This window comes from Nuphar pumila, chromosome 7 (genome assembly GCF_984573655.1).
Source record: "Nuphar pumila chromosome 7, dmNupPumi1.hap1.1, whole genome shotgun sequence".
In the NCBI taxonomy this organism is placed as follows: Eukaryota; Viridiplantae; Streptophyta; class Magnoliopsida; order Nymphaeales; family Nymphaeaceae; genus Nuphar; species Nuphar pumila.
Genome location: NC_143255.1, coordinates 120,208,686 through 120,266,708, shown reverse-complemented (window position 1 = coordinate 120,266,708; position 58,023 = coordinate 120,208,686). Strand labels below are relative to the sequence as shown.

Sequence of the window (58,023 nt, the reverse complement as noted above, 5' to 3'; positions counted from 1 at the left end):
GAAGATATTTGTAAGACGCTGGGATCTGTTGACAAGAATGCTTGGTTACAGATGTGAGTAAGGGCCTCTACCCTATTCGGTATCGTTTATTCACTCAGTATATGCAGTGTAACTCAAATCACGGTTGTAGTAACACATATCGATTTGTGAGATATTGTTTTGTTTGTTAATATCAATTTGTAATATATTATGCTGAATTGTCGTATATTGATTTGTAAGATATTATGTGTTTTTTAGTGTCGATTTGTGAGATTGTTTTGTTTGTTGATATCGATTTGTAATATATTATGCTGAATTGCAGTATATCGATTTGTAAGATATTATATGTTTTCTATTATCAATTTATGAGATATTGTTTTGTTTGTTAATATCGATTTGTAAGATATTATGTATTTTCTAGTGTCGATTTGTAAGATATTGTTTTGTTTGTTAATATCGATTTATAATATATTATGTTGAATTGCCGTATATCGATTTGTAAGATATTATGTGTTTTTTATTGTTAATTTATGAGATATTGTTTTGTTTGTTAATATCGATTTCTAATATATTATGTTGAATTGCCGTATATCGATTTGTAAGATATTATATGTTTTCTATTGTCGATTTGTAAGATATAGTTTTGTTTGTTACTATTGATTTGTAATATATTTTGCTGAATTGTCGTATATCGATTTGTAAGATATTATGCTGAATTACCGTATACCGATTTGTAATATATGATGTTGAATTATCGTATATCGATTTGTAAGATATTATGTATTTTCTATTGTCGATTTGTGAGATATGATTTTGTTTGTTAATATGGATTTGTAAACTATTATATTGAATCTTTGACATTGTGATTCATTCAATCGTTTTTTTTACTTGCTTAACTAATCGATAGCTATTGTTATATGCATCTTGAATAAATCGTAGTAAACGTACGCGTTGGCTAACGAAAATTGATATTTTGCTCATGACAGTGTTGAGCATATCAACTAGTTGCAGTGAAGATAATATATCTCAATCATTGAGAAGTCATAGAGCAACGAACATCCATACTATCGACGCACCTGAAGAATTGAATATGTGCACTAATGATGCACATGATAAGAAGGGTGAAGGCATTGGATTCACTCTTGACTTGAATATTTCAGCAGACGAAATGCAATTCGATAATGAGGTAGACGATCATGATAATGCACTTGACAAAGGTGTAGACACCTCAAGTCTACAAGATAGTACACTTGACTCTGTTCTCGTAGAGAGAATGCAGTTTAATAATGAGGAAGTTGCATATAAATTTTACAATGATTATGCTTTAAAACTCGACTTCAGTGTTATAAGGTATTCTTGGGCAAAAAATGCACAGGGTGTCGTGTTGAGAAATGCATATATTTGTTCTAAAAAAGGTTGGAAGAAGTCAAGTGAAAATCCAACAAGGAGCAAACTAGATTTAAGATGCAGTTGTCTAACGAGAATGGTGTTAAGAAGACTTTTGAATGAGAAATATGTAATTCATACTTTAATCAATGATTATAACCATGAATTAGTCGCTTCATTTATGACTCCTATGTTAAGGTCACATCATAAAATAACTGAAGCGCATGCTGCAATTGCTGAAATAGCTGATAGCGTCGGCATTGCACCAAGGAAGATATACAATTTATGCACGCACGTAGATGGTAGTCGCGAGAATGTATCATTCACACCTATGGATCTAAGAAACCACGTGAGAATGAAGAAGTCAAAAAACATGAAGAATGGAGGAATATGTTATTTGGTTGATTATCTACAGAAGCATTCAAGCAATGACCCTGATTTCTTTAGTGCAATGCAACTGAATGAAGATGGGTATGCTGTGAATATGTTTTGGGCAGATTCAAAGTCAAGAGTAGATTATGAATGCTTCAATGATGTGCTTATTTTTTATACGACAATGAAGATTAATATGAAACAATGGTCATTTGCGTTATTTGTCAGAGTAAACAATCACTCACGGAGTTGCATATTAGGCGACATTTTTTTGTATGACCAGACCAAGGAAACCTTTGAGTGGTTGTTCAGAGTATTTACACAGGCAATGAATGAGAAGCACCCTGGAGCTGTACTTACAGATGATAATCATGCAATTACGACCGCAGTGTCTCATGTATGACCATATGCACATCATCACCTATGTTTGTGGCATATTTTTCAAAATGTAACAAAGAATATAGAACATATTTTTAATCAGAAGATAGGGTTTGATAAAAAGTTTAGACAGTATGTACTTGAGAGCATAGAAGAGGCCACCTTTATGTCTGATTGGGAGGAAATGATTTAGATGTATGACCTTGAAGACTGTGTGGTTACAACATTTATATGTAGACAAAGAGAATTAGGCATTGGCATATGGAAGACAATACTTTTGTGCAGGTATGATAAGCACATAAAGAGCTGAATCTATGCATACCACACTGAAAAAAAACCTTGTATTCATGTTTAACAATGTTTTGAATAATATGAATTATTTGTAGATGGTCTTAGACAAAATGAGCTTGAATAAGATGTAAAATGCTTCAACACCCGCCCTGTAACTTTGGGCATGAAAATATTGACGCGACCTGCAGATCTGTATACACTAATTGTATTTGAGTGAACTAAGAAGGAGGTTATACATGCCATGAATTGCAACATAGAATGACATATGCAATATGAGAATATGCACAAATACCATGTTATATAGGAGAGCGAAGAGCATAAAAAAAGCAAGAAACACATATTACATACAATGTTGACAACATAACAGTTGAATGCACGTGCAAAATGTTTGAATTTAGAGGTATTTTATGTCGTCATGCATTAAAGACACTTAATCAAGAGAAGATACAAGAAATACCAAAGTCATATATAATGCGAACATGGACGAGACAAACAAAGATTGAACTGTTGGATACAAATAATGTCAGTCCATCTAGTGTTGATGAGAAGTGTCACATAGCCTCCCGTTACCAACAACTATGTAGGTCACTTATGCATGTTGCAGATTTGACATCGAAAAGCGAAGAAGCCTATATATGTATGAGAAAAGTGTCAAGGGAATTACTTGAAAAAGTATAGTTAATTCACCATGAGTCCGTTGCAGCTCGTGAAGACCAATCTAAGATAATGATATTGAACAACGTAGGTAAAAATCACAGTTCTCCTGACCCTTATAAGAAGTTGCCCCAAAACGTAAACATCATTTTCGACAAGTCAGGAGTAAACGTTGTAGATTATGATGAAAATATTCACCTAGTGAAGGGTATAAAAAATAAACTTGCCTCTGATTGCAGTCGTCTGAGGACAATGGTGCACTGAAATTGGTTGGCAAGAAAATGTCTAAGAAACAACCAACCCCTAAGCAACCAAGCCCTTCGCATGAACAAGTATGTAATATAGTATATTGCTTTTCATGTAAATTGTATTACGTGCAACGTATCAATGTTCTGGATCTCGATGATGAGATGCAATGACATGTAATGCAATGAAATGACATGTCAAATGCACGCAATGATATGCAGCGACATATGAAATGTAAGTACTGGATGAGGGTGAAAATTTGGGGTGTTTACAAGGAGGAGGAGGAGAGAGAATGACAATTGAAAAAGAAGGAGGAAGAGAAGGGAAGACAAATGATGAAGATGGAAGAGGAAAGGCAAATGAAGAAGTATCAGGATGAGAAAGAGAAGGAAAGGCGAATAAAGAAGCAGGAGGAGGAGGTGGACGAGGAAGAGAAGGAAAAACAAAGGAAGGAGGAGGACGAGGAAGATAAGAAAAGGAAAAGGAAGAAGCAAGAGGATGAAGAGAAGAAAAGGGAAAGGAAAAAGCAAGAGGATGAAGAGAAGGAAAGGGAAAGGAAAAAGCAAGAGGAAGAGAAGGAAAGGGAAAGGAAAAAGCAAGAGGAAGAGAAGGAAATGAAAATGAAAAAGCAGGAGGAAGAGAAGGAAAGGAAATTGAAAAAGCAGGAGGAGGAAGAGAAGGGAATGGAAAGGAACGAAGAAATTGAAAAGCAAAGTAGGGAGCCGAAGGAGCGAAGGAAGGAAGAAGAAAGGTAGAGGATAGATGGAGGGGATAAAGAGAAGAAAAGTCTGACAAAGGTATATAAATCGATCATGTCCGTCATAATTTACTGTGATAGGTACTACTGTGATAGTGATTACTATGTATTGCGATTATTGTGATAACGATTAATGTATAGCGATTACTTTGAACGATTTACTGTGATAGGTATTACTATGTATAGCTATTACTGTGATAGTGATTATTATGTATAGCTATTACTATGTATAGCGATTACTGTCATAGCAATTATTGTGATAGCGTGTGTGCAATGATTATTATTTATAGCGATTACTGTGTACAATGAGGTGTAGAAGTACAAATGAGACTAATTTACAATTGATACGAATAATATGCTATTTTGTGTTACAGGAAGGTCAGAAGAGAAGTAAAGCACCAGGTGAAAAACTCGGAGGGCGGTGTTAGTGGCATGTAGTTCTGTCGTAATATGGACAACTGAGTGAATATCAGAAGGATAGATTATGAAATATGCACTTCGGCGGCCTTCTGGACCAGCATTATTTTGAAACGTGCTGGAACACCGTGACCCACCTGATAAATAAGTGGAATCATCAGACAAACACAATCCAGTTTGATTCTTTTGAGATCACCATGACCCTAGAAGATGTGGCATGGATTACTGGCCTTAAGTGCTATGGAAGTGATGTTCTATTACAAGATTCAAACTATAATGCAAGGGATAAGTGCATAGCCCTTCTAGGAATGTCGATGGACGATTGGAGTCAATGTATTTCTAGTGAAAGCAATTCCATATCGATGAAAGTTTCTTCTTTTCGTAATAAATGAGAAGGCTGGTCCACTACATGTGCATATGAAAGAGCTGACCAAGAGTTGTGCGGCTTCCTTCTTTATGTTTTTGGTCTTACTTTATTTTCTGATTGTTCTGGTTTGAGAATAAGTTACTTATGGCTGCAATTTCTGGAAGACTTAGATGAAGTCGACAACTGGGCATGAGGTGTTGCTATGCTCACACACTTATATAATCAACTTTACTGTGCGAGTAAGGGTACGAAAACCATTGGGGGGTTTTGGTCATTTGTTCAGGTATTTATTTATTACATATTTAGTACTTGTAGACTAAGTTTGTTGAAGGTTATAGTGTTACTAATATATTGTTTTTGTAGGCCTGGGCGTGAGAGCATATTGTCGCGTTGCGTCCTTAGTGTGACCTTGCGATTTGTGGTTTTTCAAAGATCGGTCAGTGGGCTAGAATAAATATCAAGGAGGATAATGCTAAGTTCATTTTAGATGGTCTACAACTAAATAAGGTAAATGGTTTAAAATCATATATAATCGTTTCAACAATTATCATTCAGTAGTATAAATCGTTGAAATATTTAGCATTCTTAAGTAATCATCGTTGTAGGATTTTGTCTTCGTTAGTATAAATCGTTATCACTTTAGCATTTATCTTTCAGTACTGTAAATTGTTGTAATTGTTTGCATTCTTAGTAACAGTCGTTGTAATATATTTAGCACTCGTTATTATAAATATTTTTAATATTTAACATTCATTAGCATGAATAATTGTCTATACCTAAACCATAATCTCCAATGTACAGGTTGTGTGGAGACCGTATGGAGATGGGGAGGACGATGACCAAGAACTTATTGCTGAGGGTGCGAGACTGTCTGATCACGATATTTGGCTGTTTAGCAATTATGAAGCTGAGTTGCAGCATGGTAGTCAAGTTCTCCTATAATCTGGCTTGAGACAATCTATCCCAAAGAAGCCTGTGGAAGTCAGAAGAAACATGAATAATGGTAGGGCTAGGAACGTGAATTGGCACGAACGCTACAAAGAACAATTAGATAGCTGGAACAAAGGAGGTGTCTGTGCCATAACATATGATTATAAAGAACGACAATATGATCCCAACTATTTTAAAAAATATTGGGAACCCATGCATCGAAATCTGGAGATTGAAAATATTGGGAACCCATGCCTCCATCCTGTCCCCTATCATGTCGCATCCCAACATAGAAAACACGTCCATCGTCTCCCTTCGGCCACAATAATGATTACCTCAGTAACAGTACACGATGAGGAGCGAATACAACTCACAAAAGAGAACATAGTCTCTGACACAAGGTTGGAGATGTTGGAGAGGGAGAATAAGGACTTACAAAAGGAGGTGAGCAATTTGAAGAGACAAATGTAGTCACTGGTAGAGATGATGACCAGTGTTTATAATAAGATTGAGGGAACCAAGAGGCCACCGAGGATAGAGAGTCCATCATGTAAAAGAAAGAGACAATTTGTATGTCGTCATTGTCCATCTGAGTCATCAAGTGCCACTGAATAAACGATAGCGATTTTTTTATCCCGATAATTATTTATTATAATTTTATAATTCTTTGTTGTAATTCTATATTTACTTTTTGTAACGTGACATTCTTTAATTCTTTAATTCTTTTTTTTAATAAGTGTAACACATAAGTGCCACTGAACAGATCGTTGTAATGTTCGACCTTCATAAATAAAAGTGATCGCATTTGTTTTTATAAGAGATCACGATTGGCTTGCAACCAGTTGTATATAAGAGATCACAATTTGTTTTTTATAGAAGGTGTTCTATCACGATCTATACAGCCATCCCACCTAAACCCATTAAATAATCGAACCAAATCTGTTTGAATATCTTATTGTGATTTTCCTTCACGAGCTTTGTCCTAGGAAATGATATGTTCCATCGCGATTTACACAATGACATTTGAAAATGGCAGAAAAGAAAAAATAAACAAATCGACACGATGTTTAGACTTAGTAAAGAATAAATCATGTTAACTTCACCGATACAGACACCATTGTGTATATCGCTCTGTGACAATATCTGGTATAATGATTTAGATACAATACATGTACATCAATTTGTCTTATCGTGAATTACACAATGACTGATAAAAAGCGAAAAGTAGAAAGAAAAAAATGTTGAAGGTTATAGTCTTACTAATATATTGATTTTGTAGGCCTGGGCGTGACAGCATATTGTCGCGTTGCGGCCTTAGTGTGACCCTGTGATTTATGGTTTTCCAAAGATCAGCCGGTGGGCTAGAATTATTGTAAAGCAAGATAATGCTAAGTTCATTTTAGATAGTCTGCAATTAAATGAGGTAAACGGTTTAAAATCATTTACAATCATTTAAGCATTTATCATTCAGTAGTATAAATCGTTGAAATGTTTAACATTCTTAAGTAATTATTGCTGCAGAATTTTGTCTTCGTTAGTACAAATCATTATCGCTTTAGCATTTAACTTTCAGTACTGTAAATTGTTGTAATCATTTGCATTCTTAAGTAATGATCGTTGTAGGATTTTGTATTCCTTAGTACAAATCGTTATCGCTTAAGCATTTAACTTTCAATACTGTAAATTGTTATAATCGTTTGCATTCTTAAGTAATGATCATTGCATGATTTTGTATTCCATAGTACAAATCGTTATCACTTTAGCATTTAACTTTCAGTACTCTAAACCGTTGTAATCGTTTGCATTGATAAGTAATGATTGTTGCAGAATTTTATATTCCTTAGTACAAATCATTATCGTTTTAACATTTAACTTTCATTAGTGTAAGTCGTTGTAATCGTTAGCATTCTTAGTAACATTCATAAGATATTTCGCACTCGTTATTATAAATAATTTTAACGATACATTACAACCACATTCATTTACATGAGTATTTAATTACAATACATCATGACCAATGGTTTGACTTAGATACAATACATGACCACCATCATCAGCAACATCAACCCACGTCCAAATAGTGATGTGCTTCGAAACAAACATCATCATCAGCATCAACACCTTCAGTTTACTTAGTGGCCTTTGCTAGTCACTGGGAACGATTGAAGGCAAATATATCTACCAATGAAGGTCGTTATCTGTTTGCAAGTTTTTTTCATGATGTATATTGGCAACAGATAAAGGTATGGATCCCAACAGGTAGAGAAGATGCAGCCTGCACGACTAACATATTTGTCATGAAGTATATCGAAGATTAGACATATATTTTTCCAACTAAAAAGTATGGTTTGCGAATGATTGAGAGTCCGACAATAGGAATAGATCAAATAGATGGTCATCAGCACCCACCTGTCCATCATGCAGAATATTTGTGTTTGCTCCGGTATGGCAACAATGATTGAGGATGATTATGGTCGTTATATTATGTACAAGCTTTGATATACTTCACAACAAATACGCCACAGTCGTATGTGTCATGAATATATCGATGTATCCATAAAAGATAACCACTATAATCATCATCTAAGATTATACAAATCTTTTCGCACGACATAAAACAACTACAATATCAGTATCAAACCCCATCCATCAGGCATAGGTAGAAGGAACACATAAGAACAAAGAAGAAAGAAAAATACAAGAAAGAAGAAAAAGAAGAAGAAGACGAAGGTGTAGGAGAAAAAAGAAGAAGTTGCTCTGCCACAGAAAAGGAAGAGAAAGAGAGGTTAAATAGATTAGGGTTTTAGACTTGGACAACGGATCAGGTCGGGTCACTCCCCCACTTAAACCTATCACATAAATCGAGACATTGTTCAGACTAGATAAACTATAAATTGAGGTAACTTCACAAATACAAATCGATTTACAAATCGCCATGATGTTTATTGGTAAACTACAAATCTGGGTAACTTAATAAATAAAAATTGACTTACAACCACTATACTTTAAGTTTCATAATTTAAAAATATTTGTCTTAATGCGATTTGCTGTTATGAGCTTTGTCAATGTGAACGATATGTCGTATCACGATTTACACAATGACTGATTCATAAATGGCAGAAATAAAAACAATAAACAAATCGAGACGATGTTCAGACTAGATAAAGTAAAATCGAGGTAACTTTATAAATACAAATCGCTTTACAACTTGATATTGATTTAAGTAAGAATTAAAATCGATTTGTGCCATCATGATTGGCCTTGACAATCTTTGTCTGTGTGAACGATTTATCTTATCACGATTTACACAATTACATATTCATAAAATTCATGAAAGAAAAACATCATCTAAATAAATCGACACGATGTTTAGACTTAGTAAACTACAAATGGAGACTTAGTTGCAAATCAATTTCACTATAACGATAAGTGATATCAAGATTTGCTTGATACGTCCTATCGCGTTGACTAGTTTTGTAAAAGGCAGATGAAACAATATTTTTTCATTTAATTAATGCACAATACAATTAATTTGTGCATGTTTTTTGAAAATGGGCGGTAGGTAAAATGACATTTCCTTTATATATGAATGACACGTCGCACAAGTTCGGGAGGGTGTTGTTTCGCTTTGCTTTATGATTAAGGAACAGACAAGTCGACATTTCCTTTAGAAACGACGTGTTCAGGAAATGAACATATAACCTGCTTTGTCTCAAATGGGGTATCAATGTCTAGGAAGGAGATGATGACAACTACATGGCCAACGATGTCGGCAAAGAAAACAATGACAGCTACACGACCAACAATGGCGATGAAGGAGACGACCACAATTACATGACCAATGATGGTGATTCAGGCGTTTATTGTCTAAACCTTGTGACTAGTTTCTTCAACATTTGCCTCTTTTATGATGTATATTCGATTTGTGTTGTGCACTGTAGAAAGCAATTTCAATGTCGTTTACTGAATATTCTGCTAATGTCAGTGGAACATCCATAAAAAAAGGTAGGCAAAAATGTTGTAAAGAGCTCAAAGATAACATCAATCGGCTGCAAGATGAATTTGAAGAAGGAAACACTATCAATAATTTTGTATGTATGAAATCATTGGCAGTTATATATTTATGTATTCCATGGGTATGTTTGTTAACAAGTTCATATTTGTTGCAAACAGACTATATCCAATTTCATCATGTATATTAAAAGCAACACAACAAGCAATACTAGACTCATCGTCGCCCCTTATTTCATGGGATATTGGTTCTCTTATTTGTTTTTTTTTATTTACTCTTATTGCTTCATGTTTTAACCTTACTATTATCACTGTTTTGTTCAATAGACTTACGTCCGCCGAAAGTCATACACCATTGGATTTCAAGATGCACTACCATGCTGAGGTAACGATGATCACTGCGGAGACTTTTCGTCAAGTGAAAAGGTAAGTGAACAAACCTCTCGTCCAAGGTTTAGGCTTAACATTCCTAACATGATTTGTCTATCGATTTCTAAGATATTGTATTGATTTGTAGATATTGATTTCTACACTCTGGCAAACTGTTGAGCATTGGGTCTTATACTTGATAAATTTATGGGAAAAATAACTATGGTGCTATAACTCATTGGACTTTCACACTAGTGTACAATGTGACATTATGCATTTGCTAAGTTTCTGTCTATAAGTGTATTGTATCTTTTACGGTGGCTCGGATTTTACTTTATTCTGCATTAACCACAGGAGGGATTCCTAAAAGACGTTTTGGATGTCAACATTGGGGAGTGGATCTTGCTCTGTGCAGACCATACTCCTTTACAAAATAATGACATCGATTGTGGTGTATTTGTAATGAAATATATTGAAGCAATATACAATGGTCGAGAACCTGATTTTGATGTTGTATGCTCTTTATTATCCTCTGTTATTGGTGACTCAATTTATATATTGGTGTCACATTACATTTTTGTTGCAGAATGATATACCTAGATTTTGCACATAACTATGCCAAAAATTGACTGAGTTTTTAATTGCGAAAAAGAAAAAAACTCAGTCGACAAGAGTATTTACAAGGCAACGAACAAAGTGACCCCCCTTAGGATTAATATGATGTACAAAGATTTCTAACAGGTTTTGTAAATTTTGTATACAAATTTTATAAGACTATATACAAATTATGTAAATCTCTTTATGTTAAAATAAAATTTCAATTTTACTAAACACGCGAATAAGTTAGACTCTTATTTGTCACCTCTATAGATGACTACTCTCTGTACATGTATCTCTACTTACAATTTGAGAAATCTGAAGCCTTTCAGGCCATTAGCATACTTTCTAAAAGAAGAAGGCAATATGCCTCAGTATACCATGCATACGTTGGCTTCGACATAGACGTCATTTTGCAAAAGAGATTAGCGATGTGTATGATGAACAAATCGGTGTAATGTTCCTCATTCATTCATGAAAATTATAAAAGCGATTAGCGTTGTGTACTGTTAAGAACTCGTTGTATTGCTCACCCTCCGTAAATTAAAATCGTAAAGCAATTACCATTGTTTACAGTGAACAAAGCATTGTAATGTTTGCCCCTCGTAAATGAAAATCCTATAAGCGATTAACATTGTGTACAGTGGAAACAAGTTGACAAATCATTGTAATGATCGACTTTAGTAAATTTAAATCGAACAAGAGTTTATATAAGTCTGAAAAGATTTGCACAAACATTCATAAACAACTTAAATGATTTGCACAAACATTGACCGTGCACTTTTACAGCGTTTTGTATTCATGTAAAAACTTTCATAAGCGGTTTAGGGTTTAGGGTTTAGGGTTTAGGGTTTATGTTTTAGGTTTTAGGATTTAGGGTTTAGGGTTTAGGGTTTAGGGTTTAGGGTTTAGGGTTTAGGTAGTAGGGTTTAGGGTTTAGTGTTTAGTGTTTAGGGTTTAGGGTTTATGGTGTAAGGTTTATGGTTTAAGTAGTAGGGTTTAGGGTTTAGGGTTTATGATTTAGGGTGTAGGCTTTTGGGATTAGGGTTTAGGGTTAGGGTTTAGAGTTTAGGATTTAAGAAGCTACCATGACAATGATATATCTTTGTTTGTCTTTGTGAACGCTATCGATATATAATATCATGATTGACGAGCTTTGTATTTTAGGTTTATGGGTTTTTGGTTTAGGGTTTAGGGTGACGAGCTTTGTCTATGTGAACGATATATCCTATCACAATTTATAACTTCATGCTGATTTAAATCATAGTTGCAAATCGATATCACTACAATGATTTGTCGTATCACGATTTGTTTTGATGAGCTTTGTCTAAGTTAACAATTTTTCTATCACGATTTACATAATGACATATAAAAGACGAAAAAGAGGTTAAAAAACAAATCCACATGAGACATGCTATTGTAATTTGACTGATACATCCTATCACATTGATTAGTTTTGTAAAAGGTAGATGAAATGCTATTTTTTAATTTAATTAATGTGCAATGCAATTTATTTGCTCGCGCTTTTTGAAAATTTACATTATTTTTTAGAAAACTGGCGGTCTGTGAAATGACGTTTCCTTTATATATGAATGACATGCTGCATAAGTTTGGGATGGTGTGGCTTCTCTTTGCTTCATGAACACGAAACAAACAAACCGTTTGTTCATTTATAAACGACGTGTTTGTGAATCGAACATATAACCTGCTTCATCGCAAAGGGGGTATCAATATCGATGAAGGAGACAAGGCAGAAGAAGATGATAGCTACATGACCAACAATGGCAAATCAGGCGTATATTGTCTAAACATTGTGTCAATTTTCTTTTAAAATTATCTCTTTTATGGTGTTTATGTGATTTGTGTTGTGTACTGTATAATAGAATTTCAATATCGTTTCTTAAATATTCTGCTAATGTCAGTGAAACATTCACAAAAGGCAGTGCCCGAAAACTCGGCCAAGAGCTCCAAGATAACATCAAACAGATGCAAAACGAATATGCCGAAGGGAACACTATATGTAATTTTGTATATGAAACCACTATCAGTTATATATTTACGTATGCCATGGGTATGTATGTTAACAAGTTCATATTTGTTGTAAACAGACTATATCTGATTTTGTCAAGTATATTCAAAGCAATGCAACAACCAATACTAGATGCATCATCAACCCTTATTTCATAGTATATCGGTTCTCTTTTATATTTATTTTATTTTTTGATTTACTCTTGTTGCTTCGTGTTTTAACATTACTATTATCACTGTTTCGTTCAACAAAGTATCGTCCATCGATTGCCATACTCTATTGGATTTCAAGATGGACTACCATACTGGGGTAACAATGATCATTGCAGAGACTTTTGGTCAAGTAAAAAGGTAAGTGAACAAACGTCTTGTGCAAGGTTTAGGCATAACAGTCCTAACACAATTTGTACTATCGATTTGCAGATATTGATTCCTACACTCTAGCAAACTGAAAAGCATTGGATCTTATACATGATGGATTTACATGAAAAACAACTATGGTGCTACAATTCATTGGACTTACACAGTAGTGTACAACGTGACATTTTGCATTTCATAAGTTTTTATCTATAAGGATATTGTATCATGTACAGTGGCCAAGAATTTACTTTGTTCTGCATTAACCACATGTGAGATTCATCAAAGACGTTTTGGGTGTCGATATTGGCGAGTGGATCTTTCGCTCAGCATACGATGCTTCTTTACAAAATAATGGCATCGATTGTGGCGTATTGGTAATGAAGTACATTGAAGCAATATATAATAGACAAAAACCTGATTTCAATATTGTATGCTCTTTATTACCCTCTATTATTGGGGACTCAATGTATATATTGGTGTCACATTATATTTTTGTTGCAGGTTGATATGTCTGGATTTCGCACAAAACTATGCAAAAAATTGATGAAGTTTCTAATTACGGAAGAGAAAAAAACTCAGACGGCAAGAATACCTAGAAGACAACGAACGACGTGCCCCCCCAGAAGTAATATGATGTGCATCGACTTCTAATATATTTTATAAACTGTACAACCAAATTTTGTATAATTTTTTTGTAATACTATATATACAAATTATGTAAATATCTCTAGGTTGAAATAAATAAAATTTCAATTTTACTAAACACGCCATTAAGTTGCAGTGTTATATAGTAAAAGCAAATTGTTGTTATGTTCGCCCTTCATAATTGAAAATCATAAAAGCGATTAGCGTTGTGTAAAGTGAAAACAAGTTATTTTCTTTAACGTGACTTTCTATAAGTGTATAAATCTATTTTAATTAGTGTAGCACACAAATGTCACTGAACAAATAGTTGTAATGATCGACCTTCATAAATTAAAATCGAACAAGCGTTTATATAAGGCTGAAACGATTTGCACAAATATTCATAAATGGTGATCACGATTTGCACAAGTATTGACAGTGCACTTTTACCATGATTTGTACTCATGCACAGAGCGATTTTCATTCAGTTGTGATCGACATAGACGTCATTGTATAAATCATTATACTATTGCGATTTACACAATGACTTCTGTCTTTTACACAATGAGCTTTGTCTAAGTGAATGATACATACTATCGCGATTTACACAATGAGGTATGAAGGCTACGTGCTATCACAATTTGCTTTTACGAGCAATGTCTAAGTCAACGATATTTCCTAATCGCTTTTACGGACGATTGCGGTTGAGGGTTTAAGGATTTTGGGTTTTATTTCAACGATACAAAACAAGCTAAATTCTTAAATACAAATTGATTTCATTCGCAAATACAAACAAAGATATATCGTTCTCGCCATAACTTCGTAACTATAAATTCACATGATTTACAACCACATTCATATAGAAAAAATATTAGTATTTAGTTACAATATCTATTAGAGGACATTTTCATCGAATGCATATCTATCTTTTAGAGACTTCCATTTTTTACAGAAGAGATCACCAAAACATCTGTATCGTTCATCGTCGTGTTCTTCTATGCTGCAAAGCGATTCTATGTACAGTTGAGGATACATCCTCTCCAAGAAAATGAGGTCATTAGTAATGACAGCCCACTGCACCATTTTCCTCGGTCTGAGGCCAATTCTTAGAGACTCTAGCATTGGTGCGCTCTTGATAATAAACTTCACAAGTTAAGGTCAAGCACCGTCCCCTTGAAGGAAACGAGGGGCTACATGATAAATCGCTTTTATGTATTTGTCATGAAGTATATTGAAGATTAGGCAGATATTTTTCCAACTGTGAAGTATGGTTTGCGAACAATGGAGGGTCCGACAGTAGGAATAGATCAAATAGATGGACATCTGCATCACCCCCTTGTCTATCTTGCAGATAACCACCATAATCATCATCGAAGATTATATAAATCTTTTCTTACGGCGTGAAACAACTACGTTATCAGCATCAAACCCCATCTATCAAGTATAGGTAGAAGGAACACAGAAGAACAAAGAAGAAAGAAAAATACAAGGAAGCAGAAGAAGGCGAAGGAGAAAAAACAAAGAATAAGAAGCTGCGTTGCCGCAGAAAAGAAAGAGGCAGAGAGGTTAAATAGATTAGAGTTTTAGACCTGGACAACGGGTCGGGTCGGGTAGGGTTTTATATATAGAACTATATTAGGGTTTTACATTTTGTAGGGTTTTACGCACGTGTATAACAATCGAGACGATGCTTAGACTTAGTAAAATACAAATCGAATTAAGTATCAGTTGCAAAATGTTATAAGTAAATCGCTATATTACATATCGATATCGTTCTCATAAACAAACAAAGACATATCTATTTTTTTGATTAAATTAGACGTCCCATTAATTACCTACTGGTGATGATATATGTTTTTTTATGATGATGGTCATGTATTTTATCTACGCCAAACCATTGCGGTCAGGTAAAAAAGACTAGTTTTTTCGTAAATGATTGCGGTTATAAATCACATCGATTTATAGTTTTAAAGTTACTGCAACAATGATATGTCTTTGTTAGTCTTTGTGAACGAAATTGATTTGTATTTATAAAGTAAGCGCGACAATGATATGTCTTTGTTAGTCTTTGTGAACGAAATCGATTTGTATTTATAAAGTTACATCAATTTGTTTCATTGAATTATTCTCGATTTGTTCTTTACTAAGCTTGTACATCGTGTGGCTTTGTTTGTTAATGAATTATTCTCGGACAATACCGGATGTTGTAGAGGCCCTCCCATACAATATGGATGATACAATTTATATATAACGATTTGTATATGTGAAGGCTAGATGAGACAACGATTTTGACTAATTGTATAAGCACTGAGTTCACATACAATACCTGATTTTCACCAACTACAATTTATACATGTGAATGATACATATTACAAGGATTTATACGTGCGAAAGATACATTATTAAACAGAGTTCACACATGATTCCTTTGTTTCATAGCTTTTTGGAAGAAGCCATTTTCATGCACGGTGATCCATAAAAATATTAACAATTCTATTTTTGTGGCTCACGATTCATGAAAATGGCTTCATCCAAAAACTCTTTATTAATAAGACCATCCAGTGTATAAGCATATTCACCTCATGTTTTGTTAAACTCTTAACAAATCCGATAATGTGGAAATTGGGTCATGCAAAGAGGCTTCACAACTAACTTTATGGTAAGACTTAAACAAAATTCACACGCGATTTTTGTGTTCCATAGCTCATTTTTGAATTGATCTGAGTCTGTCACGAAACAGAACAATATAAGTCACTACATTAAGTTTCACAGAAAATGCAAACACCCTCCCAACATTGATTATAAACCAAAAGACTTGTAAAACTGAAGTTATCGTTCTGGAAAAACTGGTCGGGAGGATTGAAGGTTACAATATTGAAAATTACGTCTGTAGGGTATTGATGCATGTTGAAAATTACACAAGTTACATATTGATAAACTGCACATAATGCAATTTACATGCGAAGCAATATAATATATTACATATCTGTTCATGCGAAGGGCTTGGTTGCTTTTGCTTAGAGGTTGGTTGTTTCTTAGACATTTTCTTGCCAACCAATTCTAGTGCACCCTTTGTCCTCCGACAACTGCGATCAGAGGCAAGTTTTCTTTTGATACCCTTCACTAGATGAAATTTTCATCATAATCTACAACGTTCACTCCTGACTTGTTGAAGATGATGTTTACGCTTCGGCACAACTTCTCATGAGTGTCAAGGGAAGAATGATTTTCACCTCCGTTGTTCATTGTCATTTTCTTAGACTGGTCTTCATGAGCTGCAATGGACTGATGGTGAATTAATTGCACGTTTTCAAGTAACTCCCTTGACACTTTTCTCATGCATGAATAAGTTTCTTCACTTTTGGATGCCAAATCTGCAGCAAGCATAAATGACCTGCACAGTTGTTGGTAACGGGAGACTATGTGGCATTTCTCATCAACACTAGATTGACTGAAATTATTTGTATCCAGCAGTTCAATATTTGCTTGTCTCCTCCATCTTCGCATTAAATATGACTAAGGGATTTCTTGTATCTTCTCTTGATTAAGTGCCTTTAATGCATAATAACATAAAATACCTTTGAATTCATACTTTTTGCATGTACATTCAACTGTTCCGTTGTCAACAATGTACGTGACATGTGCTTCTTGCCTTTTTTGAGAATCTTCGTCCTCCCATACAATATGGTATTTGTGCATATTCTCGGCTTGCACGCATCCTTCTATGTTACAATTCATGACCTATATAACCTCCTTCTTAATCCATTCAAATACAGTTAACATATACAGATCTGTAGGTCGCATCAATATTTTTATGCCCAAAGTTACAGGGTGTGTATTGAAGCATTTCACATCTTGTTCAAGCTCATTCTATCTAAGACCATCTACAAATAATTCATATTGTTCCATGAAGTGAAACATTGTTAAACATGAATACAGGGTGTTCTTCAGTGTGGAATGCATAGATTCAACTCTTTGTCTGCTTATCATACCTGCACAAAAGTATCGTCTTCCATATGCTAATGCACACTTCTCTTTTTCTGTATATAAATTTTGTAACCACAGACAGTCTTCAAGGTCATATATTTGAATCATTTCCTCACAATCAGACATAAAGGTAACCTCATCTACGCTCTGAAGTACACACCTTATAAACTTTTTGTCAAACCCTGTCTTCTGATTAAATATGTGTCCTATATTCTTTGCTGCATTTTGAAATATATGCCACAAACATAGGCGATGATGTGCATCTGGCCACACATGAGACACTGCAGCCGCAATCGCGTGATCACCATCTGTAAGAACAACTTCAGGTTGCTTCTCATTCATTGCCTGTGTAAATACTTTGAACAACCACTTAAAGCTTTTTTTGGTCTGGTCATATAAAAAAGTGTCGCCTAATATACATCTCTGTGAGTGATGGTTCACTTCGATAAACTGTGCAAATGACCACTTCAGTATTAATCTTCACTGTCGTATAAAAAATAAGCACATCATTAAAGCATTCATAATCTATTCTTGACTTTGAATCTGCCCAAAACATATTCACAACATATCCATCTTCATCCAGTTGCATTGCACTAAAGAAACGAGAGTCAATGCTTGATTTCTTCTGTAAGTAATCAACCAAAGAACATATTTCTCCATTCTTCATGTTATTTGTCCTCTTTCTTCTCAAGTGGTTTCTTAGATCCATATGTGTGAATGACACATTCTCGCGACCACCATCTATGTGCGCAAACAAATTGTATGTCTTTCTTGGTATAATGATGACGCTATTAGCTATTTCAGCAATTATAACATGCACTTCGGTTACTTTACGATGTGATTTTAACATAGGAGTCATAAATGAAGCAGATAAATCATAGTTATGATCACTGATTAAAGTACGAACTACATATTTTTCATTCGGAAGTCTTCTTAACACCATTCTCACTGGACATCCACATCTTGATTCTGACATGCTTCTTGTTGGATTTCCACTTTACTTCTTCCAACCTTCCTTAGAACAAACATATGTTTTTCTCACCATGACACCCTGTGCATTTTTTGACGAAGAATACCTTCTAACACTGAAGCCAAGTTTTAAGGTATAATCATTATAAAATTTGTATGCAACTTCCTCATTATTAAACTGCATTCCTTCTATGAGAACAGAGTTAGGTGTACTATCATGTACATTCTCAGTGCCTGCACCTTTATCAAGTGTATTGTCACGATCGTCTATCTCATTATCGAATTGCATTTCTTCTGCTGAACATTCAAGTCAAGAGTGAATCCAATGCATGCACCCTTGTTATCATGTGCATCATTAGTGCACATGTTCACTTCTTCAGGTGCATCATTAGTACAAATGTTCACTTCTCTATATCTTTCAAATGATTGAGATAAATCATCTTTATTACAATCAGGTGATAAGTTCATCACTGTTATAAGCAAGATATCAATTTGCGTTAGCAAGTGCATACGTTTACTACGATTTATTTAAGATGCATATAACAATGGATACCGATAAGGTTAAGCAAGTCAAAGAAACGATTGAATGAATCATAGTATAGAAGCAACAACGATTTATTATTTGCTTATACTATGCATTGAGTTGTTACTTACCATGCCAATAAAAGAAACGATTTGTCGTATATGTGTTGACGATAGCGATTTAATTATATCTACGATGTTGTGAAGCGATTTCAATAGAAATCGCTAAATGAGCAATGATTTGAATACGAAAATTGTTACCGCAAGCCCGTAACAATGAATTTTTGCACGCACACGTTTTAAAAGTCTTTCTACAAATATCTTACAAATCGATACTAGAAAACACATAATATCTTATAAATCGATATACATACCGCATAATATATTACAAATCGATATGGCAATTCAACATAATAGCTTACAAATCGACACTACAAAATACATAATATCTTACAAATTGATATACATATCACAAAATATATTACAAATCAATACGAAAATTCAGCATAATAGCTTACAAATCGATATTAACAAACAAAATAATATCTCACAAATTGGTAGTATGTTACTACAACCGCGATTGTGATACATTGCATATACTGAGTGAATGGAGGATACCTGATGGGGGTAGAGGCCCTTCCTCACATATGTAAATAAGCATTCTTGTCAACAGGTCTCAGCATCTTATAAATATCGTTAAGTTTTTAACCATCGAAAAGACAAGATCCACCTACAATAACAAAACAACGCTTTAATGGCACTCACGATGACATACGTTCTTCAATGATAACATGATGACATGGAAAGGTACTCATGATGCCTTAATGGTACTTGTTGAAATGTTTGTGCATTATTGTTTTTTTCCATAATGCCTAACGACAACGAAAAAGAAGAGAAGACTGTAAAAAGAGATGGTCGATAAATGCCCCTATGATGCCCACCAATGATCGAATCAGTCGATCGTGAACCCGTGAATGTTTTGTAACACAAGGCAGAAATGAGAAGGCGGCAATGTGTTGTAACATAAGCTAAAAACCAAGGCAGAAACCTCGACTCGAGACGACGACAAAGGCTCCTACTCCGGTGACAGCAGAGGACAACAAAGTTTGCGTCGTCAAAAGGAGCTCCTGTTACATCGGATGGTGCAAAAGTTCATTGCTTAGGGCAAAAACGAAACGTTTGAACTTTGAAGAGTTAACATCATACTAGATGAAGGATATTTTTATCCTTTTTTCGAACTGTCGTTTCCCTTTTTTTGAATAAAAGACATTTTTTTTATTTTCTTGAAGATCGTTTCATGACGAGAATAGCAGAAAAAGATACTTAAGTCTTTGCAACCGCACCGGATTCAGATGCTAAGTGATGCCATCCCATAAAGAAATACAAGCCCCACGTGCTTATATAGGTGGCGCTCAATCGGACCCCGAACACGCACTGTAGCAATCAGTGCGTCTTCGGGGAGAACACACAACACCCTCACGTGATTAAGGGAAGAGCGAGTCCGAGGAGGCAGCAGTTGAACGCGATTTTCTAGTTATAAACTCCCTATTTTGTGAACGTGGTTGGGATCTCTCTCTCTCTCTCTCTCTCTCTCTCTCTCTGTGTGTGTGTGCCAAGAGTTAGAACCAGGAGGCGCGGTGGGCGCGTTGAGAGGCGATATTAGCAAGTGGGGAGCGGTTTCTCAGTCAAGGCAAGAAGCTCGGCAGAAGCCTTTTCCATCTTCCTATTCCATTCTGAAAACCCATTAACCTTTTTGATCCCCAAACTCTTGGTTCGGTTGCTTTTGTATAATATGGCCCGTGCCCATCAATGTCTGCCTTTAATTTGCTTAATGCCTTTCACGTTTCTGATTTGCTTATCTTTGGGTTGTAACCATCTCTTTTGGTTTGGTGAATTATCTTTTTTGGGACTTTTGGCATGAATTTAGCAAAGCCCTTTAGTGGGTTTTGCTAGCAATATTTTTTAGGTTGGTTATGCCTTGATGTTAAGAGTATTTTTCAAGTTAGAGGCTTAATTTGGTGGCTTTTTAACCAGGTTTACGTTAATTCACTGGAATATCTTTCTGTAGATTTGGATTAAATCTCTGCTACTGTGGAATGTCATATTCATTTGGACTATCTGGTTATCAGATGTAAAAAGTTGCTTAGTTCTCTAGAAGTCCATTTAATGACCCTTATCCTTAGAGACAAGAAACACGCGGTTTATATCTTGGCAAAATAAGGAAAGAAGGTCCTTAGTGAATTCTTCGTTATCATATATTGATTCTTGTGTTTTTGATCGACCTGTACTTATGTGCTGTAGGCATTGTTGGGAATTGTCATCTTCCTGCCCACATCCAGAAAAAAAAAGAAACAGAAATAAGAAGTTTCTTACTCTTTGAGGACGTTAGTGGTTGGACCAATAACCAATTTGAGGTGTTAATGATATGAAGCTCTTCCCCTGCTTTTTTTGGGGTTATGCTAAAAAACTCACCATTCTTAGTGGAGCACTTTCCCCCTGTGCAAACAGACATAGGAGAAAAGTAAGAATTCCAAGGGTAATAAGAGAACAAACCAAAAGCATCTGTTAGGAATTTAGGATGGCTATTAATCAGTTATTTGTACTGCCCACATCATAGACCTTGCGATGATTAACTAAATTGCTAAGAACAAGAACAGCACCAATAGACTACAGACCATCTTTGCAAATTGTTATCTCCAATTTTCATTAGTACCATTATCAAATACAGCAGGGTGTCATCTGAAGAGATGATCAACTGACAACGAGGATTATTATATATAACACTGGCCAGGCATTCTAGGAGCAGATACAAAATAAGATGGAATAAACATGCATAAAGTAAATGAAAGAAAATTTATATTATCGATGTACATTTTAAGTTTGAAACCATAGCTTTGGTCATGCTAGCCTCCATTGTGCAGCTTGAAAACATTGCGAACCTTGAGGTTGTGAAATTGTTCAACATCCATCTATATACCTGTAATTCTGCTAGGCAAAATGCCTTCACAAGATCACTGATCATTGTATGAAGGACACTTTCAACTAACCATGCTGAAAAAAATAGACCATCAAGGTTGATATGATGAGCATATCTAAACCTTTAAATGCACCTTCAACATTTGTGTCTAGTTCACTCAAGTTGAAATCTTCCACATCATAAATTTGTCCAGCTTCAATACCACATTATCCTTAGCCCAAATGTTTCATGAATTGTTAAGTGTGCCTTGATCTATTTAAGCAAAGGCCATACTGTTTTTCTTATCTATTAAGATTTTTTGTTTTGTGATAACCAGTGAAAAACACTTACTCACCCACGAGTTCATTGGTGTAAAAGGCTTAACAACTGTTAAAGGTAGGCACAAGTTGAGGGAGAATAAAGGGAGTTGCTGAGACAATACAGTACCTTTTTTGTAATTCAGGCATTCTTGTTATTGCGTAACATAAAGATTATGTGCATTTTTTTGCAGTATCTTTATAAGTATTGTTCGAAGAAATATGAAAAATATGATGAATTGATTTGCAGCCTCAGTGACTTCTCTTCTTGCCCTTCTTTTCTCTTTTTTCAAGCAAAGACTATTTCTATCATGAGAAATGAATGCAAATTTGTTGCAAAGAATATGACAGTATATAAATTAAAAGAAAGTTGCCTTCAACCTTGGTCTGCAGAAAAAGCATAATTTCCACTAGGATGATTCATTACTTTATGTCAGAATTACTGAGGAGTTGTATTACTAGTAATTTAAGAAATTTGCATCATCATTGTATTTTATTTGATGTAATCTATCTGGATTCTCACCCTAATGAAAATGAAGAAATGTGATTTGTTCTTTTACTTTTGTTTTTTTTTCAATTATTTTATATGCTTATAAGGCATTCTAAAAAGTTTTCTATGATTATTGGAGCATAGTGGATGAAACTGCAAATCAGAGTTGACCTAGTAATGTAGTGTAACTCAGCTTATAGTCTTCTTCATCTCATTGTTGTCTGTCAACTTTAGCAGACATGTTGCTTGTCCGACAAATTACAGAATGCTAATTTTAGATGTACACATTATATAAGTGCTATCTGAATTATTTCAAGACCATTCTTCAAATTGGACAAAAAACATGAAAGTCATAATGCTGCAATAACTTTTTGGGCAGCAGTGTTTAACATTTTCATTACCTGGTATCTTTTGGCATGTAAGCTAAAGAAAGTTCTCACAAGATTTAAGGTTAGAGTTAACTGATGAGGTTTCTCTCCTCGTTGATTCTTTTCTTTATTCCTAGCAAGTATGATTTTTAGTGTAATGCTGTTTCTGTCATAACTTGGTTACGAGGAAATTCAAAGGATGCTTGTTACTGGTGCCTTTTCTTTCAGGAAGTGAATAAGTATATATATCTGCTCCTCTTGACAGCTGTGTGACAGTAAAAGGTTATCTTTTATGGATGGGATGACTGATGTCTATCTATTTCCATTTTAACAATGTAGGGCTCTAGAACTTATGGCTGTGATGAAGACAGTTTCTTGGTTATGTAAGCATCTTTTAGGCTGACAGTGTTCAGGTATCATGGGTGGTTCCCTCTTGTTTCTGGTTGTATAACAGTCCATCATCAGTATCTTTAAAAAAAAAATCATGAGCTTCGTGAATCTTGCATGTAATGGATCCTTAGTAACTTGACATGAATTTGCAGTTGAGTGGTGCAGATTCTTTAAAGTGATTTGTGGATCAGCCAAAGATGCAGAAGCCATCAGCAAATGTGATGGCTAATGCTCACCCAAAGCAGCCAATTTTTTCTTTTGGGGTCATCACCGACGTGCAGTTTGCAGATATCCCTGATGGGTGTTCATTCCTTGGCGTCCCTCGTTATTATCAGCACAGCGTTGAGGTTTTGAGAAGGGCTGTCAAGAAATGGAATGATCATGGGAATCTCAAGTTCTCAATTCACTTTGGAGACATAGTGGATGGGTTTTGTCCAAAGGAGGATTCAAGGAATGCTGTAGTGAAAGTGGCACATGAATTTGAAAAGTTTGAAGGTCCCATGTATCACATGCTAGGAAACCATTGCCTCTACAATCTCCCTCGCGAGGATCTGATTTCTCTGTTGAAGATGCCCACACGTCATGGCTGTGCACACTATGAGTTCTCTCCTATCCATGATTTCCGATTCGTGGTTCTGGATGCCTACGACATCAGTGCTATTGGTTGGCCTAAGGATCATCCCAACACATTAAAGGCTCTTGAAATTCTGCAGACCAAGAACCCTAATGCCGACAAGAACAGTCCTACAGGCTTGGCAGGTCTTGACAGAAGGTACCTAATGTTCAATGGAGGTGTTGGGAAGGCACAATTAGAATGGCTTGACCGTGTTCTGAAAGATGCAAGCGAGCTTAAACAGAAGGTTGTAATCTGTTGCCATCTACCACTAGATCCTGGGGCAGCGTCTCCTGAAGCATTACTTTGGAACTATGATGAAGTAATGAACGTTATACACAGATACAATTGCGTGAAGGCATGCCTTGCTGGACATGACCATAAAGGAGGCTACTGTATTGATTCCCATGGCATTCATCACAGAGTTCTTGAAGCTGCTCTTGAATGCCCTCCTGGATCAGATGCATTTGGTCATGTTGATGTATATCATGACAGATTGTCCCTCCTGGGCATCGATCGGATGTGTAGCACTGATATGGTATTTAATTCTTGAGTCAGATATGGCATTCAACTATAGAGAGATGTATACCATGCTGATTTTTGCTGACAAAACTTTCACTGGGACAAAGTCCTCTGATAATGCACATTTACTTATACATTTGAATAAGAAGACATTTTAGTGGAAACGAACTCTGAAGCTGGTGATCTGCACTCTCTGTACAATCACTCATTTTCTACACTTTAATTGATAAATTTTATTTCACTTATACAGAAGTTTACTAATAGTGCCCTCCAATTTGCAATGAATATATTTAATGGTCATGGCAGGGTGATATAGGATAGGCTATAAACATTGTCAGCATTTCTGTGCTTATGCTCTGGGAGGAAAAATATAAAGGAGATTTTGAGGAAATGGCTACAATAACTGATTCTTGATTATAACTAAGACTTCTACATTGGCAAATCATGAAATCAGTTGAGACAGCTGAATACCTTTTAATCCAAAGCTCAAACCCATATTTTCATCTGTTCATGCATTGTGTTGCTGCATGTGCTCTGTCCATGGTGTTCTTGTTCAAGTATTCATCAGTAGATATTGCATGATGGACTGGTTTCATTTATCTAGACATGATAAATATAGTGCTTTGTAGTGCATGTCAAATTAGACTTGAGACTGACAATTTGATGCAACGATCCAAATCCTGATGATTTAACTGTTAGTCCACCAAAAGAAAATTCGGAAAGCCTTTCCCAAGGAGGGCAAAGTTCATTGAGTTCTACTCAGTAGGTGAGAATGTTTAGTTACTGGGAACTAAAGCAAGACCATGAGAACCGAGTGAGTCTACCAGGCCAAAGATGGGTTTTGAGAATTTGGATTCAGCACTTACTTTTCCATTAAAGTTAGGGTTTAAATTGGTCTTGGCCAGCCAAATGGGCCCAAGATTCCTGCCCAGAGTAAGCCCAGCCGAGGCCTAGGTGTGTGGGATCTAACGAGTAATCTGGTAAGGGTTAGGCCTACCATCCAGACTTCTTTTAGCAGGCTAGGCAAGCTTTTATATATGCATGAGGAACATAATTGATATAATTATATTTATTTATCATATTTATGATATAGAATAGGAGGGAGGCGGGCCTATTAAGGGCACACTTAAAAGTTAGAAAGATGTAGAAAAAGTGAAGGTAGAAAGAAAAAATGAAAAATGATCGTACTCTACGTTTAATTTGACATGATTTCTTGATTCCTTAAAAACCTTATAATTTTTTATATTTCTTTCGATGTCCAAACTCGTAAATATCTAATATCGTTAGAACCCTTTTACCCTTTGCAACTATAAATTTACACCTTATTGAGATAGAATTGTACCGCCTAACAGCTAGTGCAAACACACACTTAAATCTAGATTCACACATTTTTTATGCAGACCTCGCAAACTTGCATAAATTTATTTATGATTTTTCAGTGAAACTGAAACTACAAAAATCACAAATATCCTACATTTTTGCATATACATCAATATTTTGCATAAATATATTTGCAAAACTCCAATCGCAAATATCCTACCTTTTCACATACTTCATGAATTTACATAAATATATGTGCGAAACTTCACTTAAAGAACTTGTAAAACTCTTGCATTGATTTCTGTGTAATTTAGCATTGCATTCTGAGAAGGTTGCGGTATCATCATTGTGATCGACTTCCTTATCTAAAGGTTTGAAAGGTGAGTTTCGTACAATATATACATGTGTATCCTCATGCATATTTTTGTTTAATATGGCAACCTACAATCATCAGTGCAAACAGATCCAACTCGCGATCATTTAATATTCACATGCGTATTTTTGTTTGGTTGTTGATATGGGAATCCAACTACATCAACATCTCGACACGGTTTTTTCTTTCACTTCTCGTGCTACTCAAACTTGCATACAAGTGAGACTTCTCCTCATGCGTATTGGTTAATGCGATCCAGCTCCACCAATATTTTAATGTATGATGTGTGGATCAACTTTTTCACTAGTGTCGATGAATAAGCATGAACCAAAGAAGTATAGCAAAAATGCTCTTATCGACATGTTTACCCTACTACTAGCCTTCTCTCCAATACATGGTAGCTTTTTCTTCATTCTCCTCACCCTACTAGGGTCATAGTAGCTCCTAAGCCATGAAAACATGATCGTTTCGCCTTCAAACACATCATCATTTGCTCGTAAGTAAATAACACAAAGTTCTTGAAATCTCTATACCGTTGTCCACTCAATGGCTCTCCATGGCACTTTAGTCCGATGATTCGTGTCACGTCCTCCAACATAATGGTTATCTCAATATCTTCTAACTAGATGTGTTGGTTGTTGGATTCCAAAACCACACAACGACCTCTAAGAAGGGGTGACTGATGTTTCATGATGTGATCTGTACAAATTTAAAAAAATGCATTCAATTCAACTAGATCATTTAAGATACAATTAGTTTTAGTAACCAATCTTGCATTATTCAATAAATTGTGCAAATAGGCATCCTACTTTGCAGCCTTGGTTCCGCTTGTCTGGTAGGAGCAGCTAGTGCACGTCACCTTGTGTTGGGACGTTGCAGGTGTTAAAATGTAAACTGCAATATATATATATACATATATTATTTAATATTATTATATTTTCTTTTATTATTTTCTTTTTCTATTTTTTTTTTATTTTCTTTTTTAGCATCTAGTTCAATAGAAACTAGATATTTTGATCCAGTCAAGTTCCTGTTGGAACTTGACTGTGCAAGTAGCTGTTGGACTGTAGTCCAACAACTACAATAAATGCTGTTGGACTATAGTCCAACAGCTATAATAATAAATGTTGTTGGACTGTAGTCCAACAGCTATATTAAGAGACGTTGGAATCCAACGTCTCTTTTTGGAGAGCTCAAAATGAGCTCTCCTCTCTCTCCCATTGTTTTGTATATATAGGGGTGAACCCCTTCAATGTAAATAACTATGCTTCTTAAGCATTTTGTTCATGAATAAAGTATTATTTATTTTTCAAGTGTTCTTCCCTTTATACCCTTTCAAGGGTCATGCTTGTAGTGTCTCCAATAGACACTTGTTTGTGAGTTATTTGTGCATTTGTTGAAGACCACCATTTCATTACATGGTATCAAAGCTACGAAATCCTTAGATCTTGAAGTGCTTCTGCCTCGATTTCCGTGCCACATTTACAAAAGGTGTTTCATCACCTTGTTCTTGGCTCAAGAAGATTTGTTTGAAGAAAGACGAACTTGTGCTACAAAAAAATTTGGTTTTGTATCCTCTCTTATTCCTTTGTCTACTCTTTTTCTTTTTTTTTTATTTTTCTCTCTCTCTCCTCCTATTTATTCCTCTCTTACCCTTGTAAAAGATGGATGACAATGATAAGATCACCATCATTCCTATGAAGCTAAATGATACTAACTATGTAATGTGGGCTTCGATTATGAAGCACCACATTTGGGGAAAAGGTTTATGGGGTATAGTGGATGGTTCCGATTTGGAACCTAAACTATCTCTTACCAAGAAAGAGGGTGATAAAGAGGTTCCTCTAACGGAAGAAGAGAAGAGTAAGGCGTTAGCCACTTATGAAAAGAAATGGAAAGAATGGAGGATAGGGCATGCAAAAATTATGTCATGGCTCATCAATAGCATAGACATTAAAAAATGCTCTAGTCTAGCTATGTTTGAGCATGCCGATAAGGCTTGGGAATACCTCAAAAACATGTATTCCCTTAAAGATATTGCACATGTATGCAATTTACAAGATAAAGTTCAGACAATGACTCAAAAAGATAAAACTATTCGAGAATATTATAATGAGTTGTCCGAACTTTGGGAAGAGTTGGCTCTTCTTGAGCCCAAATGGCATTGTGCCGAACACATCGAGCTTCGCCAAAAGCAACTCGATATGGAACATTTCTATCAATTTGTGAATGGTCTAAGGCCGGAGTTTGAATCCACCAAATCGGCCCTTTTACATCATGGAAAAATTCCTTCTATTGTTGATACTATAGAAGAGCTCACTATGGAGGAAAATAGACTTAGAAAAAGTACTCCAAAAGTTGATGATGACTCCGTTTTAGCTGTATCTAGACCGGGGAATCATACTCGTACTTACAAGCCGCCTCATTTTGGAAGGCAAAACGGCGACTTTGATAAAAGAAAAGTTATTTGTCATCATTGTCATGAACCGGGGCACTATAGGCCTCAATGTCCAAAGTTAAAAAGAAGGGAAGAAAAAAGAGTTGCATCTGTTGAATCTGAGTCAAAAGATCAAGATGCACCTGTGTTTATGGCTCAACTGATGGAAATCCTTCAACCTCTTCTCAAAGGGGTATCCTCCTCAACCGAAGCCTCAACTGGAGCGGCAGTTGCATCTTTCTCCGGTCCAGGTAATTTTCCTTGGCTTTTAGATTTTGGTGCTTCTTTTCATATGACCCCAAATGTTAATAGTCTATCCGAATGTCTTAAAAATGACTCAAGTGTGTCAAAGGTTTTTACAGCTGATGGCACATCTCTCGAAGTAAAAGGAATAGGATGTTTTGAAAATCTTCAAAAATCCAAAAGATTTTTTATCCCAGAAGTTAGATATATCCCTAAACTTAATTTGAATCTCTTATCTGTCTCGCAAATATCTGATTATGGATGTAATATCTCCTTCTCTTCTCATGGTTGTTGGGTACAGGATCGCCAGTCAGGGAAGCTGATTGGGGAAGGCCATAGAGAAGGATGACTTTATTACATGGACTTTTTGGAATTACCCAAGAATGCATTTTGTTATAATATTCAGAAATTAGAATTGGATTTATGGCACAAAAGGCTTGGCCATCCTCATATGTCTAAAATTCAATATTTTCCAAGTTTGGAAAAATTTTGTAATTCTGAAAATTTTTCTTGTAAAGACTGCATTCTTGGCAAAATGAAAAGGTTACCATTTCTTAGTAGAACTTTTGTTTCCTCACGACCACTTGAGTTAATACATTCGGATGTTTGGGGCCCCGCACCAGTTATTTCCAAAGGTGGTTATACATATTATGTCATTTTTGTTGATGACTTTTCTAGACATACTTGGATTTATTTTCTTAAACATAAATCTGATGTCTTTGCTAACTTCCAAATATTTCATAAAATGGTTAAAAATAAGTTTCAAAATGATATTTCTGTTTTTCGCACTGATTCAGGGGGAGAATTTATGTCCAAAGAATTCAAAGACTATCTCAATTTACATGGTATTACACATCAAAGATCATGTCCACACACTCCACAACAGAATGGCCTAGCCGAACGCAAACATCGGCACATTATGGAAACTACTAGGACATTGCTAATTGCAAATCAAGTTCCAAAAAGTTTTTGGGCTGAAGCGGTCCTAACTGCCACCTACCTCATTAATAGAATGCCATCTTCCTCATTAAAGAATACAACTCCAATAGAAAAACTTGTTAATTTAACTCCAGATTATTCTAGATTAAGAGTCTTTGGATGCAAATGTTTTGTTTTCACCAACAGAAATGATAAACTCTCTCCTCGTGCAATCCCATGTGCCTTTTTAGGATATGCTGATAATCAAAAAGGCTACAGGTGTTTCGATTTTCAAAATGACAAATTATATGTGTCAAGAAATGTATCTTTTTTGGAAAAAGAAAGCTTCTTTGAATTTGAAAAATCCAAGGATGTCACTGAATACTCATTTTTAATTGATCCAACTTCAAAATCCAATGAATGTGATGTTGGATGTGACCTTGACAATGATCAAAGTCCTATTGTTGTTGAAAATGATGATAATGAAGAGCAAATCCATAGGGATGTTAGTCTACAATATTCAAGACGTAGAGAGCAAAATCTTCCATGTGCATTACAAAAATACTCTGAAGTCCCACCTAGAAGAACGTCTAGAATCTCTAAACCTCCAGAAAAATTTGTATCTTATGAATCTTTTTCACCCACGTATAGGGCCGCCATTACATTAATACAATCATATATTGAACCATCATCCTATTTTCAAGCAAAAAATCATATAGAATGGATAGAAGCCATGAAAATAGAATTGGATGCACTAGAAAAGGCCAATACTTGGACGATACAAGATATTCCTCCGGGTAAGAAACCTATAGGTTGTAGGTGGGTATACAAAGTCAAAACCAAAAGTGATGGGACCCTGGAAAGATATAAGGCCCGTTTAGTAGCAAAAGGATATGCCCAAGAGTATGGCATCGATTATGAAGAAACATTTGCTCGTGTGGCCCGTATGACCACTGTTAGAACTTTAATAGCCTTGGCCTCCATTAGAACATGGTCTATCTTTCAATTAGATGTCAAAAATGCTTTCCTGAATGGGAATCTCGTTGAAGAAGTATACATGGAAGCCCCACCTGGTATTAGTATCCCTAAGGGTAAAGCTCTTCGTCTAGAAAAAGCTCTTTATGGTCTTAAACAGGCTCCAAAAGCCTGGTATGACCGATTTAGTCATGTTATGCTTGATATTGGTTTTCAACCTTGTTTAACTGACACTGCTTTGTTTGTTAAGAAATCTGATGCAGGCATCATTATTCTTCTTCTCTATGTGGACGATATGATCATCACTGGAGGCGACAAACAGGGAGTTGCAAATATCAAATCTCTTCTTAAAACTCACTTTGAAATGACTGACTTAGGTTTATTAAGATATTTTTTAGGCATTGAAGTTGCTTATTCCCCTCGGGGGTATTTGATATCTCAATCTAAATTTGCTCTTGATATCGTTTCCAGGTCTGGAATTACAGATGATAAGAAAGTAGACACTCCAGAAGTTGTCAATGTTAAAATGAAAATTGATGATGGAGAACTTCTTGATGATCCTACTCCTTATAGACAACTTGTTGGAGCTCTTTCTTATCTTTCCATTACTAGGCCAGATATAACTCATGCGGTTCATACAGTCAGTCAGTTTCAGCATGCTCCCACCTCCGTGCACATGGGAGCGATTTTGCGTATTATTAGATACTTAAAATCCTCTCTTTCACGAGGACTCTTCTTGTCTGCTTCATCTTCATTAAATTTAATTGCATATACTGATGCTGACTGGGGAGGTGATCCCAATAATAGACACTCAACTAATGGTTTTTGTGTGTTCCTAGGTCAAACCTTAATTTCGTGGAGGTGCAAGAAGCAGCAGAAAGTCTCTCTTTCCTCCACCGAAGCTGAATATAGAGCCATGGCAACCACCAATATGGAGGTTGTTTGGCTCAGACGATTGCTAGCAGATATGGGAGCTAAAGCAACGCAAGCTTCAAAGATGTGCTGTGACAACAAAAGTGCGATCTACATTGCAAGCAACCGGACATTCCATGAGCGCACTAAACACATTGAGATGGACTGTCACTATGTCAGAGAGGAATACTTACATGAAACCATTGATCTGCCATATGTTACATCAGAATATCAATTAGCAGACTGCTTCACCAAGCCTCTCGCTGCTCCCAGATTTCACTTCCTCTTAGACAAACTTTCGCTCATTGTACAGTAAGTTTGAAGGGGAGTGTTAAAATGTAAACTGCAATATATATATATATTATTTAATATTATTATATTTTCTTTTATTATTTTCTTTTTCTATTTTTTTATTTTCTTTTTTAGCATCTAGTTCAATAGAAACTAGATATTTTGATCCAGTCAAGTTCCTGTTGGAACTTGACTGTGCAAGTAGCTGTTGGACTGTAGTCCAACAGCTACAATAAATGCTGTTGGACTATAGTCCAACAGCTATAATAATAAATGCTGTTGGACTGTAGTCCAACAACTATTTTAAGAGACGTTGGAATCCAACGTCTCTTTTTGGAGAGCTCAAAATGAGCTCTCCTCTCTCTCCCATTGTTTTGTATATATAGGGGTGAACCCCTTCAATGTAAATAACTATGCTTCTTAAGCATTTTGTTCATGAATAAAGTATTATTTATTTTTCAAGTGTTCTTCCCTTTATACCCTTTCAAGGGTCATGCTTGTAGTGTCTCCAATAGACACTTGTTTGTGAGTTATTTGTGCATTTGTTGAAGACCACCATTTCATTACAGCAGGTTCAAAATCCAATGGAATACTTGTATAACTGATAGGGGTCTGCCTAACCCCAACTTGCCTTTAAAAAAAACATAAACATCCGTATACTAAGCCATATGAAGGAGTTTCTCTCATTAAAAGTCAATACCTTCTGTCACCATACATAGCGTTTTCCAGACAACTGTAAAGAAATCTAATATTTAATAAGTAGAGAAAAGAAATCTAATATTTAAAAAGTAGGTAACAAATTAAGCCAACCAAAGTCATGGTCAACGGGATTATGCAACTCCAACCCTGCTCCTGATAAATGGCTTCTCATGGCAGCTAAAGGTCAACCACTTGCAATTTTGGCAACCGTTAACCATGATCTCTTCCTGTCTCGAAGGGCTCCATTGGGTGCACAACAGTGTCTTTTGACTTTCTGCGTATTCAGAGGATTTAAACCCCATCAACCCCTTGCCCCTCTGCACCAAAGAAACCATCCCCACCCCTCTCTCTCTCTAGAATGGCTTCCTCATCCCCCTTTCTTCCTTTGATATCTGCTGTTTTTATTGCATCACTCCTCAGTCTTGTTCATGGTGGTGTGCCCTTCTCTTCCCTTCCTCGTTCCTTGGTTGTTCAGGCATCCCCTAATCCCGGAGATGGCAAGACTGCTCTTTCACTCTCTGTTCCTTCTCATATTTCCTCACTCATTCTTTGCACTATGTATTCGTTTCTGTGGTAACAGACCCAATGTTTTTATGTCACTTGCAAAAAACGATCATTATGAGTAAAGAGTCAACAGAATTTCTTCAACCCATTTCTCTTTTTCCTTCACTTTCGTTGGTGGAAAGCTGAATTAAGGAAAATTTTTCTTCAATGTCAAATTAAGAATGTTTTTTTCTTCAAAATTTTAAAAAACTTGCAATCAGAAATTTGCATTTTGATCACAGTCCATGAGTGAATGCAAAACAACACCATGATTCTCTTATTCAAGCATACAAACAAGATTCCCCAAAATTTTGGTGCCCATGAAGATGATACATCAGAACTATGGAGAATCTGAATTGTTTTTTTTTTTTTTTGCTTTTGGTTTTTCTCACTAGTTTTGAAGGCCGGGGAGGACACGATCACTGTGACGTGGACACTGAACCAAACGCTCTCTGGGAGCGGGGTCGAGGGGTACAAGACCATCAAGGTGAGGCTGTGCTACGCGCCGGTGAGCCAGGCGAACAGGGCTTGGAGGAATTCCAACGTCGACCTCACCAAGGACAAGACGTGCCAGTTCGACATCGCGTCGCGTCCCTTCACGCCCTACTCGTCGTCAGTCCAGTGGGTGGTCGCGAGGGACACGCCCACCGCCACCTACTTCGTGAGGGCCTACGCCGTCGACGCCGCCGGCAATCAGCTCGGCTTTGGCCAGACCACCGACCCCAACAAGTCCACCAACCTGTTCCAGATCCAGGCCATCAGCGGCAGACACGTGTCCCTCGACATCGCCGCGGCTTGCTTCTCGGCCTTCTCTGTTGTTTCTCTCTTCGGCTTCTTTGTGGTGGAGAAGAGGCTGGCCAAAAGATCCTAAGATCTCTCTCTCTCTCTCTCTCTCTCTCTCTCTCTCTCTCTCTTTGGTGAAATTACTTGTGTTTGTTTTCTTGGTAGTGTAGTCTTTGTTTTCTCTCTCTCTCTCTCTCTCTAGTTGGTGAAATTACTTGTGTTTGTTTTCTTGGTAGTGTAGTCTTTGTTTTGGTTGGGGGTGTGTTGTTAAGCATAGGAAAATGAAATGGGGAGACATTGTTAATGGATAACGTTGTGGCTCTTCTCCATAAAAGGCACGAAGGTTATTGGAAAAACTATAACAAATGGCATGATGATGTATTACGTTTTTCAGTATCAATATCTTTGGCAAAGTGCCCCAAATGGGTTTGGCGCAGTGGGATAGATAGGGGCCTAGGCCGCCAGTCAGGAAGTCTAGGTTCAAATTTCATGGGCATCACCCCATGCGCAAGCCTTGACAACTCCTTGTGGCAAGAGTAAGCCCACAGAGTTTTAAGCTGCCAGAACAGTGATTATAAGTACGGCAGGCAAGCCAGCACAGCTAGGTCGCTGATCATGGGGCAGTTTCTCCATGTTTGGCAAAGTTAGAATATGGGGCCCACTTGCACAACCACTTTGTCCAACGCCAAATTTCTATGGGACTTCTCTCGGACCGCCCCAAGCTTGTGCATGAGTTAGATGTTTTAGTTGTCACTTGGACTAAATGAGAGAGAGAGAGAGACAGAGAGTACTGTACATTAGTCCAAAGCTAGTGGGCGCTACAAAGATAATGCAGTTGAATTGAGAAACTAACAGTACCAGATTCTTACTTTATGAAGCATAATCAAATTCCACAGATGCTTTTTTAGTGGTCTTTACAGTGCAACCATTAAATTCGGCTTGAAAAGCTACACATGTGTTTACACTAAGGCACTGATTACGGTGGCTACTACGGACAACGTTACAAGATGTCAAGATTGATTAAACCATATGTTCATATCCTACACACATCCGGCCATCGATAATTTCTGATTTATGTCCAAATGGATTCGTTTAGAAAATCTGTGGCATGAACTTAAGAATGTGGAGCAATTGGCCAAACCCCACTTCCCAATCAACAAAAGCAGCCTGAAACTCCAGTCACCAAGCACCAAGTTGCAGAAGAGAGAGAGAGAGTTTTAATAGTCACCAACAACAGTAAAGTGTCGGTTTTTACATTGCAGCTCCTCAAAAGAAAAACAACAATAGGGAATAAATGAAGAATCGAGTCAAGAACACAAGGTTGCTTGCCTTGACATGGAAAAAAGTAATTTTACACCACATCAAGGTCGATGTCTGTCTATCCGTAGCCGAGATCCCTGGCCACTTTTCATTGGGAAAACACAAAAAAGAAAAAGAAAGAAACAAAACAAAAACAAGTTACTGTATCTTGGTGCAAAAAAGAGGCCCAATAAGTTCACACCAGATTCCGCATCACCATCTTTCCTTCGACCTGAACCTACAAATCAAATCAAAGATGAAGTTAGCTTTCACTTTACAGAACACTTTCTGGGGTTTCATTGTTAACACTGCACGTATATAGCACCATGGATTGAACTGCCGATATCAGATAGAGGAAGATGTATTCCCTTCAAACATGTTTCATGCAACTGGCAAGGGGCGTATGCATTATCATTTCCAAAGTTTGTCTTATTTTCTTTCAATATATTTCTAGGAAAAAATAAAAAGTGATTTCTTAGTTCTTACTTCCCCAGATACTTGAGACAGTTGTCTTAGAAAAAGCACGTGAACCATCCAAAACATGGCAAGGAATGTTGAACCATCATCCATCTTTCAAACTGCATAGGTCCCAACCAATGAGGCCAGCCTCTTATAAAAGGCGGTTTCCCCTGGTGTTGAGCTCCACCCCATCACTCGTTGCATTGAGAGGAATAATGCTCACAGAGTGGGGAATGAGAAGCATCTTGTAGATACAGTGCATCTTTCTAAACACCAAGCTACTTGTCAAATTAAGGCTTATTACCTGTCTGCATCCCTGTTGCCAAGAAAATCCCTCTCCCTACCCAGGAATCCTCTTCTGTCATCGGCTCTACTCCACACATCAGGTGCTCCCCCACGAGAATGAGGCCTTTCTGCAAATTCCATACTTCTTGAATCCTCTGAGAGACCAGACTGAGAAGGTGGCCTCTCCAAATGGCCAACTCCAGTTCTACTTGCCCCAGAGCCTGGCCTGTCACCACCTCTCTGCCCAAACCGGACTTTATCATCCAACTCCCGTATCAACAGTTCTAGCTCCTTCTCCTTCTTTATAACCAGATCCTGTAGACTTGGTATTTCGGCAGATTCTTTATCAGATTCTCCATTCAACTTTACCTGAGGTTCTTTTGATAGCTTTTGCTTCAGCTGATTTATCTCATCCTTTAATATCTTTTCCTCCATTGTCTCAGGTCTGAAGATTGTGCACCAAAAAAGAACAAAATCATGAAAACATATTTTAGCATATTAGTGAACTAATTTTTCAAAAGGTAATAAAGTGCACGCACATCCACTGAGCTTTCCAAAATAATAGTTAATGGCATATAGATTATCCTAAAGGGATGTGAACATAGCTATGACACTCATTATTACGATACAAAAGTACTATTTTTTATCCCACATATTACAGGTAACACAGGAGCTGCCTCTACCTCTTCCTTGGGCAATCTTTAGAATTACCACTTAGCTTCCAAATTTCCTCCGACTAAATGTCAATAATCCATCCTCCTCTCTTAGGAACAAGGGGTGCTTCTATTCTACTTCCTCTACTTCATGCAACGACAAGAATTATGTGATTCTTATGGTTAAAGCAGATACAATGCATGATAGTTGCACACAGCATAATCTTATTCCTCATGCAAAACAACACAGTTAAACGAGAAAAAACTTAGCCACCTCATTATCTAATTTCAGTGAAAGGCAAATCAGCAAATATCTTCACAGGGTAGTGTGTACACCTTCCAAGATTATCCCAGATAACTCACAACCTATAACTTGTAATTACCATAAAGAATCCTAGATCCCAGAAAATTTAGCAACCAATCAATGGAAAATTTAAACTATAAAATTGTTGTTGTATGGCAGGAAATGGTAGGGCTGCACATGAGCCAAGTTCAAGCTGATCTTAGACTGGCTTGGCTCAGCCTGTTAAAAAAACAAATGTTCAAGCTCGGTTCGAGCTCCAGCTTGAACAGCTTTTGTCCAAACTCAGCTCGAGTTGAACCCAAGCTTGGCTCGGCTCAGCTCGAGCTGAACATTTATCGAACTCCCCACCTCTGTTGCAAAAGCTTAACATCTTACCCATATAGGTAAGGCCTTCTTTTGTGTCTACTTCGTTCACATAATTTATTCATATACCAATACTAGGTACCTTACATAACCACACGAACCGAGCTTTATCGGGCTAACCGAGCGCAACTGATCTTGACTGTTTGATCAAGCTGGGCTCATTTATCTACTCGGACAAGTTCAAGCCAAGCTTAAACGAGTCGAGCTCAAGCCGAGCCTGAGCTAGCTCGGCTCATTGTGCACCCCTAGGAAATGGTAAATTCATTAATATTTATATCATATGATACACACAAACGTGAAAATTTTCGCAATTATTTATCTATCTATTTACACAGAAATTTCTCATATGAACAGCTAGCAAAATCATACAAAAATATGAAAAGCTCACATGAAAATCTTTCTCTCATTTGTGCATGGTAAGATTTGTTAAAATGTAAAATGTAACATATATAATATATATAAATAATATTATATTATATTATTTATATATATGTTATTATATTTTTTGTTTTCTTTTTATTTCCCTTTTTATTTTAATTTGTTATCTAATTTATTTAGAACTAAATTTTGTAATCTAGTCAAGTCCCGACTAGGACTTGACTAGAATATAGTCGTTGGAACTAGTCCAACGGCTATATTTAGAGCCGTTGGACTAGTCCACCGACTCTCAATCCCCCTCCATTGTATATCATTTCTTTTTAAGCATTTCTTGTGAGAAATAAAAAATTATTATTTTTATTGTGTTCTTTCATTTATACATTTTTATGGGTTTTGTTTGAGGTGTCTCCAATAGACACTCTTTGAGAGTTTCTCGTGCTTTTGTGGAAGACCACCATTTCATTACATGGTATCAAAGCCTTGAAGTCTTTTAAATCTTGAAGAATTCTCACCTCGTTTTCTGTGCCTTCTTTGCAAAGGGTGATTCATCCTCTTGTTCGTGACTCAAGTGATCTTTTTTGAAGAAGAAAAGCATTTGGAGGAAGCTTGGCTACGAATTTTTTTTATTGTGCTCATCTTTTTTTTTCTCTATTTTTTCTTGTCATCTATTCTTTATTTTTCTCACCCTTGTAAAAGATGGGTGATAATGATAAGATCACCGTCATACCCAGGAAATTAAATGACACCAGCTATATGATGTGGGCTTCAATCACGAAGCACCATGTTTAGGGAAAAGGGTTGTGGGTATAGTGGACGATTCTGATTCGAAACCGAAACTAATTCTCACAAAAGTTGAGAATGCCAAAAAAGTACATCTCACATAAAGATAGAAGAATAAGGCCTTGGCGACCTATGAGAAAAAATAGAAAGAGTGGAGGATACGGCATGCCAAAATTATGTCATGGCTAATTAATAGCATTGACATTAAGAAATGCTCTAACTTTGCTAAATTTGAGCGTGCCGATAAAGCTTGAGAATATCTTAGAAATATGTATTCCCTTAAAGATATTGCATATGTGTGCAATTTACAAGACAAAGTCTGAACGATGACAAAAGAACAAAACTATTAAGAAATATTACAATGAGTTATCCGGACTTTAAGAGGAATTGGCTCTTCTTGAGCCAAATTAACATTGTTCTGAAGATATCAAACTTCTCCAAAAGCAACTCGATATGGGACATTTTTATCAGTTTATAAACGGTTTAAGACCGGAATTTGAGTCGACCAAATCGGTTCTTTTACATCGAGGTAAGATTCCCTCTATCATTGATACTATAGAGGAACTGACTATGGAGGAAAACAGACTTAGGAAGAATACTCCAAAACCTGAAGATGATTCCGTTCGAGCTGTGTCTAGACCGGGTAACTATGTCGCACTTATAGGCCACCTCATTTTGGTAGATAAAATGGTAATTTTGACAAAAGAAGTCAATTGCCACCATTGTAATGAGCTGAGGTACTATAAGCCTCAATGTCCTAAGCTAAAAAGAAGAAAAGAAAAGAAAGTTGCATCTGTCGGATTGAAAACAAAAGACCAAGATGCACTGGTGTCTATGGATTAATTAATGAAGATCCTTCAATCTCTTCTCAAAGGAGCATCTGCTTCAACCGAAACCTTGACTAGAGCAGCTATTTTATCATTCTCCGATCCCAGTCACCTTCATTGGCTCCTCGACTCAAGTGCTTCTTTTCATATAACCCAAAATATCAATAGCTTATCCGAATGTCTTAAAAATACAAAAGTTTTTACATCTCTTGAAATAGAAGAAATAGAAAATTTTGAAAAACTTCTTAAAACAATTTTTTTATCCCAAATATCTGATTGTGGGTGTAATATCTCCTTCTCTTCTTATAGTTGTTGGGTACAAGATCGTCAGTCAAGGAAACTGATTGGGGAAGGTCATAGAGAAGAAAGACTCTATTACATGGATTTTTTGGAATTGCCTAAGAATGCTTTCTTTTATAATATTAAGAAATTAAAGTTGGATTTGTGGCACAAAAGACGGTCATCCTCATATATCTAAAATCCAACATTTTTCAAGTTTAAGAAAATTTTGTAATTTTGAAAGTTTTACTTGTAAAGATTGTATCCTTGAAAAAATGAAAAGACTATCATTTTATTATAGAACTTTTGTTTCCTCTACACCACTTGAATTAATACATTCGGATGTTTGGGGTCCTGCACTAGTCATTTCAAAAGGTAGATAAGCATATTATGTAATTTTTGTCGATAACTTTTCTAGGCATACTTGGATTTACTTCCTTAAGCATAAATCTAAGGTTTTTTTCATACTTTCAAACATTTCATAAAATGGTTAAAAATAAATTTCAAAATGATATTTCTATTTTTCGCACTGATTCAGAAGAAGAATTTATGTCCAAAGAATTCAAAGACTATCTCAACTTATATGGCATCACACATCAAAGATCTTGTCCACACACACCACAACAAAATGGCTTGGTCGAACGTAAACATCGACACATCATGGAAACCACTAGGACTTTATTAATAACAAATCAAGTTCCAAAAGGATTTTGGGTAGAAGTTGCCCTAACTGCTACCTATCTTACTAATCGAATGTCATCTTCTTCCTTGAAAAATATAACTCTAATTGAAAAACTTGTTAACTTATCTCTTGATTACTCTAGATTAAGAGTCATTGGACACAAGTGTTTTGTTTTCACCAACAAGAATGACAAACTCTCTCCCTTTGTGATTCCTTGTGCCTTCTTAAGATATGCTGATAATAAAAAAAGCTATAGGTCTTTTGATTTTCAAAATGAAAAATTATATGTATTAAGAAATGTATCTTTCATGGAAAAAAAATTGAATTTGAAAAACCCAAGGAAGTCACTGAATAATCCTTTTTAATAGATTTGACTTCAAAATCTAATGAATGTGATTTTGACAATGATCAAAGTAATATTGATTTTGAACATAATGTTGATAATGAAGAGCAAACTCATAGGGACGTTAGTCTACAATATTCAAGACATAGAGAATCAAATCTTTCATGTGCATTAGAAAAATATTCCAAAGTACCAACCAGAAGGTCATCCAGAATTTCTAGACCTCCTAAAAAAATTGTATCATACGAATCTTTTTCACCCACATACAGGGCAGTTATCGCATTAATACAATCATATGTAGAACCGTCATCCTATTCTCAAGCCAAAAATCATATAGAATTGTTAGAAGCCATGAAGGTAAAATTGGATACATTAGAAAATGCTAACACTTGGACTATTCAAGATATTCCTCTAGGTAAGAAACCTATAGGCTATTGACGGGTTTACAAAGTCAAAACTATGAGTGATAGAACTCTTGAAAGGTATAAAGCTCGATTATTGGCCAAAGGGTATTCCAAAGAGTATGACATCAATTATGAAGAAACTTTTGCCCCAGTTGCTCGAATGATCACTATCAGAACATTAATAACCTTAGCCTCTATTAGAAAATGACTCATATTTCAAATGGATGTCAAAAATATTTTTCTCAATGAAAATCTAGTTGAAGAAGTGTACATGGAAGCCCCACCTGAAATTAGTATCCTTAAGGGTAAAGCTCTTCGTTTAGAAAAAGCTATTTACGGTCTTAAACGAGCACCAAAATCTTGGTATGACAGGTTTAGTAATATTATACTTGATATTGGTTTTTAATCTTGTTTGACTCCTAATGCAGAGATTATTGAATTCCTTCTATATGTGAATGACATGATCATCACCAGATGCAACAAACAAGGAGTTGAAAACATCAAAAAACTTCTTAAAACTCATTTTGAAATTACTTATTTAGGTCTATTAAAATATTTTTTAAGAATTGAAGTTACTTACTCTCCTCGAGAGTATTTTATATCTCAATCTAAATTTGTCTTTGATATTGTTTTCAGGTCTGGAACTACAGATGATAAGAAAGTGAGCACTCCAAAAGTTGTCAACGTTAAAATGAGAATTGATAATGAAAAACTTCTTGATGATCCCACTCCTTACAGACAGTTTATCAAAGCACTTTCCTATCTTTCCGTTACTAGGCCAGATATAGCACACGTACACACAACTAGTCAGTTTCAGCATGCTCTAAACCCTGTTCACATGGGAGCGATTTTGCGTATTATTAGATGCATAAAGTCATCTCTTTCACGAGGCCACTTCTTGTCTGCTTCATCGTCATTATATTTAATTGCTTATACTGATGTTGATTGAGGAGGTGATCCCAATAATAGACACTCAACCACTGGTTTTTGTGTTTTCTTAGGTGAATCCTTAATTTCGTGAAGGTGCAAAAAGCAGTAGAAGGTGTCTCTCTCCACCAAAACTGAATATAGAGTCATGGTGACCACAACAATAGAAGTAGTTTAGCTCAGAAGTCTGCTAGCTGACATGGGAGTTGAAGCAACATAAGCTTCAAGAATGTGCTGTGACAACAAGAGTGCGATCTATATTGCCAACAACCAGACATTTCATGAACGCACCAAACATATTGAGATGGACTGTCCCTATGTTAGAGAGGAATATCTACATAGAACCATTGATCAGCCATATGTTACATTAGAATATCAATTAGCTGACTTCTTCACCAAACCTCTTACTGCTTCTAAATTTCACTTTCTCTTAAACAAACTTTTGCTCATTGTACTGTAAGTTTGAGGGAAAGTGTTAAAATATAAAATGTAACATATATAATATATATACATAATATAAATAATATTATTTATATATATTATTTATTATATTATTTATTTTCTTTTTCTTTTCCTTTTTATTTTAATTTGTTATCTAGTTCTATCTAGTTCATTTAGAACTAGATACTATAATCTAGTCAAGTCCCAACTAAGACTTGACTAGAATATAGTCGTTGAACCTAGTCCAACGGCTATATTTAGAGCCGTTGGACTTTCAACGACTCTCAAGGAGAGTTCTAAAAGAGCTCTCTTTCACTCCTCACCCTCTTGTATAAATAGGGGTAATCCCCCTCCATTGTATATCATTGCTTTTTAAGCATTTCTTGTGAGAAATAAAGAATTATTATTTTTATTGTGTTCTTCCATTTATACCCTTTTATGGGTTGTGTTTGAGGTGCCTCCAATAGACACTCTTTGAGAGTTTCTCGTGCTTTTGTGGAAGACCACCATTTCATTACAAGATTCAGTTTTTCCCATTTGGTAGAGCATTTTCACTTTCCTTTTACCCCACTTCCAAACGCACCATAAGACCAATCGTCCAGCTTTTTATGCATGACTTCAGCTACTACAATTTCTAGATTAGTTTTAGGGTGATTGGTGATCCAGCAGGAAACCATGTGTACTAGCTTACCTCCCAAAACGGGGACCATTTGGTGACCTGCAACCTTGCCACTAGGAAATGGAAGTGACTTATGAGAAGGATAAAAGAGAAAAGGAATGCCAGTAACACCCTGTGGTGAATTTTTGTCCACTTCCATGTGCAATACTCAAGTCTTCTACAATTTGCAGTAAATCTTTTTGAAGCAATGTAAAGTAACACTCCAAAAAACCCTCTGAATTTCATCACTAGACAGCTAGTGATCGTCAAAATTCCCTGGCACTTGTGATTGTTTATATTCAAGACATCACCTAGCTACAACTAAGAGTTTAAGCACACTTCCCTTGGTAACTCCACCTAGCTACGACCAATGTTACCAAAACTTGGAAGTTTACTTCCCAGGAAGCTCCTTTTAGAAACACAAAACCACATGCTTCTTTTATGCTTCCAAAACTTCGTACGAAACTTACTTACAGGGAACAGGAACCTTGCTTCTCCCAAGATTGATGCAGAGCAGGATCGATCCAGATACAGCCTGACCCAGGCAGGGGACCGGATATGCACAATGGGATTGAGGAGCGGACCCACGTAGTGGATCCGACCCAGAACATGGTACCAAGACGCAGGGATGGTGTACCCCGGAGTACTTATTCCAGATGAGCACAGGTTCGAGCGTCCCAGGCCCAGCAGCAACGAGAAGACGTCTCGGGTCCGGGACCGGACCCGAGACCCGGATCCAGTTGATGTCTTTAAAAAACCCTATTCTAGGGTTGCGTGGGGCAGAGATTATTGGAGATTGCAGCAGCCTTTTGTTTCTGAATTGTTTTCTTCCAGCAGATTTCCCTTTGTTCTTTGTTCATTCCTATTGCTTGTTTATATCTAATTTAAGTTCATTCTATTGTCAATTGAAGTGAATATTGAAATAAAGAAAACCCAACACCATCGATTTCGGTGGTTATTCCAATTATTTTCTGAGCAACGCACGGTGTGGGAGTCGTGCTCTTCGTTTCAACTTTCAAGAGCCCGTGAAAGCCGATCCCCTCGCTGCATCAAAGGTGAAATTAAACTTTCTTGTTCTCGTGAAAATAATATACTTTCTTTTTTATAATTTGTATTTTTAAGATAAAATCTTTATATACAATGAATATTTTCTACAACAATATCTAAAATTCATTTTAAGTAAAGAACATGTCTTTCAGCTATATTTTTATGTTATTTTCTACTCAATTCCATTGGTGTTTCTTACTTGTATGCTTCCCAAACACTTCATGCTTCACTCATCCAAGCATTTCCTAGACACTCGCTTCTTGCACCACTTCTTACAACAGTCATATGACATTCCTCAAACATATTTTGCATCTCTAGAGAAAAGGAGAGATTCTCAAAACTTGCAATAAAAGCAAAGAAATAATCTTTCAACCAGGACAGGTAATTATAACTGTGAAGTGGGAGAATATAATGCCATGAAGTATGTTAGCCATGTAAAAGCTAGACATCTGCATCTTTGCTGTAAAAATAACAATTGCAATGTTTGATCAAGCTTCTAAATCAATGGAAGCAAAACAAAAAAGCATTGCCTTTCTTACCAGATACAGTGCTAGTGAGAGCAGTTTAGAAGTCAGATTCCAGGTCCAGTGCTCATGTTTCAGTTAGCTAATATTTTCTACTTCAAGAAAAAATAAATAATGGATATATATGCACTGCCGAAGATCAAGAAGCCTATTTTGTTCAAGAAATCATATTTCAGCAACAGTGAAACAACCAAACATTACTCATAAAAGTCCGAAAATGATACAATGCCATAATCAAAAGTTGAGTGGTGCATCTGATGTGAATGTCCTTGACACCATTTTACGTGAGTCTTCTCAAGTGGAACTCGCACAAAGGTGCTCAATAAATGATGCTAATCAAATATACAATAGAAAAGTGTTAAGATATATGCATTGTATTAAATACCTAAGTATACTTATAGGTATTTTCTTATGCATTCCCTTTATATTGTCTCTCTCACTGTAATTCAAAGTATACTAAAGTATACTTATTGTGACTTGGTTTTTAGTAAAGGAATATTTTGTGTTTTTAGGATAACTATACATATTGTATACTTTAAGGGTAGAATAGGGTTTTTATTTTTATTGGTCATTATTTAAAATGACTGTTTTTGTAATTTTATTTATTTATTTTTTTGTTTGTTTGGTAAACTTAGGCAACAAACTAGCCGTTGGACTAGTCCCAACAGTTAGTTGGAAGAGGAACAACTGGTTGTTGGACCTCTTCCAACTAGCTGTTGGGCTAGCCTCTCTCTTTCCCACTCTTTCTACTTATATATATGGGTGGTGAGTGCATTTGTAAAGTGAGAGAGTAACTGGTAGTTTTAGGTGTGTGTATGAGTGTGTTAGTAGTGAGGTTTTTCTTGTATATTTTTGTGTTTATTTCACATCAATAAAATATTTTATTTTATATCTTGTTTCTTCTCTTGTATTTGCATGGCCTATTGTATCTAGCCAAATGCATTTTTTATAATGCATTTGGATTTCATCTATGTTGGCATTTTTAGTTCCTTGTGTCTCGAGTTTTGTGCCATTTCGTAACATGGCATCCGAGCCAAGAATAATTATCTTGGTATTTGGCTTTTGGCAGTGGATTCGAGACCCTTTGCTCGAGTACATGCTTCGTGAGGAATCTTGACCGAGGTATGGCTTGGATTCAAGGGAATCTTGATCCGGTACGTATTTTAAAACTCAATATGTGTTTAATTTTGCATTAGTGTTGTCTATCTCATGCATTATGTACATGAAAGTATTTTTTTTTTTTGAAGGAAACATGAAAGTATTTTTTCATGGATTTTTAAGAAATTTATTGAAAAATTGTTTGTTGTTCCCTTATAACTATTTATGATACTCTTTGATTCTTGATTGATTATAAGTGTATATTTGCGCTTGTTGGAATCATCCTTATATATGATTTCTTGTTTTATTTTTTTTAAGATTTCAAAAATGTATTGTGTTTTTGTCCTAATCTTGGACTTAATTAAACTCGTATTAGTATTGTTTCTCAATCTTGTTAAATATTTTTAATATGATTTTAAATATTTATTTTAATTTTGTATAATGGTTTTGTGTATTATTCACACATGTGATCTTATGAGATCTGGCTTAACTTGTGTTTGAAACCTTGAATTTTCTTTAATACTCTCGTGTGGAATTTTGATACTTTATTTGTGTATTTGAGAATGATTAAGGTTATATGTGGCTGTTTCTTTGTGATCATGAGTATTTTGTTATTTTTTGGAAATTTGAGTCTGCATACATGATTTTTCCTTGTTGATATATGATCTTTGTGCACTTGTGATTGTATTATATTTTACACACACATTAGTGAATGATTTTGTTTATTCGTGCATGAGGTTTTAAACATGTTTTCTTAATGCATGACTTGTTTTTTATGAGAATTATGCGCCCAACCTTGAGGAGTTTATAATCATGTTTTGCATGTTGGCATGGGCTATAGTGATTTTGTTTCCTGTGTTCTTGAGTTTTGAGTGCATGATGATATTCTTGATTTACTTATAGGCACCTTGAATATTTATGCATCTTGGGTTTATAGCATAAAATGTGTTTGTATCTTGTATGCACTATGGATGCAAGATATTTATGTATTCTTTGTTGACTAGTATATGCATGTGTTTATGCACGTTACATATTCACATATGCAATCGATCCTTTTGGAGTATGTGTTCTCATATAAAATTTTTGAAATTTGTGTGATCTATTTAGTATGAGAACATTATCGTCCTAATTTGAGGAAATGTGAATATTATATTTGTTGGATTTGTACTCGTAGGTAGCCTATGCACTTCTTGATTGTGTTTCTTTGGAACTCATTGTGCGATTGTGATGATCTTATAGGCATATTACATACATGTTTTATTAAATATATCATGTATGCATGAAAACATTTCGGGTGATCGCTTGATGATATCATATGTATTTGTGAGAATTTGGTATTAAAGCATCTTTGTATGAAGTTATTGTATTTCCTCTTATGGAATTTGTTATGAAGCTTATGAATGTTTGATGTGTGAGGATTTAAGCACTATACTTGTATCTTGTCATTCCACTGTGATTTATTATATGTTTTTAAATTCTATTGAAGATTCAAATTCTTCTATTGGACTTGATTTGAAAATTGTGTTTTCAAATCAGCTCTTGTTTGTTTGCTCTCATTGGAAGGTGTTTTTCGATATTTGTGTTGCCTTTCTGGCTTTGGTTTAGCTCATCACAGTATTTCTTTTGAGGCTCCATCACTTATTTCTTTTGGCTTGTTGGAGGTGAGTTGTGTGCACCTCTTTTTTATTGTGGGGTCAGAGATGCTTGTTGTGGTGACTTGTGTGCACCTCATTATTGTATTAGTTAAAATTACTGGTTTATGGGTGTGGTTATGGCACTCAATTTAGCTCTAACCGATGTTTGTTTGATCTTTGGCTTTGAGAGTGACTTGAATCACTCATTTATTGTATAATTTGTTGTGACTGAGTACTTGTATTGATGTTTATCGGTGATGCCTATACTTTTTTGTTGTGACCATGGTGGTTTATCTCATATTATCGAAAGTTTGTAAATATATTGTTTTTCATTGATTTGTATATTATTTTCAAATCATCTTTCTTATCTTCTTGACATTAGTTTGTTTCCATTACAAGTTCTTTTTACCTCTTGTTTTTCCACTCTTCCCTCTTATTTGAGTAATTTTTCTTGGGATAAGAGATTTTGTTTTATCAGTTTTACAACCATGTGTGGTGAGTTATGTGCACTCGTTATAGCTGATGGTGTTATTTACAGTTTTACAATCAGTTGTGCAGTGAGGTATGTGCACCACTTGTGGTTGTAGTTGGTTTTTATTGTTAGTTTAGATAGCTCATTGTTGTTGAAAGACTCACCATAAAGATTATTGAATACCTATTTTTGTCCCTTGTATTATTTTTTGCAAACTTTCGGTAGTCCACCATAAGTTTGAGGGGGGTGTTAAGATATATGCATTGTATTGAATACCTAAGTATACAGAAGTATACTTATAAATATTTTCTTATGTATTCCCTTTATATTGTCTCTCTCATTGTAATTCAAAGTATACTAAAGTATACTTATTATGACTTGGTTTTTAGTAAAGGAATATTTTATGTGTTTTTAGGATGAGTATACACATTGTATACATTAAGGGTAGAATAGGGTTTGTTATTTTTATTGGTTATTATTTGAAATGACTTTTTTTGTAATTTTATTTATTTATTTATTTGTTTGTTTGGTCAACTTAGGCTGACCAACTAGCCATTGGACCTCTCCCAACTACCTGTTGGGATAGTCTCTCTCTTTCCCACTCTTTCTTCTTATATATATGGGTGTTGTGTGCATTTGTAAAGTGAGTAATGGGTAGTTTTAGGGGTGTATATGAGTGTGTTTGTAGTGAGTTTTTTCTTGTATATTTTTGTGTTTATTTCACATTGATAAAATATTTTATTTTATATCTTGTTTCTTCTCTTGTATTTGCATGGCCTATTGTATCTAGCCAAATGCATTTTCATCTATGTTGGTATTTTTAGTTCCTTGTGTCTCGGGCTCCATGCCATTTTGTGACAAAAGGCTGATTAATGAAACTAAGAGACTTCATAGTCCTTATTACAAGTCATGTCCAATAACTTGCATGACATTTGCTTTATTTGACAGCTTTTCCAACACATCGGTATTAGATTTTGGGTTAACTATAACCCCGTGTCAGGAAGTAGCTAGCTCCACATGTAGAAAGAAATTCCTCCAACCATAGCTGCTAAAAAATAAAATAAAAAGAAGGGGGTAAAAAAAGCACAGGTAGAACTTTCGGTCAGAAGAAAGACATGCAATTAAGCAATGTAAGGTTCAACACTGCTTTGGGGGTGGCGGGGGTGTGGTGTGGTGGTGGGACAAACACACAATATATCATTATATAGGCAAGAAGAAATATGAACTCTAAAACTAATGAAATGCTTCCTATCACACTTTTTGGTTCCCATGTTCTCCATATTCCGTTCCTAAAATGTATCATGGAACATGACAATGACAGACTATGAAAATTTAAAATTCTATTGGTTTTTTGGTAATTTTTTTAATATTTATTTTAGAGATCCTAATAGCATAAGATTTCTCTTTACTCTGCTTTTAGCATATAATTACTTTTACTCATGTTTTGAACTTCCTTTTCTGTTTTCAAACCTTTCTTCTCCAACTATCAGCATGAGCAGATCCTCAGCCTTCTAGAAGCCTCCCCATGTTTTCACATTTTCCTATCTAACAGATGTTGCTTTCATGATACTATTTGAGAATTTTCTTATTATGTTTCCAGACTCGTTCACCTTCTTCAAAATAATAGCTCCAAAATCTAAATAAGATTAGTACAACAAAGAAACATACTCAGTTCCCCACAAATAAATGATCATACAAAAGATTCACAAACAAAAGAACCAAAGCTTGGCGAAATGTCGTGCATAAACACACATATATGGGAAATTCAAAAGCAGCAAGCGAAAGTCAATATTCAAATGGATGTGCTTCGCAACCCAAAACACTACATGAGAGGTAAGTCCAGGAACTTGATACCTAGAAAGTGCATTTCTGAAGTGCGAAGCAGAACACTTCCATAAAGTTGGGAAGTTGTGATAAAGTATGCTTCCTATTCACGGGGAACATGATACCCAAGCATGATTTGATATAATAGATAGCAGTGAATCTCATTAGCAAGATCGTGCTTCTCATCAATAGCAGCCTTGTTGTTTTTGATAGATAAGATGAGGGTACAGCTCAGTGGGATTGGAACCTAAGACCTTTGGTTAATGAGGTGATCTACCTATCACATACTCCAACTAATTGAAACATCAGATTTCCATTTATTCTTAGCTACAGACTTGCATGAACATAACTTCAACCAAAATAACAATGATGCAGAAGAATAACCACACACTTAAATAGCATGTGATCCCAACTGTGACCGGTGAGATTTAAACAGAAAACGAAGAGAAGAAATGTATCCATATATCATGTAGCTGATGTCTAGAAAAGCACTATATGATTGGCATAATAACGTCTAAAGCATGAACCATGAAACTGGTTGCAGCCAACCTATGCACTAAGAAGTTTGAAGCACATAATTCTCATGTACTCAAAAGTGACCTAAGAATTCAACTTGGAGAGAAAGATGAGGAACAACCCTTGCCAAGCCTAAAATAAACTATTAGGCAGGCCATAGAGACAGACAGACATTCTAAAAAACATAAAGATAAAAAATGACAGACACCAATGTAGTAGGACGCCTGGAAACAGATTTAGGTTTTATTACAAAACCCTAAATTCAAAAGCAACAAATATAGGGCTCCATTAACAGCTCTTATTTCATGGAAGACAAAGTTCACCAATCCAAAATACTACAATATTTAAAAATCTTGGTAATGACTAATGATCCAATTTGACACAAAGAATGCAATCATGCAAGTGCAAACTCTTAAGCACCATTGAGCCAAAGGAACACAAACTAAAAAAGGACAACTTGTTTTAAGCATAATGTAGATAACAATAGTATCATTTATGAAATTAGTTCTCATTATTGTAAAAAAATTTCCAGACGACTGGAAGTTACCACAACAGCACAGTAAAAATTTAAAAACCTCCCCTAAAATAAGCAATGCAATCACAAAAATGCAAACAATAGCAAAGCAGTATAAGAAACCATTAAAAAATGGATAGTTGAAGAGGGAGGGAGGGCTCATTGTAAAATTAAGGGCGATAGCCATATACCAAAGTCTAGTAAACAAAGGACACAGCTTAGAAGACCTACACAACATTTTCCATTAAAAATATGAAGTATTATGGAAGGTTAATAAGCTACCAAAGTATCAACCAAATTTGAATTGACTATTCCAGTATCCTTCAGCCTAATTTATAAGCTATACATGCACAAAATTTATGCTGATGATGCACATTGTATTTTCAGGCTATCATAAACCCACAGCACTGCAGTGGTGAAGGATCACTTTATCCAACAAGTAACAGTTGAAAATGTTTTCTTTAACACATCCTAGTGATAGCCACAAACAGTTAGAAATGTTTGGCAAACATAGCCTTTGCTCTCTTTACAATTCCTGCTTCATTTACTTTCGGATTTTACACAAAGAAACCAAGGCACCCTATCAATTTTAGCTAACATAACGCAGATGAACATGCATAATGTTCAGCTGATATTATGCAAAAACATGTCTTATCTAGTTACCAAAAATAACCACACAATATAGTCTGACATTTCATACATACTACATTAATTAGCATCAATTTCTATACCATAGTGTGGTGATTAGAAGGAAATCAAAACACATATTCCTATGTCACCTGGGTATGGGTACGGGTACGACATGGCAATTTCAAAAAATGAGGGTACGGGGACATGGCTATATATATATATATATATATAAGTGTGGGTCCAATGCAAGATCCATATAATGGTTTGTTGGTTTGTAGATCCAATGCAGTTTTTAGTAAAAGAGGGAGTTGTGGGATGATATTTTGAATAAGAGGGGGTGTAGGTAAAAAATGAATAAAGGGGCATCCTGAAATGACATTTTGAATAAAGAAGGGGTGTGTGTAAGTAAAAAATGAATAGGGGGAGTGTGTGTTCGAAAATTTTAAAAGATGAATACATAAAAAGAGGAAAGGGCCTCTCTCTCTCTCTCTCTCTCTCTCTCTCTCTCTCTCTCTCTCTCTCTCTCTCTCTCTCCTGCTGTCAAGGGTGGGAAGGGGGAGATCCGTGAACGTAGACGAGAGCCAAAGAGAGGGACATATGGGAGGAGGGGAATTAAGGGACAGAGGGAGAGAGAGAAAGGGGGTTTCAGGGAGAGCAGAGAGAGAGAGAGAGTAGAGAGTGAGGGTTTCGTGAGAGAGGGAGGAGGAGCAGGAGTGTTAAGTATCGGGGTTAGGGGTGGCAATTTCTGACACGACCCGCCAACCCGCCTCTTAGGCGGGTTCGGGTTGGGCTTAAGCCAACCCGTTTAATAAACGGGTTGACCCGCGTAACCCGTTTATTAAACAGGTCGGGTTCGGGTTGGGGGTATGCCAACCCGGCTGACCCGTTTAATAAACGGGTTAGGCGGGTGGGTCAACCCGCCAACCCGTCTGCCAACCCGCCAACCCGACCCGTCAACCCGACCCGCCAACCTGACTACCTGCCAACCCGATCCGTCAACCCGCCAACCCGACCCGCCAACCTGACCCGCGAACCTGAAAACCCGTTTACCCGACCCAACCCATTTATTAAATGGGTTGGCGGGTCGTGTCGGGTTACCCGTTTATTAAACGGGTCGGGTTCGTGTTTGCCACAGCCGACCCGTTTAATAAACGGGTCGGGTTCGGGTTGAGGTATGCTGACCCGCCAACCCGCCAACCCGCCAACCCGACCCGATTGCCACCCCTAATCGGGGTGGGGTAGGGTGCGCTGGACCCGAAACCGCGGCATAGTGCGGGACCCGACCCGCGGCGTACCCACACTATGCCTAGTACCCACGTCGACATGGGTATGGCAACCCTTTTTTCGTGTCGCGGCTACATAGACATATTTCAATACCAATGTACTTGTTTTATTATTTCTTGCATAATACAGCAGCTTTGGCACATATTCCTCAGTGCAAGAAAATAAGCAAAAGTCAACACGGAGATATCCTCATTACCATTAGATTCTCATGAATCTCTTCTTATATGGTGTCACCTACATGACAACAGTGCCACACAAATGCATTACTTATTCAGCTTAATAGCTAGGAGACAAAGTGAGAAAGGAATCTAAAATGCAATACGCTCAATGGCTCGCGACAATGCCCAATAAAATGGGCACTCACACTAAGTCTCCTTAGTAATTAATACTCTGTTTCCTTAGTAGTCAATATACTGCCCTTGAGCTACCTAACCATTCCCTTTGCTATTTAGCAGGCAGATGAGATCAACTGTGTGAAAAGACTTTGCCTTGAAAGATAAACCCCTTGCAACTCATAGTTTTAATTAGAAATAATTTCACAAAAGGCTCAAGCAACAAAGTCATAGACTGATGTATAACAATGAGTAATGTCAAGACCCTCAGTGCTTGTGGTTCATATCATGATAGACTCCTTACGGGCATACACCTTAATTGCCGTGCAGAAAGAGCAGATGCCGGCTATCCCAACCTAGAAACTTTGACATGTTTAGTCTTGCAAGTGCGTTCTATAATGTAACTGAGCCATCCTTCTATTTATGATAATCAGCCCACTAACTGTCACCGTGACATGATGGAATCCACTGCCATTTAGATGCTAATCCAGACATTACATTATATGACAGTTACAATTGCCCATATTTCTATGGAACATTAAATCGTTTGGATTCCCACTAGAAATGACCCAGAGGTTTGAAGTCATATACACAGCTAATAGCAAGTGAATGATTTAAAGCTAGAGTCTTGATGGAGGCAGAATCCATATAACAAACTCGTTTCATTATACTCATCTGTATGCGGAGATTGTCATCTTTTATCTCATATGTACTTCTTTGTAATTCTGATATAGAAGATGTGCTGTTGCTCATAACCATTATCATGTATCAAGCCCTATGATCACATTAAATTACATAAAAGCAATGGTAGCTAGTCTAGACACAAAATGAGATGGTTCCACTGTGACTTGTTAGCAGACAATGTGCAAACTATAGAAAGATTAAAAAAAATGATACGAGTGCAAAATTCCTACAGAAAAGACAATAGCCCAAGAAAATAAGGGGATTTATTACAGTTAAAAATAAAATAAAGAAGAACAAATATATGAAGATCCACAATAAAAAATAACTCCCAAAGTTTTGGGTTGACAACACATGATGGCAAAAGGAAAAACAACATAAGCATCATAAGCTGAAGAATTTAGTAAGCATTTGAGGCAAGACACACGGCACCAACATAAAATCAAACAGGAAAAAGTTTCAACATCAAAATGGAAGGCCAAGAAATAGGGAAGCAACTTCTTAAGAAGTTTAGCACGTTAGTCACATAAGAGCAAGATAGAAAAATCTAAACTTTCTACGCATATATTTCTGATACCTATAATATTCTCTGTTGAGATTTGCTCTAAGCAAAAGAGAGACAAAGTAAAAAGGGAACTTTGATAGGGACCATGAAGTTAACGAAGGGGTAAGAAACCTGTCTACAGCCCGATGCTCTAGTTCAAAATCTATCTTCCGCCAATCCTTCCCCTTTTCTTCTAACAACACTTCCCGTGGTTTCGCATCACCAAATGGATTAATCTTCGGCTTCGGTTTAGGCGCTATCTCTGGCTGAGCCGCCGGGCTATCTGGTCTGCTTGAGTGAGCGCTGGAAGGCCGGCTGGAGTGCTCGCTCGTTGGTCTGTTGCTCTTCCGGATCTCAATCCCCGAATCCAACTTCCTCCAATCCAAACCCTTCCCGGCCAGAACTTCCTCGCGCGGCCGAGCAGATGCGAACGGGTTCGGCCGAGCCCTTGGAGGCTCAATCACGACAGACTCCCTCCTCGGTGGATCCAAAACTAGTCTCCGCCCTTCAGAATCTGGTGGCGCATCCCTGAAACCCGACCTGAAGGAACTCCCAGATCTTGCCGGAAAAGACTTCTTGCCCGTGTTCCAGTTGTCGACATCATCAGCTTTAGAACTGTTCCCGCTACCAAGAGAGCCATACCGTTCATGGCCACGGCTAGAATCCAGCGGCGGACCCATCGTCTTCTTCATCGCAAACCAATTATCAACCTCGTCAGCACGCGAAGGCTGATCGATAGGAGGAGGAGGCCTCCTTTCATCGGAGAAACCCCCATAGGAGCGTCCCCCGCCACCGCCAGAACCCCAAGAACCATCCACCTCATCGCCTCTTTCCCGCCAGCCACTACCTCCACTGCCACCGCCGCCACCGCCCATCCTCCCGCCACCATAAGACCGGAATCCACCACCAAGGCGACCGTACTCCTCGTCTGCAGATCTTTCCTTTGGCCCGGTCGGGAGGCGGAGCATCTCCTCGTGGGTGAGGCCCTTAGACTCGGAAGCGGGATCCCGACGGCTCCCTGCACTGCGGAATTCCCCAAGGGTCATGACCTGCTTTTTCTTCTTCGGCTGCTTCGCGGCGGCCGCCTCCTTGAGGCTGGGGAAGCTCTGGGACTCGCCCCCACCGAGCTGAGGGATCGCGACCTGCTGGCTCTCGCTCTCCTCGCGTTCGACGTCCGCCGCCCACGCCCCGATTCCGCCCCATGGCTTCGACATCTCCGTGGAGAGAGAGAGAGAGAGAGAGAGAGAGAGAGAGAGAGAGAGGGGAATCGAACGGTTGGGGGTTAGGGTTTGCGTTTGAGATCCGAAGAGGTCGAGCTTTGGCTCCCTATTGGAGCCCGAGCTCAGGACACATGCGAGGGTTCCACTGTGTCTATCCGCTGCCAAACAAAGAGGAAACGAGGAAGAAGAAGAGAGAGAGGGAGAAAGCGAGAGCGAAGAGGAAGAAAACGAGGGGATTTTTTTTCTCCTCTTTCTGTTCAGAAGAAACAGAAGGGAAGAAGTAAGCGTTCCTCCTCCTATACCTTCCTCGGAGGCTGGGTTCGGTGCAAGTGTCCATATAAAACACCTTAAAAAAAAGGACATACTAACTCGATGACACGTTGAAAAATAGTTCCTGTTTTTCTATGAACACCCTCAATATTTTTAGTTAACGCAATGAATGCCTTAGAAACTTAAACGTTTCAGAAAATATTGCCTTGATGTTTAGATATTTTGATTGTTACCACTTTGTACTTTTGAGTTTTGTCCCTTTTCGTTTCTTCGTCTTTTCTTGTTTATTTGTTTTATGTTGCTATTTTATTTTTGCTTTCTTGAATTTCATTCTCGGGAAAATCTCGGCGAGGAGAATCCCGAGATCAATTAAAAGATTTTGATTATTTTTCATAAGATTTTTAAGAAAATAAAACATTTGTAAACATGTATATATTTGACATACAAAGAAAATCTAAAATAATAAAATGCTAAATTAAAAAATCTACAATTACAAAAAAGACTCAGCCTAGAATTTTTGATGGGCAGTCTAGGTTCAAATACCATGGAGGTCACCGCTTTGTCCAAGCCTAAGCTTGGCGACTCCTTGAGGTCAAGGGGTAAGCTCTCAAATTTTTAGGCTGACATGAATAGACCGTAAGTACGGCAGGATTTATAAAGTTAAAAAAAAAATATTTATAAAGTTTTAAAAATCAAAATGCACCAAAATTTATGATTGAAAAATTATTATATCTTCGTGCTAAAACCGTTAATTCTGTGTGTAATGAACACGGGTGGGTTGAGGTTGGCCTTTAAAAAAAAACGTGCGGGTTGAGGTGGATTAGATAAGCTCTAACCTACAACTTTGTGCTAGTAGAGGTACCAAATTTATATCTAAAAGCATAAATTTGCTGCAGGAATTTGTACATAAAAAAGCATTACTTTTTTTTTTTTAATTTAACCTTATGGATGTGATATATATATTAGTAAAAAAGTTAGGTTTCTAAATATATTTTTATAACATGTAGTTTTTTCAAGGGTTCCAAATATTAATGGTCCACAATGTACACAAATTTTATGATTTAAAAAAACTATATTTTTACATAAAAAAAATTATCTAAAAAGTGTGATCTTTATGGAGTACGTGTATAAGGTTAGATTGAGTAAATACAAGTTTCACTTATGTTTTCCAACTAAAGTGTACGTATAGTAAGGAGGATCATATATATATATATATATATATATATATATATATATATATATATATATATATATATATATATATATATATATATATATATATATATATATATATATATATATATAGTGAGTAGGTGCTTGATGAACGTGGTTGATGGTTTTTTCAGCTTATTCGGTGCTTTTTACATGGTTTCGGCTCTATAAATGTCTTGGGCATGATCGATTTACTAAGAATCCACACCTGGGTCATGTGTTTTCGATAAAAAAAATGATGTTTGGATCTTCAAAACTTTACAAAGATTTTGGGCTTAACGATCAAGCACCTACACTATATGAGTAGTGAGTAGGTGCTTGATGGGTTTTCAACCTTTTTTCATTTTATTTTAAAAAATTTGATCATATAGATGTGATTTATGTACTTGATTTTATAGGGATCAGCTCTTGAATTATTCTATTTCGACACATGAGTGGGTTTTTATAAAGTTCGAAAAACCAATGTTCATCAAGTACCTATCACTCAAGCACCTACTCACTACTGTATATAAAACAGTATATGCTACAAACTTATGAAGGTACAAGTAAATTTATATTCAAGCTATAAACATTAGGTAAATATTTAGTACTTAGAAAGGTGTGTAACTATTGAATAGAAATCACCTTTTTCTTTAACTTTTTTACTTTTTTTTTAAAATCAAACCATGCCAATATGATCCACATGTTTTTCTTTTTAGGATATGAGTTTTAACTTTTAAATAATATGATTGTGTCAAGTAAGAAG

The 58,023-nt window shown here is 36.3% G+C and overlaps 3 protein-coding genes across 3 annotated transcripts; 2 read left to right on the top strand and 1 right to left on the bottom strand.

Moving 5' to 3' along the window:
* Positions 1-22,875: 22,875 nt before the first annotated feature.
* On the top strand, positions 22,876-25,195 carry LOC149833211 (manganese-dependent ADP-ribose/CDP-alcohol diphosphatase-like protein). Its single transcript, XM_090012747.1, has 2 exons — positions 22,876-23,788; positions 23,918-25,195. Exon 2 carries the CDS (start codon positions 23,963-23,965, stop codon positions 24,929-24,931), a length of 969 nt encoding a protein of 322 aa, XP_089868873.1. The 5' UTR covers positions 22,876-23,788; positions 23,918-23,962; the 3' UTR covers positions 24,932-25,195.
* Positions 25,196-33,368: 8,173 nt separating this feature from the next.
* On the top strand, positions 33,369-34,705 carry LOC149833210 (high-affinity nitrate transporter 3.1-like). The gene is made up of 2 exons (XM_090014986.1): positions 33,369-33,565; positions 34,007-34,705. Exons 1-2 carry the CDS (start codon positions 33,427-33,429, stop codon positions 34,480-34,482), a joined length of 615 nt encoding a protein of 204 aa, XP_089871112.1. The 5' UTR covers positions 33,369-33,426; the 3' UTR covers positions 34,483-34,705.
* Positions 34,706-35,724: 1,019 nt separating this feature from the next.
* LOC149833209 (eukaryotic translation initiation factor 4B2-like) lies at positions 35,725-56,050 on the bottom strand. The gene is made up of 3 exons (XM_090014985.1): positions 54,709-56,050; positions 36,457-36,882; positions 35,725-35,931 (listed from the first exon to the last, which is right to left on the bottom strand). Exons 1-3 carry the CDS (start codon positions 55,788-55,790, stop codon positions 35,907-35,909), a joined length of 1,533 nt encoding a protein of 510 aa, XP_089871111.1. The 5' UTR covers positions 55,791-56,050; the 3' UTR covers positions 35,725-35,906.
* Positions 56,051-58,023: the final 1,973 nt, after the last annotated feature.

Excerpts from the sequence above, each read along its gene's own strand:
- LOC149833210 (XM_090014986.1), top strand. The coding sequence starts at position 33,427 with ATGGCTTCCTCATCCCCCTTTCTTCCTTTGATATCTGCTGTTTTTATT. Across the intron at positions 33,566-34,006 it reads ATCCCCTAATCCCGGAGATG|TTTTGAAGGCCGGGGAGGAC; the intron begins GCAAGACTGCTC and ends TTTTCTCACTAG.
- LOC149833209 (XM_090014985.1), bottom strand. The coding sequence starts at position 55,790 with ATGTCGAAGCCATGGGGCGGAATCGGGGCGTGGGCGGCGGACGTCGAA. Across the intron at positions 36,883-54,708 it reads GAGCATCGGGCTGTAGACAG|ACCTGAGACAATGGAGGAAA; the intron begins GTTTCTTACCCC and ends CACAATCTTCAG. Across the intron at positions 35,932-36,456 it reads GGCAACAGGGATGCAGACAG|GTTCAGGTCGAAGGAAAGAT; the intron begins GTAATAAGCCTT and ends TTTGATTTGTAG.
- LOC149833211 (XM_090012747.1), top strand. The coding sequence starts at position 23,963 with ATGCAGAAGCCATCAGCAAATGTGATGGCTAATGCTCACCCAAAGCAG.